The sequence below is a fragment of the Ctenocephalides felis genome, unplaced genomic scaffold, assembly GCF_003426905.1.
Source record: "Ctenocephalides felis isolate EL2017-DRISC unplaced genomic scaffold, ASM342690v1 CF-g0.4_SCAFFOLD_01492, whole genome shotgun sequence".
NCBI lineage: Eukaryota > Metazoa > Arthropoda > Insecta > Siphonaptera > Pulicidae > Ctenocephalides > Ctenocephalides felis.
Window position 1 is genome coordinate 29,838,019 of NW_020537646.1, and position 72,089 is coordinate 29,910,107.

At 27.2% G+C, this 72,089-nt stretch overlaps 3 protein-coding genes across 3 annotated transcripts; all 3 read right to left on the reverse strand.

Annotated features, from left to right (window-relative positions):
- Window positions 1–1,079: 1,079 nt before the first annotated feature.
- LOC113370199 (urea transporter 2-like) lies at window positions 1,080–32,912 on the reverse strand. The gene is made up of 8 exons (XM_026610873.1): window positions 32,789–32,912; window positions 30,764–30,858; window positions 22,812–22,943; window positions 20,555–20,674; window positions 18,589–18,743; window positions 10,409–10,565; window positions 5,135–5,218; window positions 1,080–2,511 (listed from the first exon to the last, which is right to left on the reverse strand). The coding sequence occupies exons 2-8, from the start codon at window positions 30,791–30,793 to the stop codon at window positions 1,921–1,923; spliced, it is 1,269 nt and encodes a 422-aa protein (XP_026466658.1). The 5' UTR covers window positions 30,794–30,858; window positions 32,789–32,912; the 3' UTR covers window positions 1,080–1,920.
- Window positions 32,913–39,545: 6,633 nt separating this feature from the next.
- On the reverse strand, window positions 39,546–46,019 carry LOC113369835 (DNA replication licensing factor Mcm6-like). The gene is made up of 13 exons (XM_026610434.1): window positions 45,809–46,019; window positions 44,980–45,388; window positions 44,520–44,711; window positions 44,196–44,336; window positions 43,725–43,877; window positions 43,513–43,651; window positions 43,097–43,288; window positions 42,645–42,931; window positions 41,804–42,126; window positions 40,778–40,868; window positions 40,319–40,484; window positions 39,891–40,033; window positions 39,546–39,818 (listed from the first exon to the last, which is right to left on the reverse strand). Exons 1-13 carry the CDS (start codon window positions 45,898–45,900, stop codon window positions 39,705–39,707), a joined length of 2,442 nt encoding a protein of 813 aa, XP_026466219.1. The 5' UTR covers window positions 45,901–46,019; the 3' UTR covers window positions 39,546–39,704.
- Window positions 46,020–47,444: 1,425 nt separating this feature from the next.
- LOC113371517 (DNA replication licensing factor Mcm6-like) lies at window positions 47,445–49,486 on the reverse strand. Its single transcript, XM_026612143.1, has 5 exons — window positions 49,363–49,486; window positions 48,841–49,249; window positions 48,548–48,730; window positions 47,938–48,057; window positions 47,445–47,628 (listed from the first exon to the last, which is right to left on the reverse strand). Exons 1-5 carry the CDS (start codon window positions 49,479–49,481, stop codon window positions 47,566–47,568), a joined length of 894 nt encoding a protein of 297 aa, XP_026467928.1. The 5' UTR covers window positions 49,482–49,486; the 3' UTR covers window positions 47,445–47,565.
- Between the last annotated feature and the right edge of the window lie 22,603 nt (window positions 49,487–72,089).

Below are 72,089 nucleotides of genomic sequence, written 5' to 3' on the forward strand. Positions count from 1 at the left end.
AAATTAAACAAAAACTGCAAGTCGGATCGACTTGCATTTTTTTTAATTTGTTCACCACTGCAATATCGAGTCCCCCTACCTCAAACAACTTGATAACATTACGCAAAAAAAATTTGCGAAGCTTCTCGCCCCAAAAAAAGGCCTTTTTTGACACTTTTTTTTAAAATAGCTGCCATTTTTTTCCTTCTTGCTTTTTTTCTTTTATTTTGGTAGGGGGACTGGAAACAAACTTCTTCTTCAACGTAATTTCTTTTTTTTTTTGTTTCGGGCGATGCGCAACGGATTTATCTGTGGCACCGCAAAAGAGATCGATTTTGCAAGACCGACTTTGGCGCCCCCTGGTTAAAAAATGACGGCGCAAAAAGAAAAGAATAAAATTACGTAATATTCTATGAATTTGTAATTTTTGTTTAAAAAAAAACGCATGTTTCTATGATAAATACATTTCGAGAAAAAACAAAAACAAATACCTTGCATTTTTTGTAACGAAAAAAGAACAACCCCCTTAAGGCATAAGGTTCTTGACAGAGAATTCAATTTTGCACAAATTTGCCAGAAATCTTAGTTATTACAAGAAATAGTTTGTTTAGAAATAGCACATTATTAAAAGCAAAATGAAGAAGCGCCGAATATAAATACGATGTATTTTCTAGAAACGCGGACAACTAATGAATTTTTATTGTCAATACCGGTATTAATACCGGGATCCCAATATTTCAAACCTCAAATATCGAATGATATATCGGTATTCAGATTTTTGTACGGCATTGGAGCCCTATACCACGAAAAAAAATCTACAAAATAAGATTTTGAATTTATATTTTACAGTTCAAAATATTGTTTTGCAAATCAAGGACATTTCATAGCGCCATTCGAATGTTCACTAAAATGGTTAATGAGAAATTATATCAGCATGTATGATCATTTCATAAAATTAAATATATTTCGGAACAATATGCATTAGTACATAAATTTTATCATCAAACTACTAATAAAATATCGTATTATCACATCGCTAATAGGTAACTAAGAGTACAATTTATATTATTATCTAGAATACTGATTTAATTACTGCTACGTTTATAACTACTATTTTTAATAAAATTTGTATAATACGTGTAGTTTTTAATAAAATTCTAGTCTACATGTTTAATTCACATTCATAAATCCAGTACCGTTAAACTATTACATTTATTAAAATTCTGAGTTTTCTTCAGAGTAATTAGTTATCTTATATTAGATTCGCAAATTATCATATTTTCAAAACCAATCTCTTGAAAAATTCTCAGCTCAGTTGGGAATAATTTACATATACTTCAGCCAGACTAATAGCACTTTCGGCTAGCGATTTTCTTTCTCTTTGTTGAGGAAAACAGTCACGTTGTACGCATTAATTTTGTTGAAATTAGCATTTAAACAGAAATTTGGATAAATCGTATGAAATATAAACACAAGGCATTTAAAAAAATCGGGGTTAAAACTGTTGTTTTTTAGTTCGTATATCAAAGAATATTTCCTTAATTTTTTACCAGACATCTGATTATTATGTCATGCTGTTGCTGACTATACAGCTTCGTCCATATTTTACCACATTGTCTAAAATTTTTGAAGCATATTTATAAGAAAGCCTCCTAAACATTTTGATACTTTACAAAATAATATCATGGTTCCAATGCTAGCCAAGTATTTTGAGACTTCTATCAAGTAATATATCAGTTACCCAATTTGTGCTTGGTCATCTCAACTTTTTCCATAAGACAACTTGTTGACGACCTGTCTGTATCAAACGTCCTGGTAATACCAACAAAATCGGTTCTTCGTCAAAATTCTCAAGCGTTTTATCCTGCACAGCTTTGAAGCTAATGCACTGTCGCTTGCAATTTATTTCTGAGCAGTTTTGAAATTATGAAATAAGCTTAACTACTGCCTCTCGGCATGTTCTTCTTCTGATACAGGAATTCTAATATCATCTTCACTTCTATTTTCATCAGCGGCCGAACACGATACAGTTTCAACTTCAAAATCTGAATCATCACAGTTTTCTCTTAAATGTTTTTCAGGATAGCTAATAACTTTTGGTTTCTTGAACGCCTTATTAGTTCCCAAATCAGTTATCAAAAACACGCAGGTACTGATGCAGAATGGAATCGTTTGCACGTTCAAAAAATCGGGATAAGCTGGCGCCAAGGCCAGTTGTAAAATACATGTAATCAATATTCCTATACAGCTCAAAGTTGCAGTTTGGAAGTTGAGTCTGTAAAAGAATCCTCCTAATGCAGCTGCACAAAGTAAAGGATTATAACCCATTACTCCGTTATATGCCAGAGTCAAGTTGTCAAGTGATGCATTTGATATTGCCAAGAAGAAAAGTGGCCCAAAAAAAGCGCCTAGGAAACTTGATGCTGCCATTATTGGAGAAAATACGAAAATGCCGATGTAGATCAGGGTGGAAAATGCAAGGTCGTAGACCGCAAATACTTGACCAGAAGCTGCAACGGATCCATAGAATACCTAGGAAAACATCGTATTGTTTCTCTTGCTAATATTTTTATATAAATCCATAAACCAATATTTTCAGCCAAGCTCATGCGAATGAATAGCATTTAAGAGGTGCGATTATTCTTTTGATTAGTGATGTGCCAAGTCGAATCAAGTGATTCGAATCATTCGAATCAAGCCTTTAACGACTTGATTCGAATCAGATTTCACTTGATTCGAATCAACTCGCATCAAGCCGCGAAATATTTACTGTGATAAAATATGTATTAACACAAATTTTTCATAAATATAAAATTTTTCATAAATATAAATATAAAAAAAATGTATTAATTTAATTCAATATTATAATAATATAAAAAATAAATATCATAAATATAAAAAATAACCAATGAATTAAATCATGCGAGCCACCCGACTTTAATATGCTTAAATGTATCAGCCGACTCCAATCGTCTTTATATAACTTTAACCGCATTCATCGACTAACTATATCATCCGACTTCATATGACTCAAACCGAATCAAGCGGCGATATGAGTTATTCCGACTTCATGACTCAAACCGAATCAAGCGGCGATATGAGTTGTTCCGACTTCATATGAGCCAACTCGAATCAAGCGGCGATATGAGTTGTTCCGACTTATTATGAGCCAACTCGAATCAAGCGGCGTTATGAGTTGTTCCGACTTCATGAGCTAAACCGAATCAAGCGGCGTTACGAGTTATTCCGACTTCAATTCTGATTCGAATCATCCCGACTTCAAGCCGTTCGAGCGATATGAGTTAACCGTATGGGCGATACAGTGCGTCGTCGTTCTTGCGTGTTTATTTATTTTACGGAGCGCTGAGAGCGATTTTGTTCGTGAAATATCAATACACAATTTTGATAATAATTAAGTGTTTTAGATTTTAAATGTTATCAGAATAAACCACTCGAAATTATGAAACGAGTTCCGGGAATCTTTCAATATAATTCTCTTTGGAAACAATTACTAAATACCAGAAAGTTAGTAAATAATATGTTAACTTCTGATTATGTAAGTAATGGCAAATTCACATTAATGAAATTAACTTTCAGCTCTCAGTTTAGATGCGATCCTTTACTGATTACATAGTAAAATAAACAATCGACCCATGATTCCAAATATTGTTTTATATGCTTTAGTGATGCACAATTGTTTGGTAATCTATTATTGTAAATTAATTTGAAGATATTTTTCAGCCGTTCTCAAAATTATATCATTTTTAATAATTTTCAGAATATACTTTTTGATAGTAATTTATGTTTACAATTTTTACTTTGTCGGTTATATTGGTTAAACTGACAATTTTGATTATAAATTTGGATCATTTTTACTAAATTAATACATCCATGATTTTTTTCGTCCATATATTAGGTTGTCAAATATCTCACTTCCGCCTTTTTGTATTATAAACCAAGAGCAAAAAAGCGGAAGGGAGATATTTGACAACCTAATATATATACTTGATTCGAGTTGATTCGAATCATGATTCGAATCAGGTTTTTTTCTGATTCGAATCATTCGAATCGGGAATTTTTCGAGTCGGCACATCACTACTTTTGATTAATCTCACATACATATATTAAAACTGATGAACGATGGAAGATGTGATGTAATCAATATTTTCATATTCAATTGAGGGCATATTGCCATTTTGAAGTTTATATACGATACTGAATGAATTTTAAATATATGAAGTTTAATTTAACCATTGTAATATGATTTGTAATAACAAGTATAAAATTCATGATGACCGATAAAATAACAAAAATAAAATAAAGTAAATTAATGTTGATGTACCAGTGAAGTAGCATATACACATGAAGATGAATAAATGTATCTTGAATGCAGGAATATGATAAATGAAAAATTGATTAAACTATTAATCAATCAATATTCTTTTGGTTTAAAAACACGTAGGCACTTTCATTAATTGTTATATTCCAGTAAATAATAAATAAATCCAACCTCATTCAATATCACTGTTTTTCCTATATATTGTGTAATTAAAATAAAATGAAATAAACAATTTGTTAATCACAAATTACACAGATTAAACCGATAGTTGTAGCAATAGATTTAAGTATAGTCATTATTTGCTATAAAAATGAATAAATCGGGTAAATATATATATGATATTCTAAATTCAGATTTGCTTAATTAGAAAATGAAACATGATGATTACATGAAGAAAATACTTAAATCAGAAATAAACCGTGAAATTGAACCAAAATACCAAATCAAATTGTATAGAATTATCGAGCGTAGTTCGCGCTTTATTTTAGTCGCATGTATTGTAAAAAAATTAAATTTTAAATTCATTACAAAAATCATCAGAGCCTAAAAAATAAATTTCATATTTACTATACTTGACGTAGAATTTTCAAAAAAATTAAAATTACAATGAAGCGTTTATAATTTGTTAGTGTGACTAATGATATATGGTCGGTCAATCAGAGTCATGAGATTTGATGCGTCAAACTTAAAAATATTATAATTCAACTTGTATAGTATTATGCATGCTTTATTATGTAATAAATGGAAATTAAACATGCATATCAAAATTTGTTAGTAAATTATATGCGTATATAACGAGTTATTAATTTTACTTACATTGATCCAGTCGATGGGTAAAATTTCATCATCTATAGAGTCTTGCAGGGAAGCATGTGTGATATTAGATTCAGATATTTGAGACTGGAAAGATAAAATATAATTAATGTTATTATATTTTATAAGTTATATTTATTATGTATAACTATTAATATCTTTCATATGTAATCAATGTAAGATTTACGAGTATCATCAATTATATATTAGATTATGGCATAAGTATCTTTAGTCACTTAAGTCTTAAACCCAATGATGAATTATATTGAAGTTTTTGTAGAAAAAAATGTTCAAAAATTTGTCACCTGATCTTTTTTACCCTATAGGCGGCGTAAAATGGGACGGCCAGAGGACAAACAAGTTCTTGTCTTATTTTTAAATGCAAAGGGATTTTACGAACAAACAAATATATAACAATTACATTATTCAACCAAAGCTAAATATAAACTTCAGTATTATTATTACTATTACCATTTACTATTTAGTTACTAATTTTTGTTGTTTACAACATTGTCAGGGAAAAGGTTCAGTTGGTCAACTATGCACAAATTGATCAATCACATGTATGTTGACTATTTAAAAAAAAAGTGTAGTTCAAAGTCATGTCACCATATCAAGATATGCGACATATGATCGTTCTGCCAAAATTTGAGCCAATGCAATGACATTAGTGTAAACATTTGTGACAACAATATCATTTGTAGTATTTGTTTTGAAAGCAAATGTGAGGTTGCGTTTCATGAACGCATGAGCATGATGACAGAGGAGGCCGCTGGCCGTGCTTTGAATATAGACTGCACCATTAATAAATTATTATGCCAACGAATACTCCTACTCGTGGGACCGCAATTTGCAACATGCCAACCAGGTTGAAAAACGATATAATAAAACTAAATAAAATGTATCTCAATGTAAAGAGTATGATAATAATAATAATTCGTTCAAACAATTAATTTTACCACAAACTAAAATTTACTTCAAAATATACTTTTGTTTGTTCATATGTTATGTGAATAAAATTGCAGGTTCTTCCGAGTTGGCTATATATTTGTATATAGGTATGTATTCATATATATATAACAATTTTTGAATAGATTAGCGAATCAACTAATATATTATAATAAATTATTTTCTGTGATCTCTGGCACCAGACAATTGATTTTTTGTATAAACATATATTAAGAAATGAAAAAAGGCATATTTTCATATATCATTTTCAAAAAAAATGAATAAAATTAAATAATTATTAACTTCCCGTAGAATAAGTTAGAGGGTGTCCATTAATCACGTGAGCGAGTTTTTAGGAATTTTTAGACCCTCCCTCCCCCTTGGTGATATTTGATGATAATCAAAATTACCCCCCCCTTCCCCGCCAAACATCACGTGTATTTTTGGTTTACGTGAAAAAACTGTAAAAGTTTTAATTTTTTTTTAAAATGTTTGAACTTTTTTATAAAAATATAAAAATAATAAATACACGTGATATCTTGCTATACCCCTCCTTCCCCCACGTGATATTTCGTGATTTTTTGTCAAACCCCCCCTCCCCCTAAAAACCTCACGTGATTAATGGACGCCCCCTTATAGTAATCGCAAAAAAATCGAGAATGAAAATTTTTATATATCTTTACATTTGAAAACCTTCTGAACATTTTGGCATAGTTTAGAAAAAATGGATGCATGTATGTGTGCATGTGTGTGTGTTGATTATTTTCATTCCTCAATTGTTTAATTACGGTATGGAAAGTTCCAGCAACTTGCCTCATGGCACGATGCCATGCGCCCCACTAATTTAAAATTTTATTTGCTTAGGTTCAAAATGAAGTTTTAAATGCTTAAAATTTCCTTATGGATAAATATATCTTTTGCTATTATTATGGTTAATTAAAGTATGCTGACCCAGAGTTCATTTTATTTAATTTCAAAAATAATTTTTTATCTGATAACTTCACAATTTTATTTGTCGTGCAGTAAATAAAGTCTTGTTTTTACCAATAACCTTATGAAAAAAATATAATCTTTTTTCTTTATGCATTTTTTGCTATAATTGTGATAAACTATTTTAGTTTGTACTTGAATGATCGAGAATTTATTTGGTTTAATTCCGAAAATATTTTGTTTATTTAATAGCTGTAAGAAATTGATTTCTTTAATTTGAAAAATAAGTTTTTATCAAACAGTATTTCTCATGCTATAAATAAAGTTTTAGATGTTTCTAATTCTAAACTAAAGCAGTATCTAGAAAGATGACCGAGAGCTTATTTGATTTAATTTTGAAAGTAACTGTTGTTTCAATAGTTATTCAAAATTTTATTTTTCATGTCTAAAAATTTTTGATGTTTCTAGTTCCGTCATAAATAAATAATCATTATACGTCATAACCATAGAATTGTAAGGAACAAAAAAATAATTATAACACCTGCTACAATTATGAATAAGATGAACCAGAATGGTACTTAAAACTATGTATCAGGATAATCGAGTGTTTATTCTGTTTATTTTAAAAATATGCCCTTAATACTATTATCAACAACATTGCAACGTCATATAATCGATAGCTTCCAAGAAATACCTTACAGCCCAATGCTTTGAGTATAAATATCACATTTTATTGCTTGTTTTTACAAAATATTGTAACTTCATAAACCGTTTGCTATGCAAGATAAACCCCTAATACAACTTATTGCTTACATTTTATAGGGTGGACAATAAAAAGCTTTATAATACGGATATTTATCATGATTTTGGCCATTATAACAAAATATAATGGGCAGTACTGCCCTAGGGCAGATTCGTGAGCTGAGTTACACTTTAACTCAATTCAGGGAAGAGAGATTTTCGATAGCCATTTCACACCGCAGTGTCCAAAATTGAGTATTTTCAATTGGAAACAATTTTTTTTATCTATATTTTCAAGTAAAAACTTGAATCACCACTGCACGATGTCAGGTTGTCTAAAGCGGAGTTGGAACTCAGGACACCATCTACACGTGTATGTGGGCTTGAAAATAACGTTAAGGAACACCCACTGTTATGAAAATATGAAAAGCTACAAAAATAGGATATTTATATACAGAACAGTGTACGTAGAAATATTACATAGAAGTTCTGGAAATAGTTGATTTAGTCTCAATGATTTATTACCTACATGCTAACATATATTGAAATAATTTTTTATTATAATTTATTTATTTTAACAGCGATCTAAACTTAAGGGTTGTTTATGTGAGCTGTTGTGATGAAATAAGAATTAATCGCGACTGAAAATATACTGTCTTGTTCTGAACGAAAGCAGTTGTCTTATCTCTTTGTGTAAAATTTCATTATTACCAATAAACTACCAAGTTCTACTACGAAGACCAAGAACAATATTCGAAATACTTGATCGCTAATACGTTCTTAATAAATAAATTAGTTTTAAATTCAAAATTAACCAATAAGCTCATATTATTAACTTTCTGAAGAAAACGTTATAGTAATCGGAAAAAATTGAAAATAAAATTTTTAGCACATCTAGAGTCCAGGTTTATAGACAATGATGTATGTGTATTTGTGTGTTTGTATGTATGTATGTATGAAAGTATGTATGTATGTATGTATAAATATAGTGTATTTATGCGTGTGTTTTACTTAAAATACTTTAAGTTTTTTTATTATTATTATGTCATTTTAAAGCGAAAACTGCGGATCTGATCACTTCGCCGATAAAGTATCAAATCATTAAAATGCGCCAATATCGAAGAAAAAACAGCATTGAGAAATGCGTTCCCATAGAGAAACGAAGGCCGAGCCGTTGTATCAGAGAATTGACAAACACACCGCAGAACTTCGCGTTCCAATAAATCACATCGCATCGAACGCGCGACGATTGATTCCGTTCAATAGAAATATATTATATCAGCGATGCGGTATTTTCCGAGCAAATAAAATTTATACATCGTAATGTATTTGTAATTCTGCAGTAGACGATCGAAAGAAATAAATCTATTGAATCGTGCATTCGAAATTGCATTTGAAGTATACATATTAAATAGATGCGCAGAGAAATATGCAAAAGAGAAAAATCGCAAACTATAAGACGCATGAACGATCAATTTTATGATCGTTAGTTTAGTATATCATTATATCGATTAAAAGAAAAGACGTTCTAGATTTGATAGTAAAAAATAATTTATTCACATTAAAAGTTAATCAATCAAGCAAATTATAATTGAAATTTGTGACTAAAATTGTTACTATCTATCGTTGATTCAAATGAAGAAGATTTAAAATCATAAAATTTATAACTAATCAGTTTTATCACACATGCTGAAGAAGGAGTATTCTAAAATATGATCGAAAATCGAAAAAGATTCAAAAATCAAATCAAAATATCCTCGTCAAACATGTATTAATAATATTGTGTTACTAGATTTGTTATTTTAATAAGATTAATCTTATGTTCGAATTAAGAGTTTGCTTTTTCGAAAACATTTAACTTATACCAATGAACGACCAAATTCCACTATGAGGATCAAAAACAATATTTGAACTACTTGGTCACTCGATTTTTCTAAATAAATTCATTAGTTTTAAATTAAAAATAAACTACTAACCTCATATTATTAACTTCCTGTAGGGAACACTTTGTAGTAATCGTTATAGTAATCACATTTTTTTTTTAAAAAAATGCACATCACTTTAAAAAAATTGATGTATGCGTACATGTGGGTATGTATGTATGTACGTGTGTGTATGTATGTGCGGATAAAATTTTTCATCGACGTTTTAGAGATCAACCAATTTGAATGATTCACAAAACATTCGATTCCTTTTGATGATAAGACGTGTTTTGCTTGGATTTTAGTAAAGGAAGTTTCAGTCGTTTCGAAGATACATGGCAATAAGTACAAAAATGGCAATTTATTTAAAAAAAATTTTTTATTTATTCATTTATTTTGTAATTTAAATTATTTTTTGAGACAACAGACTGTCCGATTTGAATGATTTTGAAAACATTTTACTTGTATTAACAAAATGTTTGTTTCTTACGAATAAAAAAAATTATAGATTATTATAAATTTTAATGATTTTATGAATTATTTTACACTAATAATATGATAATGAATAACTATACTTGAAAAAATTGCGAATATTATATACGTGTGTAATAATTCAAAAAATAAATTACGTTCATGATCTAATCGATTCAAAATATTCAAGATACTAGCGTTTCAAAATTTAGATGTTGCATTATCGTATGTAATTGCTTGACTACTAATCTTGAGATAAATTTACCTTGTTAATTTCGGTGACAGAATTATGTCGCTCAATATTCACTCTATAAGTCCAGAGAACAATTAGTAGTAAATATTGTGTGATGTTGAAAGACCAGGTCAGACCAGGAGCTCCGGCTCTACCCAACAGAGATGCCAAATGCACTGCTAAGTATACTCTGAAATCACAAATCATTATTTAAAACAAATAGAAATTATACTTACTACTACCGCTTACTTACTTACAAATATCATAAATACTTTATGATATATTATTTATGATTCATCATTATCTAGTCTCCTAATTTTTAGTCTAATTTAATAAGCAGACTCAACATTATTATATACAAACAATAATTTTAATCAACTATGTTATTATATACCAACAACAACATAATCAACTGAGATTATGTAATTCGATATTGCTTGTATATTTACATATATAATGGTTATGACACAAGTTCAAAAGATTTTGGGATACTGCCTATTGGTTTGATTTTTATTCCATTTTCAGGATGTAAACTTATATTTTAAAATTTAAAAATCTTTTTCTAATTTTTTTTTAATCAAGAAAAGAGCGGAGAGTACAAAAAAGTTTTAAAAATATAAAGGTACCTTTATATTTTTAAATCGATTACATAGATAAAAACAAAAAACGTTTGAAAAGTTTTGACCTAATAATAAACAACATTGAAAAACAAAAAATAGTCATAAAATGTTTTAACTACTTAACGATCGATTTTTCTTTCATCAAGATAGGACTAAAATATCTGACTTTTTAATTTCAGATTTAAAAAGTTTGTTTATATTTTTTAACTTCCCGTAGGGTAAGTTATTGTAATGGGCCGAAAATCGGAATTGAAAATTTTTACATTTCTCGACGTTTTGAAGGTTTCTGAACGTTTTGGCATACCTCAGAAAAAATGGATGTGTGTGTGTGTGTGTGTGTGTGTGTGTGTGTGTGTATGTATGTATGGATACAAATTTTCGTCCACGTTTTCGGGCGTACGGATCAACCAATTTGAATGGTTTAAAAAACATTCGATTCCTATTAATAAGAAGAAGAGCTGATTAGTTTTTGGCAAAGACAGGTCCAGCAGTTACGGAGATAAGGAGCAAAGAGTGCAGAAAATAGAAATCGAGTTTTTGAGAGAACGGAGCATCCGATTTGAATGATCTAAAAAACATTCCATTAGTAATGATTGGGAAAAAGGGTAATTAGTTTTTCGCAAAGGCAGGCCCAGCCATTTCGGAGATACAGAGCTAAATGTACAAAAAATGGCAGTTTTTGAGAGAACTAAGCGTCCGATTCAATTGATTCAAAGAACTTTCTGCTTGTCTTAACAAAATAATTGATTTTGGAAAAAAAAATTTTGAACCATTTTTTTTTTTTTTTTTTTTTTTTTTTTTTTTTTTTTTTTTTAATTTTTTGTATATCGAAAATAATTCAGATTTTATTTTTAATTCTGACTTTAGTTCTAATATACTTTAAACAAATAATTTCAACTCTGCAATTCAGTTTATATAATTATTATAAACAGGGCCGGTCCTGGGGTCCTCAGCGCCCGCATGCAAGATCTGTTCTAGCGACCCCCCCCCCCAATAATTTTAACTGTTTTAACATTTATCATTAAAATTATATAAATATTTACGTAAATTCACAAAAAAATTGAAATAATCTAAAAGCGTATAAAATAAATTGATTTTAATTTTATTTAGAAAATCGAAGCGATTTGCGGGTTGACCATAATTAAATATTTTATATTTTCAAGTATTTCTAACATATATGTAATATTAATATTTGGGTTTTGAAACATTTCACTTATTTCATTAAACTCATTCTCATTTTTAAACATAAAATTCATTTTTCATGTTAGATTTTTTAAATTTCATTTTAATTTTTTTTTCATTATATACAATATCCAAAATTGCATCAGTAACTCATTGATATCGTAAAGCCAAATTGTATCCATGTTTACTTTTCCATCTGATTCAGATTGTTATTTTATAGTTAAATTTTTAACGTATTTTAAAAGATGAAAAGAAATTACATACTTCCTGAACTATATCGAAAACAAAACACAATTATATTTGTATCTGTATAATTTCTGCTTAGTTAATAATTAAATTTAGTATGGACATCATTAGATATAAAAAAAGCTCACGAGTTTTGTTTATAAGTACATTTTGCTTCCATTTTTCATATTTGCTTTATTTCCATAAACCTAACCACGCATGTCTTCAAAGTTCAAAGTTAATCAGATGCAAAACATTTTCAACAAATACAAAAGTTACAATTAAGTTTCTCGGTCTTATAGTCATTTTCTAAGCGTTGACTTTCCATTTTCCATTTTTCTCTATAATAATTTATATCTATTTTTTAACAAGTTCCGTTCAAACTAAATCACTTCACAATTTTTCATCAATAGTGCCCAATAATTTAAACTTTCGTAGGTTTGCGCTTACGGTATTGAACACTAGATAATTTCTTTTTCGATTCCATATTAACTTCGATCGAAGAACAATTTAATAAGTTCATTAAATAATAAGCAGTACAATAATTTACTAATTTGCATGAGTAATTCATTGTTTCTACAGATATCACATTGCAAACTGAATATGCTTTCTGTGTCTACGTATCCATAGTTAAGTTAGATTGTTTATTATAATCTATTAAGTATTCTAGATTTTATAATAAAAAAAATACGAATAATGCATTATAAATTTCATTTCCGAATCTCGTTTTGGCGCCCCCTAAAGGCGTGCGCCCGCATTTTTTGCATGCATCGCATGCAAGGCAGGACCGGCCCTGATTATAAATATTAGACAATAATACAATATTTATAATAATCTATTTGAAAACATTCAATATTCCTCGAACGTTTCGTTACGGTACGGGAAGTTCCAGCAATTTGCCTTAAGGCACGATGCCATCCACCCCACTAGTTTATTATTACTTCGCTCTAGAAAGGAAGAGTTTATGTATTTCAAGTTATTGCTACGAATTATGCGATTTATAAATTTGTATAAATTTATAAATTATATTTATATGAAGTAAGTAAAATTATTTTAGAGAAATATTTTAGAACATGAAAAATATATAAACACGATAAAAATCGAATAATGGTAGCGAATTAATATCAATGCTAGTTTACCTTATTTTATATTTTTAGTTTCATACATAAGTTTATATTAAATATATATATTTTAGTTACTACTTATTGGCATAATTTTAATTTGAACCATTTTTATGCCATTGTACTGAAAAAGGCTTATATTGTAAATTAAAATGTATTCAGGGCTTTCTTAAAAAAAATTATTTTTCTGTTTATTGGACAAATGCTTAAATAATTCTTATTATATATATGTCTGTGTATAATGATGTATTTACATTTATATTTTATAAACAAAAATAGTAATAAAATATTATTGCATTAAGACGTACATTAGAAGTCGATATCATGATAAATGGACAATTTGAAAAAGTTATGACGTTAGCCATCAATATAATATATTTATTATGATAAACTTACATACGCCGAACTGTCAGAATAATGATTGATCAATGTGGCTGCTGGGCTTTTGTGCAAGACTCAATAAAATTGAAAAAAAAAATGACTAGGGATCTAACACCTATCAAAACTAAATGTACATGGTATAAAAATAGTATTAGAATATTTATATAATACTATTTTTATAATTACTATTTTATAATTAATCGATTTGAATGCATGAGCCAAAAAGTCAAGAAATATTACACACAAAAATCTGCAATATAACAGTTCGTGGGAAAAGTGGAATTAAAGAAAAATAATTAGATAAAAGTCGTTAGATAGCATCATAAGAATCTTTTTATTTAAATGTAATGTAATGTTTTGTATCTAAATACTTTTTTTAATAAAAACTTTATGATGATTAAAAAATACCGACAAAATTATATGAAAGCATATAAATCAGATTATTATGAAGAAGTGTCGACAAACAGGTCATCTTAATATTCCTTATAAGATTTAATGACTACATTTTGCATTTCAATATGCCAAGTAGTTAACTATATAGTATTATTTCATTGAATTGTAAATTAGGGAATTTTTGAATATCTATAAGAAAGAGTCCTATAAAATAATTGGGCTCATTTGACTTATTACTACGTCGATTACGTCGATTTTAAATATGGCAACCCAAATAGTTCTCCATGTGATGAATTTTGTTATTACAATTTCTGTAATAGGGCAAATATTTGATTGATGCAGCAATGCCGGATGAGTGCTATTTTCACTTGAAAACAATCATATCTATATTTCCAAGTGAAAATCTATGTCACTACTGCAGATACATCGAAGCGGAATGAATAGACTTCTAAAATTCAATTTAATTTTAATGTTTACTATACTTTCAGAATTAATTATTTTGTTTACAACACTTATTTTGTAGTAATATTTATTTATTGCAATGCGCAGCGACCTAGAATTTTGCGCAACAGCATTAGATATTTAATGAATGCGCAAACTTTAATGGATCATTTTGCAAAGTTTTCAAGTTATGGGAGCTCACACGTATAATTTTACCTGGTAACTTTATATATATATATATATATATATATATATATATATATATTATATGTAAATAATACTACACTATACCGATTCGAATTATCGGAGGGCCAACCAGTTGTTTTGAAATGGAAAGTCAGATAAAGGCAATGATATATATTATTATATACATATATGAAATATTATATGAGAACAAACGGCCTATGCGTAGATGTGAGTACATACATGATATTTTTCATTGACAGATACCTAATCGCCAAAGAATGCATGGAAGTCATTAATCTAAATAAAAGAATATTGTTTATGTATGCACATAAATTAGCACTGAATTTCAATGCAAAAAGTAGTTGTGTTATATATTTTAATATATAAAAAAACTATTTCTTGATGTTTAATTTTTTGCAAGTTTATTATATTATTAAATAGTTATTTTAAAAAAATATTTATTGGAAGATCATTAATTAATTCATAATTAAACCCAATTTTCAGTGAAACATATCATACTCTTTTAGTTATTTTAGTAAATTAGAAATTGAATGTTGCTTATGGAACATATTTTTTTAAACAAATTTAACATGAATTTTTTGTGAAATCTTTCTTTTTGTATAGAATTTTCCTTATTTCCTTTCCTTTTTGTTTCGTATTTTGTCTTATATTCGTTAAGCTAGATTTTTTTATTTGTTTAATCTTGGCTCGAAAAGAACAAATAATGCATGTCACAACCGTACCCACAAAGTTTGTCAAAATTTTGTCAAAGCCCAACGCACACTTTTGAAAACAAATCATCATTATGACTGAACTTAAATATCTAATTGTAAGCAAAAACTAATTGCTGGTGAATACTTACTAATGTTCAACTTAGAGCAAAAAAACAAAGTGATCTACCTGTATATAATTAACAATTATTATTAAAATAATTCGAAGATCAAAACTTACTTTTGACTTTTTAAAAGCAATGTGGTCCACAGAATATCTTAATGCAAGACTTTGACTCAATGCAATAATGGAAACTTGTTCCAATAATCATACTTTATCTTTCTCCTTCTAGACGCTACCTCAAAATCAGTATATAGTCCAGTCATTTAAGCTTAAATTAGGTAAGAATTTCTGAAATCAGGATACCCAGCTGTAAGTCTGTAAATACTTGTATATTGACACCCTAAAAGTTGTCCTAAAACCTACATATGGTAGGGTGTATAAACCATATGTAGGTTTTGAGACAACTGTTTACAGACTTACAGCTTGGTATCTCGAATTCCGAGGTGAACTTACTATAATGACTGGACTAATAGATTAGCTGTTATGACGTCTATTACTACCGTACCCTGGCACAACCGTACCCAGATTTCCCTACATTTACACTAATCCAAATCTCTAGTTAGCAATAATTTTATTATTACAATAAACAATAAATTCCTGCTACAGTATCAATTTGATAATAAATACTTTCATCTCTATTTCTAATTCTCAGAAACATCTTACTTCTTAAATTAAGTTCAAGTATGCGAACTAATTCTTCGTGATCGTTATGCAAATCTAAAGTTCAATACCGTGAGAAATAATAATATGAAGATATCATCTTAACGATGTATACGTATTATTAATTTATTGTAATCTCGGCGAACAAAATTAAATTAAGCTTGGAATATGACACCTTGAATAGCGCAAAAACATTGATCACGTTTTTTCTTCCATGTTCATAGAATCCGATAACGATCTCGTATCTGATGTGTCTGTCCAAATAAAAAACGTTTACGTGAGATATTTTATCAGCATCAACGAATACTATTTTTTTGATTGCAAGTTCGTCATGGATTGAAATTAATAGAAAAAATGTACTATTGCCTGCGGCATGCTGATCATTGATCGATTAGTAATTAATGGGTTAATAATGTGTAAATTAATAGATTATTATACTATGGATAATTCCAGTTAATTATTAATTAGAAACTGAATTTTATTTGCACACATTATTTTTAAACTTAAGTTTATTTCACAAACTGGTATATATCATAATGCAATGTTTCAATTATTAATTGCTTGATATATCTAACCGTTGTGTAGTAGTGTAGTGTAAGTGTATTTTGTCTTCGATTCAATGTCTTTTGTATTCGACGTCGAGCAAAAAGTATATTTTTCCATTATTACTAAATACATATTTATATATACAGTATGTAATCTCAATCAGACACATTGTCAGAATAAATAAAGGTTTATAATATCAATAAATCGAAAAGTTTATCAATAAAAATTATGATGGATTCAATAAGTATGCGATTTTTAATTAATTCAGCTTTACATTCATTTACTTGAATTAATCAACGGACAAATAACACACATTTCTCCAAAAGCCTTCTTAGCTTCAACGACATAATAGAAATGATTTAAAATTTGGACCAAAAGTTCAAAAAGAGTAATCACACTGCAATTATAAATGATTATAATATATATGAATCTTTTAATTCAGATCACTTTTTATCTTAAATGAAATATATTATTTAATCAAAATCTTATAATTTTACTTGTAATTATATTGTAGATTATATTTTACGCATTTAATTGAACTTTCAAGAAATTTGTAAATTTTAAAATTTCATGTGATATAATTTAAATAAAAATTTTAATAATCACTTTACTATGATGAAATAAAGTAATAAATAGATAAGACATTCTTTAAATTTTCCATTTGATTCATTTTTTAATATGTTTGATTTCGCAACGTTATACATCATTTTAGTGGGCATCTGGTTAGTAATTTAAGATTTCACTTTACTTTTCTGTACATATATTAGGGCGGGTCGATTTTAAAGTCACATATGATTTTCCGATACTAAGGATCAAAATAAGATACTTTGCTGAAGAAACGATACCTCTAAAATGAATTCTGATGTCCCGTGCATTGACCCAAAAATAGGAGTAAAATTTTGAAAAATTTCGTTCTGACTCATTTAGAGATCTCCAATCGCGCCCAAGTGTATGACAAACTCCAACTAACTTTAGATGGCTGATCCATGCATATAGTTCACCCCGTGGAACCTCCCCTTAAAGGTTCTTCATAAAAAAAATTGCAAAAAATCATCGTTATTGGTATTGTACTCAGCAAAAAATGTTTTTTTTAAACCATTTTTTGCAGATATTAATTCATCACACACAAAAAACTTTCTCACAAAAATATTCATTAAAATTTTTTGTTTTAATTTTTCCAATGCACTTTGACTTTGCGTTTCTATGCTAGCTAGAAGCTTGAAACCAAAAAAGACTTCTAACAATGATTTATAAGTTTTACATATGTTATGATAAATAAATCGCTGATTTTTGTCATGTTAAAGTACCAAAAATGATGCAACTTTTGTATGGGGAACCTCAAAAGGAAGGTCTCAGGGGGGTGAACCATGGGCATGGGTAGATCGGCTTTCATCGGTCATACATTTGGACACTATTGGGGAGCTCTAAATGAACCAAAAACTTTGGGTAAATGCACGGAGCATCAGAATTCATTTTAAATGATATGGTTTCTTTGGCAAAGTATCTTATTTTGATCCCTAGTATACAAAAATCATATGTGCCTATGCGACTTTTTTACCCATACAAATTGACCCACCCTAATATATAATATACATAGACATAATAAGTATAATTTTTTACTTACGATATAATAGAGGCAATGATGACGTATAACCAGGCGATGACAGCTGTATCACCTGTAAGCATATTGGGTTGACTGACGGCTGTCACCATGCCGACAAGAAGCGGATTGTACCCGGCTAATCCATTTGACAAAACGCTGCCTGGTTGACGGATCAACTAAAAAGTCAAACATTAAAAACCTTCAAGAGCAATTAGGGCAAAGGAATATATTTTTTAAGAGAGGATCAAGTAATATAATTAGAAAAATGAATGGATTTGGAAATGAGGTACCATCATTTTACGAGTACTTATTCTAATATTATATAATAACAAAGTACCAATTTTGTCTTAATTGGTCTGAAGTTCTTCTACTACGACACTACTTGATCTCAGTCATCATAGTAAGTTTACCTCGGAATTCCAGATACCCAGCTGTAAGTCTGTAAATACCGTATATTGATACCCTGAAAGTTGTCTCAAAATCTACATATGGTAAGGTGTACGCATATGTAATACATATGGTTTTAGAATGTCAATATACAGTATTTACAGACTTGCAGTTGAGTATCTCGAATTTTGAGATTCTTGCCTAATTTAATCTTAAATCACTGAACGATCAGGCATTTATTTGAGGTCTATCTTGATACTGTGTATAAATCTTGGTACAGTGGCTAGTATAGCCACTCTATTCTTATTTCCATTCAACGATTACAAAATAATACAGGACATTTATATACCTTGGTATTAATGCATTGATCATTATAATTATCATATTGTAATAACAACTGCAAATTTAAGTACAATTTATTAATTTGATTCAGTTAAAAGCATAAGAGACGAAATATCGCACCTTGAACTCGCAGTAAATCGTTCAAAGAACACGTTTTACATATGTATCTTGCGGCTATATAGTTGTTCAACAATGAAAAAAAATACCAGAATTCAACCACCCTTAAGCATTCCACTAGATATCACATGTGCATATATATTTTTAGAATCTTCAAAAGAATGAATGATTTTTCAACGTGATATTTCTTGTATCGGAACTTTATTTAGCTGACCATTGAATTAAAGTAACTATTTTTTATGTCTATTTCTGTAACACCATAATAACGCTTTCCACTCGCATGCCGAGAGTTTCGAAAATTCATACTAATTCTGCAATTCGCGAGTGAAAACGGTTAAATATTTTAAATGCATAAACTGCTTCAATAGATTTTTTATTTTTAAAATGAATCTATTACGTATTAGATTTATAAGGCGCTTCAAAATATTCTTGGACAACTATGCTAGTAGAAGATATTCAATATTCAGAAATGCATCTATCTCCAGCTTAAATATTAATTAGAGAAGTTCATGGATGCTTGAACAAATTATCGATTAGGTAAGACTTATAGTATTTATGATGCGGAGAACTCGGGGCATGTAATTACATTGGCATAATTTAATATAGTGAAATGATAAATTCAGCGCTATATCAGATTATATCCAAATAAATGGAGAATTAACTCCCTGTAAAAAATAAACTAACTATAGTCGTGAAAAGTCGTCTTATATATTATATACACTTATATAGTCTTCGGGAGTAAAATAGAAGGTCTAAAAGAATTAGGGACAAAAAGAATGCAGATAATTTCTGAATACAGGGAACTGAAAACCGAAGCAAAATCTCAGGAAGAATGGAAACAGCAGTTTTGAAAAAAAAAGCATAAATGTGAATAAAAGTGATATAATGACAATAAAAGGATAACAAAATAATAAACACAGGAGGAAACAGAAATCATTGATTTAAGGTGTTCTCAAACCATGGACCTGCCTTTAGACAGACTATCATCAATTATTAGACCTTGAAAGTATTTACCAGATTGACCGTTTGCTAGATTAAATCCCTTAAATTTATTATGCTAACATTTTTCATAAATCAAAGACGATTAATCTTAAATATAAACTATAAAGAGCATAAAACTAAAAATTTATTAATTACTTACATATGCAGTAAAGATTCCGATAGAGCAAGTTATGGTCGATGTGAAGGCTCCAAGTGGATGAGCGAATAATAAAGCTATGTACATAATTACACCACTTAATGTATTGTTGCACAACATCACCTGTAAACAATACATAAAAAAAAGTTGAAAACAATTATATATAAGAACTATATGAAATAATATTCCAATATTATAAAGATTACTTTGATATCACTGTTGCTGAATCAAATTGCTATCTTAAACAACATACATCTGCAATTTGTAATGCTGAAATAATCGTACCCCATGTATTTCCTGGTTTCTTATAGAACTATATCATGTTAAATATACAAATTTATAGTAGAACTTACTACAATATAGTTCATAATGTGATTATGAAAAAAAAATGAAATATCAATAAGCTTATATATCGATTAATTAGATAAGTCGCTCCAAAAGTTGCTAACATTCAAAACAGTTGATATTTTTATACAAAATAGAAAAAAATGGATTACTACTTAAATAATGTAATTTTATGAAATTAATTTTCAATCTAATATTCTGAAACTTCCTACCTAGCCTATTAGAATCTTCAGTCAGCCTGACTATGCCTGAATAACTTATTTCTGATCAATATATTTCACTAGGTTTATCACTTTATCTATGGTTATCTTTATATTTTGATATATAAGTTACAATTCGTCTATTATATTAAACATTTATTAATTATTGTTTTTGATTGGAGAGCAACCCAATAAGTTTCATTTCTAGTTGTGATAATAACTTAATTAATTTTTGATTAATTAAGTATGATTAAGTATTTTTAATTTGATTAATTTTATGGAGCAAATCGTGAAAGGGCTACTATATTTTACACCATTTTCAACCTGTATTTCCAATTTGCAATTGATAATAGTGCTGCTTGATGTCAGGTTTTCCGAGACGGGAATTGATACTGCAAGGTTATGGTAGCAAGACCAAAGCTCTTACAACTACTGCCACGAACACTCCATATTTCACAACGTAAATACAGTTTCAATAGATCAATATATTCAATGGGATCAGCATTGATATGCATCACAAATGCAATTATTCATAAGTACGAATAACAAGTATATATATGCAAGGCTTTTGTAACTATTAATACATAAATAATAGTCAGTATGTAAACTTAACAACAACTGGTAAGTGCCCTAAACAAAATTAATTTCTACAATATTTTCATGAAAATAACTAAACTCAGAAATATGTACAAAATTACCTCCTTCATTCAAAGTTTCTCAGAATATATTGCATTCCTAGAGGAGAAACACTCTTTTTGAGTAAAGCACTTCAAAGTTGCTGAGCTTTAAAGCCCTACCGCTCTATTTTTGTTTTATTTCAAGAAAACCATCAAGAACTGATCGTATAATCGAATATAATCGTTTTATTTGAAATCTCTTACTCGATCCTTAAAGAGTGATCTATTACAAACTTTAATCAATTAGTTGAACCCGCATCGTCCGTTGCCCTTAACTTGCGGGTAAATGATTTTCAAGCTGTAGATAAAGTTCTCGACTAACTCTTATACCACATAAGTATTTAATCTTCTTACATTTTCTGCCAACTAAACTTTAGAAGAGATTAATGCATTTATTCTGCCCTTGAACAACGCTAATCGCATTTTATTCGCTGAGGATTTTATGTGCAGGATGAAAATGTTGAGAGAAGATTTTTATCATTTAGGCAAAGCAGTTTGTATAACAAAATCTTATTTGATAATGTGAGTTTTGCTTAATCTTTTGATTGCGATTTACAATGATTTTATCCCTTGTTAATTATCTTGGCTTCATAAATAATATTACCAAATTTGCAATTTCATAAAAATACATAATTATCTATTGCATTAATTTTTAACTTCATTATTCAATTTACCGAAAAAAAGATTTTGAAGATATATAAACTACACATTTAATTACATCATTTGTAATTTTACCTTCTGTAAATGTGGCGATTTATATAAAATACATATTATAAATTTTATTAATCATGCAACTAGAAAGTAGATTTTAACTACTTATTTTGTTTAATTTAAAAAAAAAAACTTTAATGATATTCATATAAGCTACAAATTTAATAAACCAATAATTGAATAAATAATTAATTCTTAATCGATAATTTAAATTATCGTGTCATTAACATAATATTACGCCGCTAACATGTGACTAAACTTGTTTGAAATGTGAAATATTTAATTTAACTATTATACACCAATATTGATTAAATTAAATGAATTCACCTGACTGTAAGACCTGAAAAACGCGTCTAAAAACTTTGGGGCCAACCAAGCTGATTTAGTCTTCTTGTCGGCAAGATAATTTGAAACAGCCGGACAATCCCCAGTAAATGATCTAATGATCTGGTACGTTCCCTGAAAATAGAAAAAAACTAGGCGTTAGTGGAATTCAGCCTTAAGGTAAGTTGCATAGACTTTCCATTATGCAATATGTACATAGTGGTGTTAATCATTAAGAAATCAATATAATTTAAGTGGTTTATAATTATATTAAATTACTGTAGGACCTGACATATAAGAAACTGCAGTTTATGCAATAAAATAGCATGATGGTTGTTTTTGATAAATAATTCAAATATTACACATTAATGCACTGAAAACGAAAACTCGCTTAAGACATACACCTGTACTAAAAGTGGCTATTCCGATCTTTAATAATTTTTTATATTTAAACTATTTTTCGAAAGGATATAATATTTTAGCAAAATCTGATTAAAGTCGTCAGAAACATTTTTTCCTAAATATTATAGAAAAATGATAGAATCTTTACCAAAATCTAATCCACACGATTCCCATGTTAAATCTTTCGGATAACTTATAAACACTTACGTCTGCCAAAAGTATAGCCCTCATCTTATATATTATAAAGTAATAGCTCGTCCAATTGTGGCATAAAACCAATAGCGTAATCTTTCTTTCACTCTATCTGTCTACCTGCCTATTTTTGTATTTTTTATATGCTTACCTATTTACCTATTTGCCTATCTACTTGATTTTTTTGTCTAACTAATAATTCTATTTGCATATGAATTAATAATAATGATTTGTGATGATCATTTCAGATCACCAAATGGCAACTTTTAAACTTTTTTTAAATATCCATAACTGCTGGACATCTGCCTTTGCAGAAATGTGATCTCTTCATTTCATCGAAACACTCATATACACATACCTAATTCAATCTTGGTTTCAAACGATTTAGAATGACATGTAATTCGAGGAGTTAAAAACTGGTAAAATATTAATTAAAATACTGATTAATAATAGAAGAACATAATTACTTCTCCTTCGGTAAATTACACAAATTTTATATATAAAACCAACAATCAATGACAAATAAAGAAAAGAAAATTTATTTAATGTTTCAACACGAAGGATGATACCAAAATAAGAAAAACTAGACATTGAATATGGAAAATATTTTTCTCAAATTTTCCATTCATTATTATCATGAAATAGTAGTATACTTACAAGCTATTCTGTAAATAAATACTTTATAGCTCAATGATTTATGTCATCGTGAGATGACTTTGAAATGTCGCCATTGTTTGCATCTTATCTTTTGTCCTTACTTCCGTTATTTGCAAAGGTCTCTGCGATTTTTTATTTCGAAAAAGTCCGTACTTACAAGAACCTTGATATTTGATCAGAGAGAATGAGTAGGTCTGATTGTGAGAATCCCATATCAGAAAGGTCATGATTACTATGCTCGGAAGTAAGTAGACATTTCAAGAGAAAATTAAGATGATTGCATTGCCCTTGGAAAGTATACGCTTTTGGCGTATAAGTAAAAAAAGCTATTTAGGTAATGTATCTCGAATGACGTCTTCATTTTTTTATATAACTGGCTCGTTAAATAGAATGTCCGGCCCTAGATGCCGTCCGGCGTTACGAGACTTCGCCTTACATAAAACCTTCAAGAAGTATAGCCACAAAAGTGCGAAATCGATGATATTTTAGAAAATATCTCAATCTCCCCCCTGGAATTGAAACCCCAATAAAATATTATCAGTATGAGTTTTTAATGATAATTTCATCAAGTAAATGTATGACAATCGTTGGGTTGTCACCTATGAAGCTATGAGAAGTCATGACTATAGTTGAATATAATATCAAATCGTATCAAATAATTTAATAGCGTATGAAAATCGTTATTAATAAAAGACGTATGGCAAAAACATCGATGCAAACATATCACGAGAGCACGTGGCTAACAGCCCAGGAACGTAATGTCTCTAAGCAAACATAAATGTGTACAGCAGTTATTCACATAAATTTATATTCATTGTGAATGACTTAATTGGCTGTGCAAATCAAAAAATAAGTACTTCCGCATGAAATGTCACCGCAAATATTTACGAAACGTTTCAAATCGCACTAATTGGGAATATATTAAGACGAGGTGTTATCAAACATTAGGAATTTTTATCCTAACAAAAATGATAAGCGATAATACAGCATAATTATTCAACGTGATCGCATACAATGTTGATTGCAAAAATTATGTACACGGGATTGGAAAAATATTTGTGAAATCTGCATATTTCGATTTTTATTTTTCGTGGAAAACTTGGTTGTCAATAAGTGAGTTCAAGTCAACAACAGGTTGACAGTATTATGAAATATTAAAACATAATATGGCATAAATATTAAATAGAATTCTTCTGCATTAACTTGTTTTTATGTGCAGTTTTAATAAAGAGTTAATTAATTAATAATTATCGAAAAAATCTATTAATTACATAACATTGTAATGTTTAATTCGCAATTTATTATCTATTATTACGATGTCTTTTGATACTCAGTTAACAATCATTATTAATCATTTATCACAATTATTATTTTATTAATGAACCGTGATATAATATTTACAATTAATCACATCACTTTAAAAATAAAAGTATTTTTTTAATATTATTTATTTGATTTTAAATATTTTGTTTACTAAATAGTAGTTACAAATACCATCAAAAATGCTAGTGCAAATGCGTCACCGAACGTGCGGAGATAAACTTTTCCATCTGCATACAAAACTGATCTTATGCATCAGCATCTTTTGCTGCATTTTTATCTTTTGCAACTGCGTTTTGCATTTTTTTAAATTTATTATTACTGCTAGATTAATATTTAATTATAAAAAGTTATTTGGGCGATATGTACTGACAATCAATACCAATCAAATTTAATAACAATATATACAGCCATACAGTTAATTTGGAAATAAGTGTAAAAAGTAGAAATTTAAATACTCAAACCTTTTAACGGATATTGATTGATCGTATGTAATGATAAGGTAGGACACAAGGATCCAATTTGACTTTAAGTAATTGTACGAAACCAAATGAACTATAATACATCATCAAACAAACGAATGAAAAAAATCGTACTATTTGCAGTGCAATTCCCAGTTAATTCCTACTTATAAAAATATATTTTCTAACTGGTTTTCTAAAATTTTTCCTTTGTCCCTCAATATCCCATAGGCGAGGTAAAATGGGGCAGCCAGGAGGCAAACAGATCCAATGCCAAGTGGCAAGTTATGGAAAAAATTCAATAAAATTTTAGAGGGAGTTTTAAGAAATAATAACAACAATATTCAAACAATGCAGAATATCAATTTTCTGGGCACATTTTTGATAAAGATAAGACTGCGTATGAGCAGAGTTGGATTAACTCTATGAATTTAATCTGTTTCTTGTAAAATGGCACTTTTTAAACTAAATTTGCATTAATTTCTATTATTTACTTGGTTATATAAAATTATCTGTTGATTCTAACTTAAAATTAATAACACATCTTATAAAACAACTAAATAACGTACACTTAAAAATTATATCAAGGTTTTGTAAACTGAACAACCGTTCACACAACCAAAAAAATTAAAAAAAAAAACAAATATTTTTGTTTCTGTTAATTTATATGTAAAATAATATAACATATCCACATTCGTATTCGCATGATGTTCTAGAATAGACTTTTTATCATAGTAGATCTTAATTTGAATTAATTATACTTATTGTTCGTAACAACAAATTACGTAATAAAGAATACTTAAGAATGTCACGTCCACACGTGCTTCTATTTAAAATAATAGTAATAATAATTTTTTTGAATAAATATACAAATGTCTTAAAGACAACAAAAGATTATAAGAAAATTTATGAAATTGAAAAATTGCACCAAATAGAGTTTTTGTATTAATCAGCAAGTAAAAAATCAGAAATACCGAAGTTTTTATTTACTTTGAATCTTTCAATACTGCTATTAGGTGTTATTTTACTGCAAAGATGATATGTCCAAAGCTTACAGACACAAACACATTTTGAATGAAACAGTGACAAGATAGTTACGATTTATTGGACTTTTTTTAATTCCAAAGTTTATGAAATAAAGCTTATTATATAAGAAAACCGCTCAAAAAATGGGATTTCACATTACGTACAGACTGAAATATGTTTAAAAAAATGAATTAATTTTCTTAACAGTAAATGGCAAAACGAGGTTTGGTTTATGAAATATTGAAATAATATGCAAATAGATGAATAAATCAATTGGTTTAAAATAGATTTTTAGAAACGGATAAAATATGAATTGAACGCAATACAGTATTAACGATGACATGACAAAATATTTGGCAATCGAAATTCGAAAAGAATAAATTAAAAATAAATTTAAAAAACTAAATTTGCATGATTTTAAGAATTTGACTTAATTGGTTAAACGATATTTAAGAAAATATGGTCTATTATTAAAATTTTTCCACTCAAGTTAAAGGAATTTTTTCCAAGTTGTGTAATGAAATAAATAACCTGCAATAATTTACTGAAGATTATCTTGTGTTTGTTTTAGAAGATTGTCAATACAGTGGCAACTGTCAATATTTGCATGAACAAATGAAGACATATCATATAACAAATTGTTTTTAAAAACCTTAATTGTTACTTTACTTATAATGACAGATTGTTCTTATTAAAAATTGCATTTTTCTATTCAATTTCAGAATAGACACGCGTTGTCTCTAATGTTGTCTTTAGTATAGTTAGTATATTTACTGAATTTAAAGCAGACTGATCTTTACTTGATTATTTTAAAAATTCAGATATTTTTGATTGAAAATAATCTTTTTTTTTAATTTATAACTATGTTAAGAAAATCACGTGAAACAGATATGCAATCACGATTGTTAAGTTTCTGGATTCATTCGAAATCCTATTAATAATCAACATGATAATAATGTTCTCAAATTTTGTTACAAATCGAGAGTATCACAAATATTATTATTTTCTGATATTGGTAGAATACTATTTACAAAAAACAACAGAACCTTATAATAGAAACATGGTTCTACTATTATTCCCAAGTACATATTTATAGTATTACCAATTAATATATAACAATAGATGATAAATTTAATGACACTATAAGTCAATAATAAAATTTAGGTAAAATAATATATTCATATCAATTTCAAAATTAATAGGTATTTAAAATTGCATAGCAAGATAGAAAGTACTTTCATTGCAAATTTAGTAATATAATATTGTATGTGTTATTATATTGTTTGTGTTCCGTTAAACACATTTTGCAGATCTATCATTAATATTTTCTACGTTTTTGATCTTAATAGTTTTAGCAATTTGTAAATACAAAAAGTAAAAATAGTAACCCTTTGCACTCCAATGCCGCCACTCCGGCCGCAAAGTACGTGTTAAGTCTGGAATTCGCGAGGGGGAAGGATTAAAACAAAATATGTCAAAAACAATAAATGATGTCAATGCTATTAATGAATTCGAACAGAAAACTGTAAATGACTATAGAAGACTTCATCAACACTGTAAAGGCAAACGATAGATGAGATACTATATTTTAATGCAAAATTCAAGATTAAGACTGATATACATTTTTTTTGTCAATCAAAACTTTATTATACAAATATGAATTAGAAATAAGAACTCCATAAACTCCAAAATCTTTCTGAATAATGGTTCTTACACTCAGCTCATATAACCAATGTTGGTCGAAGTAAAAATTAGAAGGTTCACTATTCTGAATAATATCGACTCAAAAACTTTTGAATCAGAGTCAAAAGTAGGTTGATAAAAGTGTGGATCTGTCTCTTAGAACTGCATTATTATATACAAAATATATTTATAAAGTATTAATTAGATGCCATCTCGATAAAATTATCAGAATTTTACAGTTGTAAGAGTTATGTATTATAATAGATATATTCTTCTTAACAATATCGCTTTTTAGAAGGAAAGACCAAAACTTGTCTATAATAAGTTAGGAGGACTAAGGGAAGGCAAAAGTTGTTTTCTTCGTAATGAATAAGTAATTAGAGGTAAATAATGAACAAATATTTAAGTACTTTTGACAAAATTTCAACATTTAATATCACACACCCGATTATGTATATATAAAGTAAATTATTTAATTACTTTTGTGCTAAATACTTTAAAATACTAGTATTGTAGTATTTTATATTTGAAATCTCAACATTTGCCAATATTTTAATTTTAATTTATGAGATGGTGGCGAGCATAGTTCACTGTCAATGTCACAGTCAATGTATCGTAGTAGACAGAGATCTTTGGATCGAATCCTGTCAATGTCACAGTCAAGGACAGGGATCTTTGGATCTAATCCTGTCAATGTAACAGTCAATGACAGGGATCTTTGGATCAAATCGTGTCAATGTAACAGTCAATGACAGGGATCTTTGAATCAAATCCTGTCAATGTCACAGTCAATGACAGGGATCTTTGGATCAAATCCTGTCAATGTCACAGTTAATAACAGGGATCTTTGGATCAAATCCTGTCAATGTAACAGTCAATGACAGGGATCTTTGGATCAAATCCTGTCAATGACAGGGATCTTTGGATCAAATCCTGTCAATGTCACAGTCAATGACAGGGATCTTTGGATCAAATCCTGTCAATGTCACAGTCAATGACAGAGAATTCTGGATCAAATCCTGTCAAGGTCACAGGTCATAGAATTTATGACTTAGAATTTATGAAAAAAATTTATGTAGTTAATTTAAAATTAAAGAAAAATAGGAATTACAGAATTCGAATAGCTGAATTGTATTAGGAGTGAGAAGAAAAAATATTAGAACCTGCTGAGATTAAAAAGAAGAATGAAGAAAAAAATGGGATGAAAATAAAAGTTGAATAAAATTAGAAATTTGATATGAAAGAGCAAAAATTTAAAAAATAAGAAGAAGAAAAATTAAGACGAATATAGAATAGGATATAGATTGAATATGATTTAAAAATAAGTATAGATTGTAAATAAATAAAAATGATGTAGGTGGCAAAATGGCTTGATAAAAGTTGGTTGATTTGATTACCGCTTACTTTATACTACATATTTAATTGTCAATTATATCTAATGCATTTTTATGAATAACTCATATTGATAAGTTCAATCAAACATTTTTATCTTTTTATATCTCGAACAGGTACAACAAACAATTTTGCCTTTGAAGATTTTTTATCACACAGATTACTCTAATTACTTGTTATTGATTTGTATCTTTATTATTTTCAAACTTTATTGATTCAAATTGATAATCATCAAAGAATTTAAGCGGTATTTTTTTAAATCAATAAAAATCCTTGGTTTGGTTGCTTAGTCTCAAAGTTACCTCGACGATATCTTACTCTGATTTCTAAGTATCGTATAACATTATTTGTAAACATGGCTGCAGAAGATAAAAAAAATGCTGACGAAATAGAAAAATCTTACACTTTTTTCATTTTTATCGATATACATATAAATATATAAACCATATATTACATGCATATTGCATATACATTCATAAATACATGCATATCTATATGCAAATACACGAAACGAAAAAAACGAATATATGACACTAAATAGTGATGCTGTACAGATGCATCAAACATAATTCAAATGTATAACCACACAATTTGAACTTATCAACAAACAAATATAATGATTCTCAAATTTTGTTATTGTGCTCTAAATAAAAGTTGTTTAACATAAGTCTAGACAATAGAAAACAATATCAAATATGATTTTCATTTTACTGATGCACTAAATATTATTGAGAATCATTAGCAATTAATAATAATGTAATTAGAGATACTTTCAAATAAATAAAAATTATCATTATAAAAATATGTAAAATAAGGACTTACAGTTTTATGCTTCTTGTGTGATCCTGCCATGTTTGATACCACAAAACTTTTTGACACAACTTTTATTAATTAATCACTTTATTTAATTTATTTCACTGAAAATGTAAATAATTATTATTAGTTACACAATACTGAATAATTGTATCAATAACAAATCTAGTTGATTTTTTAGTAATGTTAAAAGAAATATTTTAATAGCAAAATAAATACTTATTTGGTAAAATTCAGTAAAACTATTTTATGGATTCTGAGGTATGTATGCATTTAAATTTTGCATGCATTTTAATGCATGTGATTGATCTATTCAATTTTCATTTGATTTATTTTGAATTTGCGTATAAATGATTTTTATATTAATTTGAAAAAAAAAATGTAGATCAATCTGTGTTGTAAATGCATTTAAAATATGCATTTTTACCTCAGAATCTATAAAGTAGTTTAATTACTCTTTTTACTAAATTAGTTTTTATTTTCTAATTAAATGATTTAATCTGATAAACTCTTTTGTAAGAAATAATATTAGAAAATACAAGTCGCAAAATAAGTTTTATATAAGCATTTAGTATATTATTGTATAAAACAATAATTGGTATTTGCTACTTTCACTTGACATTATGGGACTACATATATTAATGGCAGTTACAGGTTCAATAATATTCAAAAGGTAATTATAAAATGAAGAAAATTAATAAAATTTTATTGTTGTTATTTTTAAATTACTAACTAACTTACTAGTTAGTAATTTAAAAATTTAGTGGCAGAAACTTTCAAAGTATCTAAATTTATGGTAATGAATATTTGAACAGCTATTTTAGGCTGGCATCGAAATTTTATCAAGTCTGAAACATATTTCAGATAGTACGAAACACATTAACTTGTGCTAAAAATATAGTATAATATAAATAATTGCTTAAAAAAATTATTAACGGAGCATCGACTTATTCTTATATCGTTAGACTTTCATACGAGAAAAACATCATTAACAAAAACACGAAATTTTTAATAACAAAAAAACATCAGAAATACTCGATTATTGTGTAGTTTTCGAAACTAAAACAGCTTTGCAAAAGAAGATGATCTTAAATAAAATTTTGAGACACAGAAAATGTTCGTGTGTTTTTCCTAAATCCAAAAAAACTTATAATTTTACTGTAATAAACACAATTATTAATTTGAATAAAATAGTTTCTAAAAAATAATATATTTTATCTGTAATGTATCTATTTCACGGAAATGGAATTAGAAATATCAATTTAGGAATTTATAAATTTCAGTCATAAACATCTCAATAACGAAAAGTATTCCAAAATAATCTTTAATATAAAATTCTTTAAATATTAATTGAGCAAAAAATTACACACAAATCACATCGCTCACTGTTTATTAGGATTATGAATTAATAGCATATGAATATGTGTCTATAGTAACCCAATATTGTCCATAAATTCGACAATAATTTTACTATAATGAATATAATAATTAATTTAAATCAAATCGTTTTTAAATAATGTATTTTATGTAGTATGCATATATTTTACGAAAATGAAATTTAGAGTTTCAATTTAGGAATTTAGAAATTTTAGTCATAAACATCTCAATAGCGCAAAGTATTCCAAAATAATCTTTAATATAAAATTCTTTAAATATTAATTGGGAAAAAAATTACTTCATGAATCACATCTATCACTGTTTCTTAGTATTGTGAATTATTACCATATGAATATATGCCTATAGTAACCCAATATTGTTCATAAATTCATCAATAATTTTACTATATTGAATACAATAATTAATTTGAATCAAGTCGTTTCTAAATAATGTATTTTATATGGTATGTATATATTTTACGAAAATGTAATTTAAAGTTTCAATTTAGGAATTGAAAATTTGAGTCATAAACTTCATCATTAACGCATAGCATTCTAAAAAAAATTAATTAAATATTAACTTTGCCCCCAATTAATTTAAAAATCACATCATTCACTAGTTATTAAGATTGTGAATTATCAGCATATGAATATATACCTATAGTAACACAGTATTGTCCATTAATTCGGCACAAACTAATTCCAAACAAATTATTTTAAAAATATATCCGTTGGCACATTGTTGCTCGTCGGTAAGCAAGTGTTTGAATGATCGCCCAACTGGTATTATTTCATGAACGCCTGTTGATCCGATGTTGTAAGGTGATTAAAATATTCATACAGAGAGGTGGCGTAGTAGGTATATATTATATTATATGTATTTATATACAAAGTACTTGGGTACTTTTGCACGAGCAAAACATGTTTATTTGTATTGAAGAAGGGGACAAAATTAACTGCTTGTGTTTCAGATGCCAATAACTGCAATCTCAATGCTGTAGCATTGATACAGTGATTCTCAACACTAAATATCACCAACTCGATAAAAAACTAATTTGTAAACAGTTTTTGTATTTTTTGCAATAATTTTTATCCCTATCCAGAAAGGACAAATGATATTGTGAGAAAAAATACACATAATTTGTTAATTATGTGAAATTTTTGAACCTAAACAGCAAGGACAAGTGAAATCGTAGGAAAAAATAGACATAATTTGTGAATTTAAACGAACATGGTTGTATGCCGATTTTAAATATTTCACAAATTTTGTAATTAATTGACTCCATAACATAAATACAAATCGCAATTAAATTGACTTACATAAGTGAATATAAATATAAGGCAAATTATTACTAGACCGAACTAAAAACATGTCTTACTCAGATATTATGCGGTAAAGAAACTGATATGTTATGTGCCAGAACGAGCTTAAGGTAGCGTATTATGCGAGAAGTAGTTCAAAAGTAGTTGTCTTAACGGGGTTTCACTGTATATTCTCAACCTTTAACAATTTCGTTCGCATAATAATTGATTGTTCAACAAAATTAATATTTGTATAGTATTTTGAAATTTATTAGTATTTAAACCTTTTATACATTTTTGTTGATTATAATTTCTGAGTATAAATGTTTTTTGTATTAGTTTGTGAAATCAAACAAAAAATTATCGACTGCCGAAAAAAAATAAATTTTGGAATTAATCGATTTCATACTATAAATACAAATCGCAATTAAATTGACTTACATAAGTGAATTTAAATTCAAAGATTAGCATTAAAAAAATTAATAATAACTACCGTTAAACCCCGTTAAGATCAAACTAAAATGATTCTTAAGCAGATAGCCAAAGTGCCTGAATAAGCGTAAAGTGGCGTATTATGCAAGAAATATTTTAAACGTAATAGTCTTAACGAGGTTTTACTGTATGACCTAAAACTTTATCAGTTTCGCTCTCACAGTAATTTCTTGATTAACGACTACACAAAATAAATTTTCAAATATAATGGCTACGTAGAATGTACTTATAATTTATCGATAAAAATAAATTTCTATATTTGTAATATGAAATGTTTCGCAGGTTTTAATATAAAACATATATATTAACATATACAACAGTTGGCTTGTTGTAAACTTCTAGAATTATTATTTAATAATTTTAAATTAGTATTAATTATAACAAAAGATACATTTTAAGATTTAAGGCACTTTATCTTAAGACAAGTTGGGGAAACTTTCCTATACGTGTAAATAAAATCGATATAATCAATATGAACTGAAGGTTAGTAAGTTTCAAAATTGTGACATTAGAAATCTAAAATTTTGACACCGCCAATTGTTCTAAATTTTAGTGATGTTTTATACTACAAACATACTTTTTCCAAGTTTGTTGATACACGATTCATAGTGACTTGATAAGTCGAGAAAACGTAAAATTAGCAAATAGGATTTTCTAGCAAAAACAAAACCTTCTCCTTTGAGAAGTTAATTTAGATTTATAGATTATTATTTCCTCGATTGTCGTTTCTTAAATTCTCGTATTAGATTAATAAAAACATGTATAATTAGCAATTTGAATATAGTGCAAAATGTTCAATGTAACATGCAAAATTGCGAAAAAATATGATTAGTTTAGCAAAATTTAATTTAATACACATGCCTTTTAGTGATGATTATAATGGCTTAGTAGACGTTTGTATCTGTTCTACTGTAGCTATTTTATTACTACCATGATAAATTTTCAACCAGCAGCTGAAAAGCTACGACCGGAAAAAAATCCGCCAGATCGCCGGTTATATGTTCTACTCATTGGAAATTTATATTCTACAAACTTTCAATCGTTTCTACGACGGAATGAAAAAAGTTGCGCTAGCTATAGGTTCAATATCATTGTTATAAATTAAATAAATAAAAGACAGCACCTTTCTTTTATAAGTTTAAGGAAAGAGGCACGAAATACGTTCGATGGATAAAAGAACCAGACAAATATGTCGCAATATTTGCAAAAAATACGCTGGGCTATTAGAACTACGTGCAAATTATTTTTATTATATTCATAGCTACAATAGATGTATGATCATATTACACGTGTTCCATTCAGTCATTTATTTGATTTGAAGCAAATATACCTTCTACGATTTCCAAGTACGTGCGCAGAATACTACTTGAAGTACAGGAATATGGAGCTTTTACTACTTGACAAGGTTGGAACTATAAGGACCATTATGATTCAACAAAGTTATGAATACTTGCACTTAAATGAAGTTATCGTATAACCAAAAACATTATCAGAAAAATTTCCGTATAACAATCGCAAAGCTATGTAACAAGTTCATCCAATACATACTTTATTAGAAACTTCTAATATAAATTAAACATTATATGATAATATCCAGCAAATATAATCAGTGCCAAATTTTATGAATAAACAAACTCTAACTAAATATAAGGCACTAGAGATTTTGCTTTTGCTTTACTTTGCAAGTTGCATGAATATTTTGTTGCGAAAACGTTAGCCAAATTGAATAAATTTTTGGTTCAGGTTTTATTGTGAAAACGTTAGCCAAAAGTGTTGCCCTTTTTGGTCAGACTCTAAACTGATCGTTCCAGAGAAAACGTTGACAAAAGGTTAAATTTAGCTCACATAAGTATACACATACATAGTGTTATTATTTTTGTTGCCAAACGAGTTACAATAGCTTTAAACGATGAGAAAAAATAAAATTAGCAAATTTTCTGGCAAAGACATAAAAAAACTTCTCCTTCAAAAAATTAAAAATGCTTTGTTGGAATTTTAAATCTTGAACATTGCACTAAAATTAGTATGCATTTCTGGTAAACAATTACCAGAAATGCATAAAAACGGTTATCAGTATACAAGCGGTTTTATTCAGAAAACTAGAAAAATAAATTGCCATAGCTAAATATTATTATCTCATTTCTCTCTTTGATGGGAGTTAGATTAAAAGTACATAAAAAAATAAACTATTTACAAATATGTAACTGATTTACCATCATAAACCAATCCACAATTCTCAATAATGTTACGATAATATCTATTCCCCACCCCTGAAATATATTATCCCGATCGCATAAAAACTCTTGCGGTTTGGAAAAGTTTTTATGTCGAATTACAAGTCTGCCCCTATAGGGGAATGAAACCTTTTTACGAGTACACATTGGGTGGGTTAACTTGAACTAACAAAAGTAAAGTTACTAAGAAATAAAGTTTCTCGCTAATGAGATTATAAGCGACGGCTGTTGCCAAGTGAATATATTTTGCATCTGCGAGCGTATCAGGTAAACGTAGGGCAACATGGGTTTGCATCGAATTATGCAAAACAGAATGAAATTATTTTTTATTTAATTAAAAATTAAAATATTCATTCAACATCAAGAAAAATGATTACTGGGGTACTCCGCGGCGCTGAGTACCCCCTTGCTGGGGTACTCAGCGCCCGCATTTCAATCCAGACTTTTTCGGACATCCAAAAATTTCAGTATGTTCATTATTGCTTGCAAAAATATTTTTAAATTTTCATTTAATTCTAACAAATTGGTAATAAATATTGGGTTTTTGAAACATTTTACTTATTTATTTTAGGGATTTTATGCGATTTATTCTTTTGAACAGATCATAGAAAGCAAAAACATAACACTGGTACTTCATATTAAATTATTTTAAGAGCCAAGGTAAGGCATTATTTTAATTGTCCAAAGTAAGTAAAAGATGCAAAGAAGATTTATATTTTTTTAATGATATTGAAAAAACTACATATATTATAAATTTCATATCCGAATCTCGATTTGGCGCCCCCTAAGGCGTGCGCCCGCATTTTTTGCATGCATCGCATTCAAGGTAGGACCGGCCCTGTATATATATATATATATATATATATATATATATATATCATTAATTAAGCGAACTGCTTTTACAAGGTACTCTGCCTCAATGAACTACCTTCAGTATAAATCATGCAGTAAGTCCTACATCACTTGGAAATGTATGCACAAAATATTTTATGTTCACATTTTTAATAGCAATTAGTACTTCAGTTTTATCAGATATTGTGCTCGAACTTCTCCCTTTTCCACCATATTTAGATGGTAACCCAATGGTCGAACTATCAATAGTTGATAGATAATTATCGATAATAGAATTATAATTCTATTATTCATTGATAAATTATTGATCACATATTATTTTATTTGTCTCAAAAATATGTTTCCATTATAAAATAGCCCAGTTGAGCACTAAGTTGATAAATGGCAACGAAAAATCTTACATAGTAAGCTCAAGGGAAATGCATTCTGGCCGAGCAACCATTGTTGTGCATATATAAGCTCTTGTTATAGTTTACGAGTTTGAAAACTTATGATAAATTATGCAGAACTTCCCGGTTTATAAAACTTTCGCGGGTTTTATTACGAAATGGTGCAGAAACCAGGTCGCATTTGCGCAGATCAAGTCTACTTAATAATAACTTAACAACAAAAATGTGCTAACTTTTAAGAATAAAAATGCAATCCTACGCAAATCATTGTAAATTAAACATCGTTTTATTAATTTGAAAATCTTTTTAACTTTATGTGTTGTTTAAGTCTAGCAATTACAGCATTTAAAGATGTTGAGTAATAAGAATCAATGTATAAATCTAAAAATAAAAATTTGCTTTATTCTTTAGTAGTTTATATTATTGGTAGTGCAAAGATTATCAATAACTTTCTACGATTTTTCTTGAAAATTTACTGCAAAAAATATAGTATTATAAACGCATGTTATTTACTCAAAGAATAGAGCAATTATGTTACCATTCTGATGCTATTGACAATTTTTCAATATTACATGTAAATAACATATTATAAATATATGAGTATTTACTTACAACTCTGTCAATATTTGCTAAAAGATAAAACTTGTTAATTATTAGATATATGAGTTTATTGTTACGCCAAAACGGTAGCCTGTTATAAATCCCTATTTATACATCACGCGCATACCAAAATAGTCAAAGCATGGATATTACATATAAAAAAAAATTAACAGAAAAGAAATCGATTCAAATTTCAAAGTAACCATTATCAATGCCTTCAAATGTTTTAAGCGTATACATTTTTATAATAAATAAAGAATTCGAACGCGCGCATAAATGTAATTATTTTCTAGTTCTGCCCCTTTTTTTGTCTAAGGAGATTACACTGAAACCAATTTTTAATTTATTTGACCAAAATTTGATAATTTTTTGAATTTTTTCCTGAAATAGTTTTCTTTTATTTCCGAAGAACTGCATGAACTAATCAGGACTACCGTCGGAAAACGGTATAATTTTACTGATTAATGGCTGTTACGATAATACGGCTCATATTTTATTTCCATTTGTTGCAGCGCCATGTACCCCAAAATCTTAATATGTAAAACAAAAGTAACATATTTCCTTGGTGTCAAGATTTCTTAAGGATAAATAAAAGAAAAATTGTGCTCAACATGCATATGTTTAAACAGTTGCGGCGGTCTTATCGGCGCACCAGGTAACGTTAATTCTTTATATGTAAAATAAATGTCACGAATTTCCTTCTAATAGGCACATCACATAATATATTATATTACATAATTATGTAAGAAATTGTGTTATTAAACATTCGGCCAATTTCAATAAATGCTGATTATTGTGTTATAAAAACAAAAAATCAAGTGAACTTAGTCAAAATTTTGTTCTGAATAACACTTGAAGCTTCAATAAGAAGTTATACTTCATAAAGGATAATGATTTAATTACCAGTTATCGCGACAATCAAATTATATATATATATATATATATATATATATATATATATAATATTTAAGAATTAAATAGCAATATAATTAATAACAATTGTATTAAAATGAAAACAACTTACAATAAGCTTATGGCAGCACTATAAAACAGTACAAATATAAAAATACGTTCTAAAAAATAGTAAAACTGGTTATAAAAAATATTTGCATAAATCGAGATCATGCATTTCCATTTATTCAATTCTTCAAAATTTGTTATCTATTTCTGTGATGATTATAAAACATTCGGCCAATTTCAATAAATGCTGATTATTGAGTTATACAAACAAGAAATCAAGTGCATTTAGTCAAAATTTTGTTCTGAATAACACTTGAAGCTTCAGTAAGAAGTTATACTACATAAAAGATAATAATTTAACTACCGGTTATCGCGACAATCAAATTATATGTATGTATATATGATATATATATATATATATATATATATAATAATAATAATAATAATAATAATAATAATAATAATGAAATATCAATATAATTAATAACAATTGTATTAAAATGAAAACAACTTACAATTAGCTTATGGCAGCACTATAAAACAGTACAAATATAAAAATACGTTCTAAAAAACAGTAAAACTGGTTATAAAAAATATGTGCATAAATCGAGATCATGCATTTCCATTTATTCGATTCTTCAAAATTTGTTATCTATTTCTGTGATGATTAGTATTTTGACCTTTTATAAACTGCAACTATTTTTCAGATACTTGCAATTTTATGCTAAAAATATCACTTTGTCATTTACAAATCTACAATGTAATTTGGATGAACAACTAAAAGTGGATCCTCTTCATGCTCATCAGTTTTCGCTTTGCCTTTTAAACCAGTGGACATCAAAGGAATGATGACTTGATCCTAAAAATTATTTAAATACTTATAGCAATATTTGAAACAAAAAATTGCATAATAATAGATTATTTTACATACATGATATATGAGCCTATCAATCACTTTTTCAACCAAAGACTTTCTTTCAAGCAATTCTTCTTCAGATTCAATTAAATCTGAAATTTGTTCCAAATACCATGCAATAATATCACTGCGTCTTTGTCCTTCTTCACTTCCAGAGCCTATGATTTGAAATAAATAAATGCAAATGTTGTTAAAATTGCAAAGAATTAGTATAATTAGATGTAGCTTATTCATTTTCAAATCTTACGTATCGATTTCCAATATACACCAACACACACTATGAAATATTTTTTTGACAAATCAAATTTTTTTTTATGAAAAAATATGATACCCTATAACTTCTTGATAACACACTTACGTGCACATTAGTAGGATTCTTTTTAAAGTATTAAAGTAGTTAAAAAAAATTATTTTTCAAACATATTTAGGATAGAATCAATTACCTTCCATTTCTAGTTGGTTTTCTTGTCTTCTCATATGCATAACTAACATATTACTAAGAGATTTATATTCATCAAAACTCAGAGTCAGCTTTTTCTTTCCATTGGATACTCCAGTCTCACCAGAGGGGTTATCAACATCCATGGCCGCTGCTTCAATTCCTTCAACCTTTCCAAATTTAAATAAATTAACAAATTAATATTTGCATTTACTAAACTTCATGGAATGTTGAAAAATTTACTATAGAATGAAAAACTATTAAAAAAAATAAAATAAATCATGCACAATTTCATCACTAATAGAGAAAAAACTACAGTATTTTACATTCATATAAAAAATCCAATCACTTACACCTTTAATCACCCTAATAACAATATCCAACTCCATCAATAATTTCATAAAAAAATGAATGAGACTTTACAATCAACAATATTATAATACAAGAATAATGATTGTATTACCTCCATTTGCAATGCCAGTGCAGCATCATTATCTTCATCACCAAAATGAATATCTGGCTGCTCTACACGAATTATAGACTTGTTCAATAATCTGCAAGGGAATAGTAAAAAAAAAGTCTCAAAAATGTTATAAAACTAGCTGTAAGTGGAATTCTGTCTTGAGGCATTTATGGCATCGTGCCTTAAGGCAAATTGCTGGAACTTCCCGTACCGAAATGTTCGAGGAATACTGAATGTTTTCAAATAGATTATTATAAATATTGTAACATTGTCTAATATTTATGAGAATTATATAAACTGAATTGCAGAGTTGAAAATATTTGTAAAGTATATTAGAACTATAGCCAGAATTAAAAATAAAATCTGAAATATTTTTGATAAAACTAAAAATAAAAAAAAAAAAAAAAAAAAAAAAAAATTGAACAAAATTTTTTTTTCCAAAATCAATTATTTTGTTAAGACAAGCAGAAAGTTCTTTGAATCATTTAAATCGGACGCTTAGTTCTCTCAAAAACTGCCATTTTTTACATATTTAGCTCCATATCTTCGAAATGGCTGGGCCTGCCTTTGCCAAAAACTAATAAGCACTTCTCCCAATCATTACTAATTGAATGCTTTTTAGATCATTCAAATCAGATACTCCGTTCTCTCAAAAATTCGATTTCTATTTTCTGCACTCTTTGCTCCGTATCTCCGAAACGGCTGGACCTGCCTTTGCCAAAAACTAATCAGCTCTTTTCCCTATCAATAGGAATCGAATGTTTTTTGAACCATTCAAATCGGTTGATCCGTGCGCCCTAAAACGTGACTGGAAATTTGTATCCATACATACATACACACACACACACACACACACACACACACACACACACATCCATTTTTTCTGAGGTATGCCAAAACGTTCAAAAACCTTCAAAACGTCGAGAAATGTTAAAATTTTCAATTCCGATTTTCGGCCCATTACAATAACTTACCCTACGGGAAGTTAATAATTTAGTAAGTTTAAATTTGATATTATTAATTTACCTATATGCTTCCTTTACATGTTTAGGTTGCACCTCATCACTACATTCCATTTTAGCCATAGCTTCCGACAATCTAATCATGGATTCTAATTGTCTCACAGTTATTCGCCATGTCGATTTGCTGCTCGATGTACCCTCTCTCTGCCTAAGTTGATTATAATTTTCAACTAATAGATTAGCTGCTTCAGCATTTATAATAGGTTTAAATTGACGAGCAAATGTAATATAACGAAGGACGTCTTCACGTGAATATACTTGTTCTACAGAATCTTCTATATTGCAATGCAAATCAACAATTTTTCTGGCAATTGCATAATCAATAACCTAGAAACAAATATTTAAATTTAAATTACAATAACTTGTTAAGATTATAATAATTTCATTTACAATACAAATTTATTTAAAAAAACACAAGAATAAATTTTAAATTTTTTTTGAGTGTTGAATTTATAACATTTTTAATTAAAATACTTCAAAATTAGTAAATTTATTTCAATACGTCAAAAGTAAATTCTTTCAATTACAAGAACTCAAATACAAAAAGAGAAAAATATTTAAAAATAAAAAATTAAAGCAGTTTTTAAAAAATTGAATCTATTAATTCATAAAAAAGTCTTCCAAATGTTTTAAATAAGATAGTAGAACAGGATTGGAATGAGTGGTTTTGAATTTTTTCCATGCATCAAAAAACTAATTTTAAAAAAATATTACCATAATTATTTATTAGTTATTTCTCATTTATTTGAGATAATATTGTATCAAGCTAGATTTCGAATACTCTTTAATATTTATGTCTTATATATTGACAAATAATTAAATATTTTAATACTATAATAACTTACCTCATTGCATTCATCCACAAGAATGAAAAACAAGTCAAATCTACTCATAATGGGAGCACTGAGCATAATATTTTGCTGTAGTGATTTTGATCTATCATATCTACCCCCAATAGGGTTTGCAGCAGCTAATATACTGGTTCTTGCATTTAATGTGGCTCTTACACCAGCTTTTGTCAATGAAATAGTTTGCTGTTCCATAGCTTCATGAATTGCTACTTGATCCCGGGGATCCATTTTATCAAACTCATCTATACAACAAATACCATTGTCTGCTAACATGAGAGCACCTGAATAAAAATACATAATAATTAATGTGCTTTCTCACATCAAAATTCACATCACATCTTGCAAACTCTTAATGATCATATAAGTCAAATCATTATATCAGTCAAAATAAACAGCTCTACAATATTTTGAATAAATTTATAGTACTCTACAAACAAATAACATACCAGCTTCAATAACAAAGTCAAAACTTTCTTCATCACGTACAACAGCAGCAGTTAAACCAGCAGCTGATGATGCTTTACCACTCGTATATACAGCTCTTGGGGAGAAATCAGCTACTTGCTTCAAAAGTTGAGATTTTGCAGTACTTGGATCACCAACTATACAACAGTTAATGTCACCACGCAGAGTAGTTTCTAAAAAATAAATGTATTAACTAATTAAAGTAATTAAGTGATAAATGTAGATAAATTATTTATACATTAATGTAAGTTATGTTTAATGTTATTAGGAAACAATCCAAAAATAACATGTTATACTAAATTAGGATCAAAATAAATCAAATTTGAAATATTTCAATTCTTATCATATCATATCATAAAAACAGCATATAATAATAATTTAAAATAGTTATACTGACTTTCTATAGTGGTCTTAGCAACTCCACCAAACAGCATCAATAAAACACCCCTTTTTACTTCATCATTACCATGTATACTTGGAAACAAACTGTTTATCAAGTTTTGATAAAGCAAACGATCTCTGGACATTTCATAAACCTTTGGTAAACAAACGTTGCATGTTTAAAAACAATATATTAAGATTACTAAAAATATAAATTAAAATAATTACCTTATTCCATTCTTGATCAGTCATCTGCTTCTTCATTATTTCAGCAGTTACTTCCTCCATAGGTAAATCAGTACCACCAAATCTCGCAGTTGTAGCTTGGACAGAGCATGCCAAAAAGGACATTCGGTAATTCAAATCACGTACTCCCAAGGCCTAACAAATACCCAAACAAAATTCAATAAGCAAAGACATAAAAAGAATTTATCACAAAATAAATTCTAATAATACCATTTAAAAACATAGTTCTAAATCAGTAATTTTATAAACTATAATGATTTATGATAATATTTTTTATACTATAGAAAAATTAAATGCATTATAAAATATTATTGCATAATTACTGAACCAATAATTTGCAGATATAAATAAAACTACTGCATAAAGCATAGACTTAAAAATCATATACCATATAAATTAATTAATTTTTAATTAGTAATTTAGATAAAAGTTAATTAAATTAAAGTTCTTTACCTTAATTCCTCTAACACCTTCCCCTTGATTTTCACCAGCTTTGTGCCTAGATCCGCTTTCAGCTTTTGCTCCTGGTAAACTCAACGCACCGACATCAGGAACTACTATCAGGGTACCAGTAAAGTCATAGCGGTCACCAGCCTATTAATTATATTGCATTTATTATTAATAATTTAATATTGCACTTTGTTAACTGATTAATTATGATTTGTATTTTGCAATTCAAATCAAGCTCTTTTGTGCATTTTAAAATAATTTTAACTATTATGATTATATTCATGAATAACAATGTAAAATTCAGAATTATTTAACACTAAAAATTACCTGTACTGCTTCAACAGTCTCTGCTCTTAATATAATTTCTACACTTCTTGGAATGCAACCTCTAGGTAATTCAGACTGGGTTTCTTGTATTCGAACTTTTTGAAAATCAACAAATAAACTTTTATCAACATCCAACATAAACCTTTTCCTATTGCTGCATACTGGATTTCGACATATAGTTGGATTTGTAAACTGTTAAAATAATTACAAGATTTGATAATACAATGATCAAAATAGGAATTAAAATAATAAAATTGAATATAGTGCAAGATGCTGTACGCACAAAAAAATGATCTATATATAACTACACCGACTTAATAAAGTAGCTTGCTTAGTAACTTTCTTCTAATCTCAATTAAATTTTCAGAATAAATTCATTTTATAAAACAAATAATATCTTTTAGAAATTATTAATTAGATTAAAAAGTGATTATTAATAAAGTGAAAATAGAAACAATACCTTAAATTGTTGTTCAACATCTTTTATTACTGTTTGGCAATCTAGGCACACAAAAGTTCCAGAAACTAACTCTGGATGTACAGGATGTGTTCTAACAACTTGGCCAGAAATTCTGATAAGAGTTCCAATTTTTGCAGTCGTTAATTCTCTTACTTTGTGTCTTGTAGGAACTTCAGTAAAAGAGATATAACATTCTTTTTCTTTCTTAAGATCAGTACGATCCTTGACAAAATTGCTAACTGCTTGACACAGATATGGATAAATTCGAAAATATTCTTCAATAATTGTTGTGGCTAAGTTTTGGTTATATTTTTCAACATCTTCAAAACTAACTTCAAGGGTGCTACGTTCAGGACTCACTAATTCTTGAACAGGTTCTAAATATTTCACTTCACCTTCTTCCTTATATCTAATAATGTAATCAAGTTAAATTTTATTATAAATTTATAAAGTATTTTAAGAGATAAGTAATAATAAATCATATTATTAACATTTGTTATCACAATTGTGCTTAAGCATATTATCACAAGCGAATAATGGTAAATAGATTACGGGTAAAAGATTAACACATTGTAGAAATGTACAACTGCTAGAGAAAAGTGAAATAAATAAGAACATTAAAATTACACGAATCTTTTAATTTCAAAATATTTAATTTATTAGGTCGTTCCAAGAAAGAATTTGAAGAAAACAAACCTAATCAATTTAGCACTTAGCTTGTAATTTTTCTATTACTAATACATTTTTAAATGTTATATCTTTTATAGCAATACAATGCAACTGATTTGAAAGTTTTTTCGTTCATTGATTAATTACGCGAAATACTTACTCCTCTAAAAAATCTTGAAACAATTTTTGACAACGAATTCCAACTTCATCTTTAACACGCAACTGCCCTACATGATGATCCGCCACATCCATTATTAAATTAAAATATAAACAAACACAAAACACAAAAATTTATTATCAAAATATTTTGTTTGAAATAGGTAAAGTCTAATCTCTGTTTAACAGATTTGACAATTTGTTAAGCCTTTTCCCGCCATAAAATGTTTTATATTGAAGTTGTGCTATTAAAGCAATGGTGTATTATGTTCTAATCATAGATGGACCCATAGGTTACATACCCGCGAAATTTAAAAAAATAAAATCTAAATCACATATATCTCTTGGAAAAGACATTCACTTCTCATTTAAATAACATAAATTATTAAACTTGTATATTGTGTCATAAGTGAAATCAAACAATTCATCAAATTTAGTATGATTAGAAATATATTTTTTATAACATATTGAGGAAATTTAGAAAACTAATTTACTAACTAACTTCTACTTCTTGTACTACTATTTACTTCTACTTCTTGTACTACAAATATAAATATAAAAATTAAAAAAAACTGTATTTAATATAGTAATATATATTCTAACTTCATCTTTAACACGCAACTGTTCTACATGATGATCCGCCACATCCATATATATATATATATATATATATATATATATATATATATATATATATATATATAGTATGTAATGTAGTTAATTTGTCATGTAGTGTATGTAATGTAGTTAATTTTGATGTTGAAATATATGAGTGAGTTCTTGAGGGCGATACATCAAACAAAGAAAAGCCAAAGATTTATAAAATAATCTTTATTTCCAATCGTTTCGACATTCAATTTAATGTCATCATCAGTGGATATTACGTTGGTTGGTTACATATAGAGAAGTGTACACAGCACTAGAGATTGGCACTAACATTTATACAACTAACTTGTCAGCACTATGCATTTTTTATATAATTTTTTTGTATGATGTAAACAGAAAAATGATAGTTTTATTGAACAAAAATGTAAGTAGAATTATGTAATTTCTGCCACGACTTCTGTACTTTGCTAGTACCGAGGCATGTATAAAGATTATTTTATAAATCTTTGGCTTTTCTTTGTTTGATGTATCGCCCTCAAGAACTCACTCATATATATATATATATATATATATATATATATATATATGATTTTATTTTTCTGGTCTAACTTCCCCAAAAATCACAATTGTACATACCCCGGTTACTACCGTGATACATATGTTGAGTTCTTCAAAAGGCCTTTCAGTTTAGAAAAGTAAAATCATAAATAATAATAGCATTCCAAGAAAATTTAGACAACTAATTTGGATAATGTACAAGTATATAAAACTTATATTACATAATTTAATACATTTCTACTTCTTACACTACAGAAATATATAAATTTGAATAAATTGTATTTAATATAGTAATATATACATACATATATATATATATATATATATATATATATGTATATATATATATATATATATATATGTATATATATATATAAATGATTTTATTTTTCTAGTCTAACTTCGCTGAAAATCATAATTGTACATATCCCAGTTACTACCGTGATACATATATGTTGAGTTCGTCAAAAGGCCTTTTAGTTCAGAAAAGTAGTATCATTATATATAATAATATCAATAATTAATAATAATAGCCATCCAGCTTATTCTTATATCAATAAAAATTATTTTATAAAAGCTTCTATTATTGCATAGGCACTAATTTGAAATTGAACAAACCCAAAAGTATGTCTTCAATTCTAAACTGCATTCTTGGTATGACTGAAATTATAATAATAACATTTTTAATAGTTTAATATACAGTTTCAATACAATTAGTTAAGAATCAAATATAAATATAGTAACTATTACATTGGTGATAAAATGTACCAGACAAAATTATAATGCATCAATTATATTTTGGAAATAATGTTTACATTTCAATGGTCACTGTGTGTAACATATCTGGTATGTAAAGAAAAGATAAAGTAATGATATTGTTCAAAGTAATTACTTTTATTTTATTTAAAATTCAAAACAAAAACTACATCATGTTACTGAATATTTATTGAAATTTCAATTATATATTACCTTATTCTCTCCAGAAGCATAATGACCATTTTCTTTGCCAAGGTTTGCTTCGAGAGTTGTTATTGGTTTAATATCAGGTATAGATATTAATGTACCTGTATAAGTACAAATATCACCTATCTGCAAAAACATGACACTAATTAAGCAATGTAATAATCACTTAAAACACAACACTAAAGTACTTATTACGAGCATTTAGCGCAAACAAGATTTTACATATATATAATTATTTGATCATTTTAATAATTATTCATTTATAGATAAGTGAGTGTGATTTTGGTGGAAAAATATATCAAAAACAGTTTTTTATACTCTTCTTAAAATTTAATACAACATAGGAAAAAGTAGAACACAAATAGTTGCAAAAACTATAAAAATAACATGTAATAAACATATTGTGAATATAAAAATATCTTAATAGAAATTAAGTTGTTTTAGTAATGATATGAAATACATTATTATGTAATATGAAAAAATAAAGATACACTATATGTGTATTGTAATTATTTCGTAATATCTAATTACGTAATGTAGATTACATATTTCTTTCACTAGAATTACGTAAGATTATGTAACTGGTTTAGTGGGTAGTGTTATAACTAAGCATTACCTCAAGTAAATCAGTGTAGTCAGCTCTCAATAAAACATTCCTCATTATTGGTATATTCTTTATTGATGGTATTTCTTGAACTAAACCCATTTGGAAATTAATAAAAATACTTTTATCATGATCTAATTTGAATCCTTCAGAGTTTTTACATATTGGTCCATAGCAATATTTTGGTTTTTTGAACTAAAAAAGTTGAAATAGATAAAATAATAATAACTCAAAAAGCAAAGAAAAGATATATGCAATGATTTAATAATTGTTAGTTGTTTCAATGAAAATTATTTGTATCATACCACACACTGTTCTTCATAAACTCGGATTTCACGAGTACATTCTAAACAGACAAATGTTCCAGCAACTACTTCAGCATAAATAGGACTTGTAGATACAACTTGCCCAGTAAAACTGGTGAGTTTCCCAATTATAGAAACATTTACATCTTCAAGATTATATTTCATCGGAAATTCATTAAATGCAACATAATATATATTTTCATCATTAGGCCGAAATAGTTCTTTAATAAGATTATTGATTGCTCGACACAGACATGTATATATTTCAACATAATCATGTTTGATTATTGTAGCTAAGATCACATCATATTTTCTTAAATCTTCAAAACTCACTACTAAAGTTATGTGATCGGGATGATATAAATTTTGAATCATTTCTAAATACTTATGCTTGCCATGACGTTCGAATCTGTAACAAAAATAATGCAATGTTAAAACAACGAACAGAATTAACAAGCATATAATTGTGAATGAATGAATGAGTTCATGAGTTGTTTCACATAATAAATTCTTTGTACATACTTTTGCAGAAAAACTTGGAACTGCTTTTGCAAGCTGCATCGGATTGTTCCCTTTTGTTTCATTAAAACAAAATCAATTTTGTTCACGGCACTCATTATTATATTGTCTGCGGCACTCATGTTAATTATATTTTTGAACAAAAATTAAACGTGCCGAACAATACCAGCACGAAGTAGAATCACAACAGTTGTTAACACATCAACATCGTACCAACAGATGGCAGACTACTTATAGCCGCCGTTTTCAAAAATGACGTGATTGTAAATTTTTATTTTTCAGAAAAGATCTAATTGGATTTAGCATTTTGTGTATTATTGAACACTTTTTTATTCTATTTTTGAAACATGCAAAACATGTTGATTCCATGCTGATTTAACGGATCCAACTCGACAAAATGGCATGAAGTTGGATACGGACGCTTGACAGTACACCATTTTAGTTGTTTCCGCACTGCATAGGGGCGCCACCAAACTGATTTATTTCTAGATAACATTTATATAAATATAATATGGAAAAGATAAATCTGATTAATTTGAATAGATAAAGTGAAAATAAAAATTTGCGTATGAAATATATTTTCAACCAAATTAAACGCTTAAAGTACGTGTAGAATAATATTGACAAATCAGTTCTTTAATAAGAAGGATGAATTTGAACACAGGGTAAGCTCATTTATTCTAAGTTTGATACCCATGGGTAGTACCTAATACCTATTACCTACCCATATACTTTTCTTTCATCTATGTACCTACCATATTCAAATCAGTGATTCCCAAAGTGGTCCATGTGGACCCCCGGAAGCCCATAGCTAATTTCAGGGAGTCCACCTCAGCAAAAACAAAATTTTGGAGGTGCACGAAATGAAAATGGAGGTCCACGGTTGTGGATCACACACGCTATATTAAAAGTTATTTACTATTATAATAAACGATATTAACCCTTTCCACTCAGATGCCGCCGCTCCGGCGGCAAAATACATATAAAACTCGAGTGGAAAGGGTTAATATACATTGACTTTTGATAGAACTTATAATATAGCAAGCAATATTTATAAAAGAACCTAAAAAGTGAAGAAAACAGTACATACTTATTATGCATATGAAAATGTGTAAGTTGTAGGATTAGACAATTGCTTTGTAGTCGAAGCATATTTGGAGCTTATGTTCGAGCTCGTAAGGCTTATGTTTGCCAACATTTGAGTTTCAGAATTGTTGGCCAAAACAAAGAAGAACAATTTTGCACTTATTTGCCAAGGGAAAAAAACGGTTAGGCAAACTAATTTACAAGAGAGCTCATCGAGTTATTTCTGCACACATCCACAAAAAACAGTGATTGAGAGGCGTTGGCAAAAGACTCTTTGGACCCTTCTTCTGGGTCTAGGACTCACTAACTATAGTTTCTGGTACTATGTTAATGTACACCGCAATCAACATGTTAACTTACTAAATAATTATCTGAAATTATGCTTATTATCTTAGCAAAAGTTCATTAAATTTCGGGCTATTTTTTATCACATTTCTCTATTTATTTATTTTATATTTATAACAGAACATTATTATATATCAATTTCTGAATCCACTTGTGAATGTAAATGATCGGTCGCATCGTGGGATTTGTTTATTTTGTAATTCACACCATTTCGGAAGATATATTAGGATAGCATTGCAGAAGTCAAATAAAAGGGGCAAATAAATAGAATGACGCAGAAAATAGAGTTAGCACAAAATATAATTAATCATTTGTAAAAAGAATGCATTATTTATTCAAAACTGGCTATGGCCGGTTCCAATAAGTATCAAATGACGCAGAATATTAAATACTATTTAAATACATAAAATAGAGGAGTATAGAAAGGATATGAATGACAACAGGTTATTAAACTAAAATTAATTTAAGAAAAGTAATTGTAAACACAGTTGTCAGTAATTGTAAAACAAAATGTATAAAATAGTACAAATCGATATATAATATAAATATTAGTATTTTAAAGAGCACAAATATGATAATTCATAATACACCCTCACCTTACTTAGCATCGGTGTTACATTTCAAAACAAACGACGTAAAGTGTATTGAGATTTTCTATAAGAGCCATATAAAAAACGAGGAAGGTTTTCAGGGTTACGAAAATATTATTTTTAAAATGGTGAGTGAACATTTAAAAAATGAAAAATGCTTTAAATTAAAACAAATTATTCTATGAAAAACAAAATTGAAATGAATCACTGCCTGATGAGTCCACAGTAACTGTTGTCAAAAGATGGCTTTCTTTCGCAGAAAAAAAAGGTTAAATATTCTCTGAACAGCTCTCTCTTTAAACATACAAAATACTTAGAAACACCTTCCGTTGCTAGGACCTGCTTTTTAAAAAAAAATCGATAGCTTCGTCAATTCGGCTAAATTTTGTTTTCTGAAAACTTCTATTGAACCATTATAGCCATCTTCTTCATTAACAAATTGCAATTCTATTGCTGTTTATTAGAAAATTATTGGCGAGGTGAACCATTCATTTATGCCATCTTCGTAAAATTAAAAAAAAATCGAAACAAAAACATTTTTTTCCAGTAAAAATGAGGAAGTTGCCTTGCCAAGGTAATGATTCAGGTAGTCCTTTCTACTTCGCCCACATTTAAGCTTTTATAGAGATTATATAAAAATCTGTTGAATCTTAACTAAAAATAACCATGCATTTCAGAAAACAATTAAATAAAGTATATTTAGAAATTATATTAGATTTAATAAAAAAGTTCAAAACCAAAAACAATATCAACGAGAAGAAGTACTTTTGTTATAAATATTATCCCTGATAGCGACGTCCTAAAAATTAATGTGTTGGCTGGTTACACATTCTTTAACCTCTACTTTAAAATAGTATCGATGCAAAAATCTATGCATAACTTATTGTTTTTGAGAGAAAAATGGTAGACATTTCTACCCTCGAACCTTGAAGCCCCGCTCCAAAACCAAAACTGAGTAAATGAGTATTACACGTTCGTATGCATTTATGTATCGAATAAATTTGTATTACATTTACAATCTCATATTGCGTTTATGCTCGTCAGTATTTCACAGTAAAATGTTTTTCAGAGCAAAACAGTTATTTCCCAAGAGAATACAAGTGCAAGCAAAACATAAGTCCGTTTCATAAGAAGTCTGAAAACAATGTCATAAGATTACTGTGGAATTCCACAAAGATCAAGCATTATTCAGCTCATCTTGTGATTTAAAATACAATTTTGATGGAAATTAACTTGGTAATCAAGGAAAGGCATTTAGCATTTAGATTTATGAATTATTTGCTCAATAGGAAAAATACCTTGAAGGAGAGTATTCATATATCAAACAATGAATAGGAAGGAAATATTCACCTTTTAGTCCTAAGTTTGAATCTTTTAGAAATTTGTGTATGAGCTATATTATTGTCTTATTTGATTTTATGATATTTACATAGATATTTTTACGTATCTTGTAAAGTCATTTTTCATATATTAAAATAGAAATCAGAATTATGTGTTCTATGAACTGTTGTAATGTACATTTGCTAACTAGTTAAAGACAACTTTTTTCTTTGTGATGAGGTTTTAATAGTCTCTAGCATTAATAGTAATGTCAATGTACATTGCAACAAAGTCTGCAAAGCTATTTTTACTTAATATATCATATCATATTTAAATTTAATAATTTCAAATGGATAATCTCATATCATTCGTGTTTGATATCAAGCTGGCCAAAGTAGGTATCGAACCCGAAAAATATCTCGAGTTAAGAAAATTTTCCAAATTCTTTTTCTTGATTACGACAAGAAAGTTGTAATAAGTAATTTGTGCTTTTACAATTCTATACTAAAGTTAATATAAAAAAATCTTAAATTGTTTTCTCATATTTTGATTTTGACTTCAACTTCAATAGATTAATATTCGGCTTCTAAAAATATAATTTCTGAATTTAAATCAATGCCTTAATTAAATTAAATATTTGAACACGTGCCATTTTGGTTTACTGGGTAGTATATTAATATGAAAAACCTACATTAACTTATTTAGAACAAATCACTAAATTAATTATAGCCTTCGGTTAATATAATTGAAAGAGTCATTTAAAATGAAGTGATCAAAAATAGTTTTAATGATGAACAAATTAACCCACGTAAAATATAATCAGTTTTCACATGACAAATTATTTATATAACAAATAATTATTGATATGTCCAAATAAATAGCGACTATTACAATTTAAAACCATTTCGCGATAATTGCAATTAAAACGTGTACACCGTTTTAACCAATAATTTTATTTTGGGATGAGCAAGGAAAGTTATTTTTGCTAACAATAATACATATATATATATATATATATATATATATATATATATATATTTTTTTTTTTTTTTTTTCATTCAGTTATTCAAAAAAGACGAACTTTTTTAAAAACACAAATTAATTCTCCCAATACCAGTACCAACATCAAAAACACCAATCTTATTTACTGCAGCATACCATACGTTGAAGATTTATATTATTATTTTGCCAAAATTTTGTTAGAAGAAAACATTTTAGTATCAGGCTCATCCTTACACTCCTTCAACCAATTCTTTACGAATATTAAATCTCCTACCCCATCCAATTTCAATACTAATGTAGTATATTCTGTTTCTTGTAATGACTGTGCTTTTCAATATATTGGACAAACCTCGCAATATGTACACAAGAGAATGAGACAACATGAACTAAGTGTGGTCCACCATAAACAAAAAAATTTCAAAAGTACCCTAGTACAACACTCTATAGAAAACGCCCATTCATTTAATTTCACTCCAAAGATTTTATATCATGAAAGTTGCATTTTTAGGAGATTATTCGCGGAGAGTTGTCTTATTCTCTTGAATGTTTCTAACAGTGTCAACATTAGATCAGATCACAACCTATTACATGATTCATATTTAAATTTTTTACACTTTTTGACAAACAATTAATATCGACTTCATTTTAAGTTCAATAATTTAAGTATTTACACCCTAACATGAGAAAAAAACACACACATACAATCTCACAGTTCTCGTTTCAAGTGTTTACACGTGTTACATATGAATCCATCAAATACAGTTTAGTTCGCTTCCAAAAGCCAATAGTATAACTTCGAATACAATATTATTTGTTTTCAAATAATAATTTTAAAAAGACAACACTTTTAGTAATTTTGATTTACAAAAGTTAACTATTCGGCGGAAAAATAACTCACAAATTCATTTTTTGTCAAAAATTCTTGTTTAGTGAAAAAGTGCTAACGTATATTCAAACATACAGGTAATTAATTCAATTTTATCATTAATCCTTTCTTAAAAAATTTTTCCATAACTTTCAAAAAATTTCAATCATTTTTAATATCCTGTTCTAATAATCCACTCATTTATTTTTATCATTTTCATTTTGATCATATTATCATATTTCTGTACATTATTATTTGTTACAATTAATTTATTATTTAAGAAAAATCTATTTTCTTAATATTCTTAAACATATTGTTTGCTTAAATCTTATCAAGATCATGTTTCTTGACAGATGTCCTGAAGATGGAACGTACCTAGTTCCGAAACGTTGACAGTAAACAAATAATTAAATAAAGAAATTGTTTATTAAAAACTTTTCTTGTTTTTTTATTTTGTATTATTTTTGGATTCTTGTTCGAAACTCTACAAAAAATATACACAAATCCAAGACTCTACCATTCAATATATATATATATATTGATATATATATATATATATATATATATACCAAAACATATCCCACATTGATTGACCCACGGCACAACTTGTTTAAAAAGAAAATTTACCAACAAAATTTATTTAGTAAATTTACCAAGAAAATTTATTTAGTAAATTTATCAACAAAATTTATTTAGTAAATTTACCAAGTAAATTTATTTAGCAAATTCCCAAATAATTTTCTGTACGAATTTGTACACACAAAAATATTTTTGAGATGTAATATATTATTTTTTCTTTTACTCAATCTTTTAACATTAATTTCAATAGTTAATACTACGAAAAACGATTCTATAATCGAAGTATTTGTTATTATTTTTATATATACCCACAAATTTTCAGAATCACTGTGAAAATACAACTACATCATAAAAAATTTAAAAGCAAATGCAATAAAATAATTTTCTTCTGACAGTTTACTATTGTTGAACTTGTAAACACGGTTTTACTCACCAATTTCAGTTAATAAAAGATTCTAAGAAATCCATGAATTCAGGGTCGAAAGAGACAACTTTTCTGAAGTTGTTAATTAATTTTAGTTTTATTTAAATAAAATCGTTTATGTCTTTGATTACATAACAACAAACTTTTTCTAATTCCAAATGATGTCGAGAAAGATTTGTTTGCAACTTAATTAGTGCAAAGAGTTCTCATTTAGAAGATTTGCTTTTGCATATCTGATAAACAAGTAAACGATTCAATACGTAGTGATAAAATTTAAATTTGAAATGAATATTTTAGGTAAATATAAAAAATGTTCGAATAGAAATGATTGAATAATATTACTTTGTCACTCACGGTTGATTCAAAAGCATATGAGATTTTGTACAAAAAAAATTATATGACGAATATTATTTAAGTTAAAACTATTATAATGATCATAATCTTTTGTTTTTATTGTATTATAATAGTGATGTTTAAAACCGATATATTCACCATATAGTAAATATTATATTGTCATCATGTTCTGAAGACAATTAGATAGGATTCATCCTAAATTGGATACACTTTCATTCTATATTTCATCACTAAAGTAAATTTGAAGGGTAATTGGTATAAATCATAAAAATTATTTAAGTTGCATTCTTAGGTTCAGATAAATAATTATGTTCATCACTAGCACATTCACTATTTAGCTAAATAGTATTGTTCAATATAAATATATTAACCATATATTAATTATATAGTCGTTATATATTAAAGTATATTAAATAGCCTAAAATGAATTGGAATGTAAGTTAAAACATTAAGTTCAGCAAAAAACTTGTGTTCATTTATTTATTTTTTTGGATAAAATAGTATAATTTATTACAAATATATTCATCATATAGTAAATACATAGTTATCATCATATACTAAATGAACTGGAACCCTGAATTTGGATACACTAAAATTTATTAGAGTATCAATAAGTAAGATCAGAAAAACAATTATTCAATTCTTTATTACCACAACTATTGGGTTTTTGCATAAATATAGTATGATTCAATACAAACTTCTTTACCGTAAAGTAAAGAAAGTTCGAAGAGCAATTGAAATAAATCATAAAAATTATTTAAGTTGAAACTATAAGTTTAGCCTGTTTAGTATGTTCATCTCTCGCATATTCTCTCGCTTTTTTGGCTTAATAGTATTATTCAATACATATATTATCACCATACATTAACCAATATGATGACAAGAAAATAAGAGTATATTTTTACAAAGTATGTATTTTCTTAAATGACCTTTACCACATAATTAGTGCAACATTTACCTATTATGTATCTCTAATAAACTATTAGACGATATAGTGCTCAATATCCAGATAAATTTAATTGGTCCAACTAAAAGTAAATGTTAATTACTTCTCGGTTCGTAGAATTATTATGATTATGGCTTTCTCACAAACTCTCATATTACAGAGATTACGTTAAAATAACAAGCAAGTATTGATAATACTAGTACCAGCATATTTTGCCTCCACAGGGTAGCTACTTCGCAAACCTTTTAGCAGAACCTATCTTACCATAGCATTCATATGTAGTACCGACATATATACCTACACATACATACATATATACATATACATATATATATATATATATATATATATATATATATATATATATATATATATATATATATATATATATATATATACTATAAAAGTGGTTAGTACTGCTCTAGAGTAGGTTCGTGAGCTAAGAACTCTAATTAATTTAGGGAAGAATAGTGCGATAGATTTTCCATTGCTATTTCATACCCCAGTGCCCGTTATGGACTATTTTCAATTGGAAACATATTTTCGTTCTACATTTTCTAATTCATGAAAATTGATATCATTACCGCATGATATCAGGTTCTCCAGAGCGGGGTTCAAACTCACGACATTCTCCAAACAAGGCAGTGCGCTTAACCGCCACGCCATGAAAAACCCCCATAAAAAACAACTTCAATCGCAAGAAATTTATCCGATGTAGACTTATAACTCAAAGTATATCATTATTCTTAGTATCAAAGTTGAACGTTCTACTTATTCTACGTTTAATACTTAGAAATAATTATAAATTAAACATTAAATATTTGTAATTTTTAAATATTTGGAGACCTTGAAGTCAGTGAAATAAATTCACAAGTAATACATACTAAATTGTAGCTTATAGACAGAAATTTGAAAGGATTACAATTTATCATAATAATTAAATTATATTACTAATGTCAAAATCATAACATCACTAAGAAGTTTGTGCAGCATAAAATACATATAAACATAATCCAATATGTTATATTTTAAAGTTTAGAGATTTGTAAACAATAGCTCTTAAATGTAATCATTATTGTGAACCCTTTTTGTTTTTTGGAAGTTACTTTTTTATATGTTACGCACTTATAGCTTCATAAAATCATTGCAAATAATATTTTGTTTAATGTTAATAATCTAATAATATTTTATGATTTAATTAATAATAATAATATTTTGTTTTAATACAAAATATGTATTGTAATTACTAGAATGATTTTCAGAACATAATTAGGTTCAGAAATAACGTTCCTATATACATATTATGTTGTTAAGACTCTTAAGGGCATCTCATAATTGACTTTACTTTTCTCTGAATAGATCTACAAATAATTTTGTTCTATTTAATATTAATAATTAATAAGACAAGCTCATTAAAAAGTATTGAAATTAAACATATATAAATATATGATATGACAAAATATACTTGAATGACAAACAATTATTATCATAAAATATTATTGTTACATATCAACTGATGATTTATTATTTTATATTATTTTAATATAATATGAATTATTTATTATTATCATCAATTGCTCATCATTAATAGTTCAACGAAAATATTATTTTATTTATAAACTTTCAAAATGTTTTTGAGACATGTTTCATAATTAGTTTCATAAAAAATACACAAGAATAATATCCCAAAAATGATTTCTTTTTTCCTTAATATTTCATTATTAATCTGAGAAATTTTTGTATGATACTGTATAAAGTTTAAGCACAACCTTGTGATTTATGACTGCACATGCGTATCAAAAATTCATATTCGTTATTGCTGTCCTAAGAGATGCATTAATGTTGATATAACACCTGGAAGAAATGTGAAAAGTTGGAAAACACAAGTTTATGAAAAGACATGCAAACATTTAGTTTGGCAGGTGACTTACAGGTTGCTTGAAATTTCTTATGTTTCCATTTAAAATATAATAGTTTCCCATTTTTTTGCTCCAAACAAAAATAGTTTACATTGGTCGAACAAACGATATGACTTGAAATACATATATAAATGGTTTAGTTCTACAATCAGTGTAATATAATTTTCTAATCATAATTAATATCAATTGTTTACATCAAGAATATAAGTTTTTTGGAACATAACTAAAATAATAAAATATAAAACCCCATTTGAATTTCAAAACCATTATAAAAAGTGCAAATCTATTCTAGACCGGTGTGAGTTTTGGCTATTTTTATTAAAACTTGCCTTGAAAATTATAATAAATATATTTTTATCATTAGACAATTTATAATTATTATGATTTTATAAACTAAAATACAAATAATGAAAATGATTGACATATCTCTTTTACCAAAATCTCATTCAAGCTCAAAGAATTCCACAAGTAACGTTACATCATTATGTTACAAACAAAATTGCATTAGGATTTAAAAAAAATTAAAATAGATTGAGATTAAATAAATCTTTATTTTTGAGATTATACAATTTATATAAATTATCATGACACTTTTTATTTCAAATATTTTTTGGAATCACTAGTATGAAACAATTTTATCTTTGTATTAATATTTAAAACAAGTTTCTTATTATAGATCACAAAGGTAAATAAGATTCTATATCATCACATCTCAATTTATAGAATATTATTAAATTTATTTTATTACTTTATAAAAATCTATTTTATTATATTAATAGTTCTTATATGATATAGTGAATATAAAATCAATCATATACACAATTGAGTTGAAATCTAGAAATGTGAAGTAAACATATATAACTTACATAACACAACAGCTTATAGAAATTCTTGGTAGTTCTGATTGCTATTCAAGATAAATATAGAAATAGGTTTTTTTCGAACAGCAATTAGAATCGAGCATGGCAACTCAAGGGTTGTCTTGTTCTAGATAAAGATGTTCTAGATGCAACCCAATAGTTATTATGTTTTTAAAAGTGATTATTTTTTAACTTTTTGCAGTCACGCCCAGAAGGGATGATATGGCAATAAAGATAAAAATTGCATAATATTTTATCCACTTATTTTCGAAATGAAGTACCATGTATTATATATGACATTACACAAAAATGTGTGTCAATATCAAATTGAGCTGAATAAAGGATGTACATACGAATGGCATATCATACGTCTTCCTTCCTTATATTATGTTGAGTGAATTCCATCAATCGAGTAAAGGAAGAACCTTTGTTCTGAATATTAAAGCGACATTTTTGTATTCCGTATTGTGTGATTATCTCATATATGACAATTTAATATAAGAAAAATAAAATCAAAGGTCTCATAAGAAAGTCAAATAGAGACATGAAAGGGATATGTAAATTAACAGACAATACATGAATCGGTGAATAGGTCAAGTGTTCGTAAATATAAGAAACAAGTATATGTAATACTCCTTTGGCTGAAATATACTTCAAATTTAAAGCAAATATTTACGTATATATATATATATATATATATATATATATATATATTAGGGTGGTCCTTAAAATGGTCATTTTCGAATTTCCTTGCTCCCAGGGGCTCAAATGGTTCCAAATAGATGAAAAACAATTCTCTAAAAGTTTTAGCTCTTAATATTAACGATTAGATAGAGCGCAATTCAATCAAAGTTTGTATGGGAAGAGCATGGAAAAAATTTTGAAAATTAAAAAAAAATGTTTTAGGTATAACTTAGCGACAAATGAATGAGTTTTATTCATTCATTTGTTTGCTAAATTACATCTAAAAAACATTTTTTAAATTTTTGAAAATTTTTCCATGCTATTTCCACACAAAACTTTGATTGAATTGCGCTCTATCTAAACGTTAATATTAAGAGCTAACACTTTCAGAGAATTGTTTTTTATCTATTTGGAACCATTTGAGCCCCTGGGAGCAAGGAAATTCGAAAATGACCATTTTAAGGACCACCCTAATATATATATATATATATATATATATATATATAAATATATATACATGGTAATACTTGCCTAAGTCGTACATTTAAAAAAATAATAGTATAAATGTATATGTATACCTAAAGAGAAGGTCGCCTAAGTTCTGTACTTTTTACCTTAGTTTTGTATTTTTTTAAATTGCAAAATAATAATATTTATTATAAAATAATAGTATATATGGCATTTACAAAATCTTCATTTAGCTGGTTTTAATTAAAATATATATTTTTATGCTTTTTATAAATTTACTAGCGCTCCGTCTAGGGAACCTAGTTACCTTAGTCGTACCACTTATATCCTTAGTCGTACCTACCACTTAACAAATGTAAAGCATTCAATGTAAAATCAACTTGTACATGGTTATTGAGAGTTTAATAGAAAATTGATATTTAAATAACGACTAAAATGAAATGTAAATCTCAAATGGCAATAAATGTTATTCCAAAATTTTTATTTTTCTGGTTGCTAAAAATGGAGATGGAACTATTGATAAACTTGCTGTCGTTATTGATTACCGCACTTTTACTTTAGAAAATTGTGTTTATTCATTATTTTTTTGTATTTAACAAAAAAAATGCACATCACGCCCTTTAGTATAAAAGTACTAGTAAGAAATGCATAGGTACGACTTAAGCCTCAAGGTCTTCGAAGTTTAAATTAAAAACGACTGATATATCCAAATTTGATTATGTTAATATTACTAAATGATTGCGAAAAGAGTATTAATAATCATTAGTAAGGTAAAAAATATATTAGCCTTTTAGCATAACTTATAATACTATTAAAAAATAATAGGCTCCGCGTTATAAAAAATCATAGTCAAAAAACAGAATTACCATAATTAAAACGTTAAACTACAGAATATTATTTTAGAAATAACTATCCATAAAATATCATAAAATAAAAATAAAAGCTTTATTGATTTGAATTTAAATTAAATTTGACATAAAATAAATCCCAGCAAAATCGAATTCTTAGAATCAAAATACGAAAATAAAATATATTTGTGGTGTGTAGGGTGTATATATCTATATAAATAATATAAATATTAAAATATATAAAAAAATATTTAGGTTTCATACAAGTATCAACAATTTCAGTAAATCTTCTTAACAATTATTCGGACATAAGGATTTACATATTATCAGTAGACGTACTTATACCAAATTTAAAAAAATATGAATATATATGTATATATTTTACAGACTATTTTACATAATAGTATTTAAAAAATTTTATAAACAAATTTTGCTCATTTATGTATATATATATATATATATACTTTCGAATTTACGTTTATAGTTAAATAAAAGGCTGAACTTCATTTTTAAAAGTAATATATGACTTATTTGTATATTTTTGTAAGTAAACAAGGCAAAACGCATGCGCGGAATCATTTTAATAAAATTCAGAAAAAGTTTTGAAAGCGCGTTCCACTCAACTTAATTTTGATTTGACTTTTCTAAAAGTTCAGAAAGTTTTTAAATTCAGTTTCAAGTGCTCTCTTTGAAATTTTCCAAGTTCTCTAATGCTTTATTATGAATACAAGCAAGACGAATTCCATTTAGTATTAACATATATCACTGACTCATCTGAAACCGATTCGATGATTTGGTAAAGGAAATATCCTAAGAGAAAAAATGTATGTGTTGTGTAATCCGAGAAGATTAAAAGATTTGAAAGTATGTCAAAATTTCAATATTCGATATTAAATTTTATATATAAGCAATACTTTTAAAAATATTAATGGTACAAGCTCAAAAACGTAAACATTTCACTCAACTACATTTCATTTTTCATAAATAATTTATAAATTAATTTGGAATTTATAATATAGGTGTTTGACAAATTTTTGGAAAGCATCCATAACAAACTAATGCTTTTCCTAAAATCATAATAATATTACAACGAGATGTGTAAAAATTTAAAATAATTATAATTAAATTACTGAAAAATACAAAATCACTTTCGAACAAATTGCAGATATAACAGCGAAACAACATTCACAAATAATAGGTAATATATAGAAATATATAACTAAAATTTATATAATTTTTATACGATATAATTATGGATTTACAACTATTTTCAGCTATTCATCGTACTCCGTGAAATTCTGAGAATGGAAATCCATTATCACATTTTCTTTAATTCCGTTTAATTATGAAATAAAATAAACTTTGTAAAATTTGCACTTCCCAGAAATGTAATAGTGTTGTTTGTACTGTCAGTTTTTGTGCCAAAAGTTAAACTTTTTGTATGATACTGTATAAAGTTTAAGCACAACCTTGTGATTTATGACTGCACATGCGTATCAAAAATTCATATTCGTTATTGCTGTCCTAAGAGATGCATTAATGTTGATATAACACCTGGAAGAAATGTGAAAAGTTGGAAAACACAAGTTTATGAAAAGACATGCAAACATTTAGTTTGGCAGGTGACTTACAGGTTGCTTGAAATTTCTTATGTTTCCATTTAAAATATAATAGTTTCCCATTTTTTTGCTCCAAACAAAAATAGTTTACATTGGTCGAACAAACGATATGACTTGAAATACATATATAAATGGTTTAGTTCTACAATCAGTGTAATATAATTTTCTAATCATAATTAATATCAATTGTTTACATCAAGAATATAAGTTTTTTGGAACATAACTAAAATAATAAAATATAAAACCCCATTTGAATTTCAAAACCATTATAAAAAGTGCAAATCTATTCTAGACCGGTGTGAGTTTTGGCTATTTTTATTAAAACTTGCCTTGAAAATTATAATAAATATATTTTTATCATTAGACAATTTATAATTATTATGATTTTATAAACTAAAATACAAATAATGAAAATGATTGACATATCTCTTTTACCAAAATCTCATTCAAGCTCAAAGAATTCCACAAGTAACGTTACATCATTATGTTACAAACAAAATTGCATTAGGATTTAAAAAAAATTAAAATAGATTGAGATTAAATAAATCTTTATTTTTGAGATTATACAATTTATATAAATTATCATGACACTTTTTATTTCAAATATTTTTTGGAATCACTAGTATGAAACAATTTTATCTTTGTATTAATATTTAAAACAAGTTTCTTATTATAGATCACAAAGGTAAATAAGATTCTATATCATCACATCTCAATTTATAGAATATTATTAAATTTATTTTATTACTTTATAAAAATCTATTTTATTATATTAATAGTTCTTATATGATATAGTGAATATAAAATCAATCATATACACAATTGAGTTGAAATCTAGAAATGTGAAGTAAACATATATAACTTACATAACACAACAGCTTATAGAAATTCTTGGTAGTTCTGATTGCTATTCAAGATAAATATAGAAATAGGTTTTTTTCGAACAGCAATTAGAATCGAGCATGGCAACTCAAGGGTTGTCTTGTTCTAGATAAAGATGTTCTAGATGCAACCCAATAGTTATTATGTTTTTAAAAGTGATTATTTTTTAACTTTTTGCAGTCACGCCCAGAAGGGATGATATGGCAATAAAGATAAAAATTGCATAATATTTTATCCACTTATTTTCGAAATGAAGTACCATGTATTATATATGACATTACACAAAAATGTGTGTCAATATCAAATTGAGCTGAATAAAGGATGTACATACGAATGGCATATCATACGTCTTCCTTCCTTATATTATGTTGAGTGAATTCCATCAATCGAGTAAAGGAAGAACCTTTGTTCTGAATATTAAAGCGACATTTTTGTATTCCGTATTGTGTGATTATCTCATATATGACAATTTAATATAAGAAAAATAAAATCAAAGGTCTCATAAGAAAGTCAAATAGAGACATGAAAGGGATATGTAAATTAACAGACAATACATGAATCGGTGAATAGGTCAAGTGTTCGTAAATATAAGAAACAAGTATATGTAATACTCCTTTGGCTGAAATATACTTCAAATTTAAAGCAAATATTTACGTATATATATATATATATATATATATATATATATATTAGGGTGGTCCTTAAAATGGTCATTTTCGAATTTCCTTGCTCCCAGGGGCTCAAATGGTTCCAAATAGATGAAAAACAATTCTCTAAAAGTTTTAGCTCTTAATATTAACGATTAGATAGAGCGCAATTCAATCAAAGTTTGTATGGGAAGAGCATGGAAAAAATTTTGAAAATTAAAAAAAAATGTTTTAGGTATAACTTAGCGACAAATGAATGAGTTTTATTCATTCATTTGTTTGCTAAATTACATCTAAAAAACATTTTTTAAATTTTTGAAAATTTTTCCATGCTATTTCCACACAAAACTTTGATTGAATTGCGCTCTATCTAAACGTTAATATTAAGAGCTAACACTTTCAGAGAATTGTTTTTTATCTATTTGGAACCATTTGAGCCCCTGGGAGCAAGGAAATTCGAAAATGACCATTTTAAGGACCACCCTAATATATATATATATATATATATATATATAAATATATATACATGGTAATACTTGCCTAAGTCGTACATTTAAAAAAATAATAGTATAAATGTATATGTATACCTAAAGAGAAGGTCGCCTAAGTTCTGTACTTTTTACCTTAGTTTTGTATTTTTTTAAATTGCAAAATAATAATATTTATTATAAAATAATAGTATATATGGCATTTACAAAATCTTCATTTAGCTGGTTTTAATTAAAATATATATTTTTATGCTTTTTATAAATTTACTAGCGCTCCGTCTAGGGAACCTAGTTACCTTAGTCGTACCACTTATATCCTTAGTCGTACCTACCACTTAACAAATGTAAAGCATTCAATGTAAAATCAACTTGTACATGGTTATTGAGAGTTTAATAGAAAATTGATATTTAAATAACGACTAAAATGAAATGTAAATCTCAAATGGCAATAAATGTTATTCCAAAATTTTTATTTTTCTGGTTGCTAAAAATGGAGATGGAACTATTGATAAACTTGCTGTCGTTATTGATTACCGCACTTTTACTTTAGAAAATTGTGTTTATTCATTATTTTTTTGTATTTAACAAAAAAAATGCACATCACGCCCTTTAGTATAAAAGTACTAGTAAGAAATGCATAGGTACGACTTAAGCCTCAAGGTCTTCGAAGTTTAAATTAAAAACGACTGATATATCCAAATTTGATTATGTTAATATTACTAAATGATTGCGAAAAGAGTATTAATAATCATTAGTAAGGTAAAAAATATATTAGCCTTTTAGCATAACTTATAATACTATTAAAAAATAATAGGCTCCGCGTTATAAAAAATCATAGTCAAAAAACAGAATTACCATAATTAAAACGTTAAACTACAGAATATTATTTTAGAAATAACTATCCATAAAATATCATAAAATAAAAATAAAAGCTTTATTGATTTGAATTTAAATTAAATTTGACATAAAATAAATCCCAGCAAAATCGAATTCTTAGAATCAAAATACGAAAATAAAATATATTTGTGGTGTGTAGGGTGTATATATCTATATAAATAATATAAATATTAAAATATATAAAAAAATATTTAGGTTTCATACAAGTATCAACAATTTCAGTAAATCTTCTTAACAATTATTCGGACATAAGGATTTACATATTATCAGTAGACGTACTTATACCAAATTTAAAAAAATATGAATATATATGTATATATTTTACAGACTATTTTACATAATAGTATTTAAAAAATTTTATAAACAAATTTTGCTCATTTATGTATATATATATATATATATACTTTCGAATTTACGTTTATAGTTAAATAAAAGGCTGAACTTCATTTTTAAAAGTAATATATGACTTATTTGTATATTTTTGTAAGTAAACAAGGCAAAACGCATGCGCGGAATCATTTTGATAAAATTCAGAAAAAGTTTTGAAAGCGCGTTCCACTCAACTTAATTTTGATTTGACTTTTCTAAAAGTTCAGAAAGTTTTTAAATTCAGTTTCAAGTGCTCTCTTTGAAATTTTCCAAGTTCTCTAATGCTTTATTATGAATACAAGCAAGACGAATTCCATTTAGTATTAACATATATCACTGACTCATCTGAAACCGATTCGATGATTTGGTAAAGGAAATATCCTAAGAGAAAAAATGTATGTGTTGTGTAATCCGAGAAGATTAAAAGATTTGAAAGTATGTCAAAATTTCAATATTCGATATTAAATTTTATATATAAGCAATACTTTTAAAAATATTAATGGTACAAGCTCAAAAACGTAAACATTTCACTCAACTACATTTCATTTTTCATAAATAATTTATAAATTAATTTGGAATTTATAATATAGGTGTTTGACAAATTTTTGGAAAGCATCCATAACAAACTAATGCTTTTCCTAAAATCATAATAATATTACAACGAGATGTGTAAAAATTTAAAATAATTATAATTAAATTACTGAAAAATACAAAATCACTTTCGAACAAATTGCAGATATAACAGCGAAACAACATTCACAAATAATAGGTAATATATAGAAATATATAACTAAAATTTATATAATTTTTATACGATATAATTATGGATTTACAACTATTTTCAGCTATTCATCGTACTCCGTGAAATTCTCAGAATGGAAATCCATTATCACATTTTCTTTAATTCCGTTTAATTATGAAATAAAATAAACTTTGTAAAATTTGCACTTCCCAGAAATGTAATAGTGTTGTTTGTACTGTCAGTTTTTGTGCCAAAAGTTAAACTATTAAGTTTTAAATTTGTAGAGATAGTACGGATAATTCAGAACGCATGCAAAAAGTTTTGAAACTCATAATAATATTCATCTCATGAGATTTATTTTCCAATTTAAATCTAATACGAATTCTGCAAAATAATTATTGAGCAATATTTGTAGTTAAAAATATACATATAATTTGAATAAATATAACATAAATCTGTTAATTAGCAATAGCAATAACTATTTAAAATAATAATTTGATCACCCGGATATTTGATTCTATACCATTGCAAAATATCATTTGTAAACTTATTTGGATATATATATATATATATATATATATATATATATATATATTGTATGATTCTGAATTTGATGTTGACATATGTATTAACAAAGTCTAATAATCGGGCATAACATCAATAAAAAACATGAATTTCTTTCAAAAATTTATTTTAAATCCATACGTTTCGGCTATAATCCTAGCCTTCATTCAGTGGAAAAATTAGTTGATCTTAGTGTTAAATTGGAAAATTTTAATAATCCATGGTATTAGGATATGGTAATGCACTATACTATGTATTATAAACATTAACTTGAAATTACACAATATTTTCACAAAATACTGATTTGAATAAATCACAAATGGATAGTGTGTTATTCGTAGACTGGTTGAAGATGTACTTTGAAGATGTAAGTATTTTGTGAAAATATTGTGTAATTTCAAGTTAATGTTTATAATACATAGTATAGTGCATTACCATATCCTAATACCATGGATTATTAAAATTTTCCAATTTAACACTAAGATCAACTAATTTTTCCACTGAATGAAGGCTAGGATTATAGCCGAAACGTATGGATTTAAAATAAATTTTTGAAAGAAATTCATGTTTTTTATTGATGTTATGCCCGATTATTAGACTTTGTTAATATATACGAGGTCTGTTCAAAAAGTACCCGGAATTTTCGTTTTTTCAAAAAAATATTTATTTATTCGTCTACATTAATGTGGTCCCCTTCAAAGTAGTCCCCCCCAGATATAATACACTTATGCCAGCGTTTTTTCCAATTTTCGAAACACCCTTGATATTCACTTTTTGATATGTCCTTGAGCACTCTCAGCGATTTTCTTCAATCGAGGAAAACCGCCGTCCTTTCATGGGTCTCTTCAACTTTGGGAATAGGAAAAAGTCACACGGAGCCATATCTGGTGAATTTTTGCACTTTGCAACACTTTATTTCATTTTTTACGCAAAATTTAATACAAATTCTTTGACTTTTCAATTCTTCCATTGTAAAAATCGCCGAGCTCAGAAAAACACGTCGAACCTTAGCGACTACCACAGACAAAGTAAACAGTGATTATAGCTGAAAATTTCATCATACTTTAGGGGCATGTATACCAACACAATAAAAAAAAAATTTTGACAATCAGACACTCCAGACCCGCGAAATTTAATTATTAGTAATTCCGGGTACTTTTTGAACACACCTCGTATATATATATATATATATATATATATATTGATTGTTTCTTTTCCGAACAGTAAATCCAATAATAAAAAACAATTTGTTTTTTGAAGATGTTTAATACGACGTTTCGGAACTAGGTACGTTCCATCATCAGGTTTATTCTGTCAAATACAATGTTTTTTAAAATACTGATTAACATTAATTAACATTAATTAACAATGGTAAATTTTTAAAAAACATTGTATTTGACAGAATAAACCTGATGATGGAACGTACCTAGTTCCGAAACGTCGTATTAAACATCTTCAAAAAACAAATTGTTTTTTATTATTAGATTTACTGTTCGGAAAAGAAACAATCAATATATTGAAAAAATCCAGGACTTATCTATTGAATATATATATATATATATATATATATATATATAAATTAATAGTTATATTATTTGTTAATATATATACAAATATTCCTCATAAATATATTATATATATACATATATATATTTCAAAAAAGTTTTGGAGCAGACGTCCATCTGTCTAGATGGAAAAAATTAAAAAATTCAATAATTTTAATAGAGTTACATATGTTTCAAGAGTTCTTTAGTAGATAAAACACACAAAATTATTGGAAAAACACAAAAACAGCATTAATTGAATCAATTAGTTTAAGAAAGATTATTTTAGTAAAAAGAATTAAAAGTATTGAACTTAAAAAGATTGTAAAATTTATACTAAAATATAATGACATTAATTAGTATATAATCTGTACATGAATAATGTTCATTGAAAAATGAAAGTGAAAATCTTAAAATTAACTCACGAATTATCATTTTTTATAAAATTTTGATTGAAATTGAAACACTTAAAGATAAAACTAGTGGTGTATGGCATCATACCTTAAGCCTGAAAATTGCTGAAACTTCCCCGTACCGAGGAATATTAAATACTGTTAAAGAGATTTTTTATAAATATTTTAACACTGTCTAATATTTATAAAAATTATATAAACAAATTGCAAAGTTGAAATTATTTGTTTAAAATATATTAGAACAGAATTAAAATTAAAATCTGAATTATTTTAGACATACAAAAAAATTCTTTTTGAAAAAAAATTGGAAAAAAAAATTAGAAACAAAAAAATTTGTTTCCAGAAGCAATTATTTTGTTGAAACAAGCAGAAAGTTCTTTAAATAATTCAAATCGGATACTTAGTTCTCTCAAAAACTGCCATTTTTTGCACGTTTAGCTCTGTATCTTCGAAATGGCTGGACCTGCCTTTGCTAAAAACTAATCATCTTTTCTCCCAATCATTACAAATTGAATGTTAGATCATTCAAATCGGATACTCCGTTCTCTCAAAAAGTCGATTTCTATTTTCTGCACTCTTTGCTCCGTATCTCCGAAACGGCTGGTCCTGCCTTTGCCAAAAACTAATCAGCTCTTTTCCCTATCAATAGGAATCGAATGCTTTTTGAACCATTCAAATCGGTTGATCCGTGCGCTCGAAAACGTGACTGGAAATTTGTATTCATACATACACACACACATCCATTTTTTCTGAGGTATGCCAAAATGTTCAGAAACCTTCAAAACGTCGAGAAATGTAAAAATTTTCAATTTCGATTTTCGGCCCATTACAATAATTTACTCTACGGGAAGTTAATAAAATACAAAAATAAATTAAAAAAAAATATGTTAAATTTATCAATATTTTATTAATCATTTTGTAATTTTATATATTTTTTTAAATAAGTCACTTTTCCTTAGTGAATTATTGTTACAATATTTTATCGTTTTTCACATATGATTTTGGAAATTTATTTTTACTGTTTTAACCAAGAGAGCCCAAAATTATGTTCGAATAAGCACTTTTATTCATTTTGCTTGAAAAACATAAATTGAATCCACTATGAATAGATTTTAATCCATTTTCAACTCAAAATTGTATCATTTCATGAAATACAGTAAATCCCTTATTCATTTCTGGATATAAAGCGTCTGCAGCTATCGCATTCAATTCAAAATATGAAAATCTGAAAAACGCATTGGATATGTTGTTTTTTAGCAGTACAAAATAAGCGTCACAACCGTATTTTTTCATGATTTTTTTTTCTCCTTCCCTCTGCCGAAAAATCATTCCATCAGCCACCGTCGGCGATTAACAATATGACAGATGACATTACAATTATTTACGTCATTTTACACACGGCGACATATGAAACATAAACAAATATATAAGTTGATATATAGAAAATATAGTCTAAGGGGGCGTGATAATATGATATTAGTAAAGCACCTACACATCGACCAGGTGCTGTTTAGATTTGGAGTTGTGCAGCTAATTATTCTCTATTCATTAGTGGATAGTTAATTTATTTTGTATTTTTCTTTTCTTTCTATTTTAAGATTGTAAAATACCTAGAGGGCTGTTTACTTTTTATTTTGTTGGTTTTAACTTTTTCCCCAATAAACAGTAAAATACAGATCTATAATCTCTATATTTTGATTTTTTTAAAACTTTTTATTTATATTTATTTATTAATAGCAATCAAGATACTATTTAATCCTATAAGCTATTGTGACACAAAGGAATCGCAAAAAAAATAATAATAATAAAGAAAAAGAAAAAAAAAGAATATAATGAATATAAATTTTAATTTTACCATAATAATTAATGTTCTAAAAATTAATCTATAATAAAATTAAATAAAATATAAGCTTTTACAAAATAATATATAACAGTCCATAAAAATACTACTATCGAGAACCCTTTGAATCCTCTCTCATTTATTAATTTTAAGAACATTAATTATTACTATTTATTTTGTTGGTTTTAACTTCTTCCGCAATAAATTGTGAATTACAGAATTATAATCTCTACATTTTTAATATAAGTTATAATTTGTTATTAAACTTTGTTAAAAAATCCGTATCTTATCTAATAATATCTTTGAAAATTTGACAGGAACAAAACGGCAAAAACTTTGTTAAAAATATATATCGTAAATATATAAAATCCAAACAGTTTTGCAATTGTTTGCTTTAATAATTAATGTGCCAATAATTAACTGAAATTTTAGCTT

Excerpts from the sequence above, each read along its gene's own strand:
- LOC113369835 (XM_026610434.1), bottom strand. The coding sequence starts at position 45,900 with ATGGATGTGGCGGATCATCATGTAGGGCAGTTGCGTGTTAAAGATGAA. Across the intron at positions 44,337-44,519 it reads AGACTGTTGAAGCAGTACAG|GCTGGTGACCGCTATGACTT; the intron begins GTAATTTTTAGT and ends TATAATTAATAG. Across the intron at positions 42,127-42,644 it reads TTGTGGATGAATGCAATGAG|GTTATTGATTATGCAATTGC; the intron begins GTAAGTTATTAT and ends ATTTGTTTCTAG.
- LOC113371517 (XM_026612143.1), bottom strand. The coding sequence starts at position 49,481 with ATGAGTGCCGCAGACAATATAATAATGAGTGCCGTGAACAAAATTGAT. Across the intron at positions 48,058-48,547 it reads ACTACACTGATTTACTTGAG|ATAGGTGATATTTGTACTTA; the intron begins GTAATGCTTAGT and ends ATGTTTTTGCAG. Across the intron at positions 47,629-47,937 it reads ATGCTTCTGGAGAGAATAAG|TCATACCAAGAATGCAGTTT; the intron begins GTAATATATAAT and ends TTATAATTTCAG.
- LOC113370199 (XM_026610873.1), bottom strand. The coding sequence starts at position 30,793 with ATGGCAGGATCACACAAGAAGCATAAAACT. Across the intron at positions 18,744-20,554 it reads TCGGAATCTTTACTGCATAT|TTGATCCGTCAACCAGGCAG; the intron begins GTAAGTAATTAA and ends TTGACTTTTTAG. Across the intron at positions 10,566-18,588 it reads ATCATTGCCTCTATTATATC|AGTATACTTAGCAGTGCATT; the intron begins GTAAGTAAAAAA and ends TTGTGATTTCAG.